The 72,089-nt window shown below is 38.6% G+C and overlaps 1 long non-coding RNA gene across 1 annotated transcript; it reads right to left on the bottom strand.

The window, feature by feature from the left end:
- Window positions 1–30,525: 30,525 nt before the first annotated feature.
- Window positions 30,526–60,231, bottom strand: LOC141954740 (uncharacterized). Its single transcript, XR_012632234.1, has 3 exons — window positions 60,151–60,231; window positions 51,351–51,460; window positions 30,526–30,710 (listed from the first exon to the last, which is right to left on the bottom strand). It is a non-coding gene; the product is annotated as an uncharacterized LOC141954740 (long non-coding RNA).
- Window positions 60,232–72,089: the final 11,858 nt, after the last annotated feature.

Genomic DNA, 72,089 nt, shown 5'->3' with positions numbered 1-72,089 from the left:
TGTTCTTTGTAGTTAATTTGTGCCTATTGATACCTTATAGCAGCATTTGCACTTACAGCTGAATGGGCCTAGGAACATTCCTAGGCACTGAAAACAACTGTCATGTGTTTTAATAAACTCTCTTAGCCTCCAAAGCAGAGTGGATCCATACACATTGCATATTGTGAATAGTCCCTATACTACTATAACTTTCAGACAGTGCTCTGGAGCTTTTGGTAGACTGCTAATAGGCACGGGCTAATATTGCACCAGGGACCATTCAAACAGTTTCACAGTACAGCCTGTCACATTTCCATGACCAAGAACATTCCCCAGCTCTATCTAATTTACTAGTATAATCACTGCCTATACAGCTTGTGCAGTAAAGTTGGCCTCCTGCAGTACAAAGCACATTGAGCATATGTGTATGCCTGTGCCAAGACATCATTGGAGACAGATCCATGAAAGCCAGAGCTTGAGAGGTGCAACATGGCCATTGAACATGCTTAGATTCAGGTGAGGGTCTGATTTCATGTTTGACATGTAATGTAAGCATTGCTCTCATAGACTGGAAATAGGGAGCGAAAACTTTACCCTCAATACCAAGCAAAGTAAACACTCTGTCATTAGTCATAAATCTGGGACACATTCTCAACATTATGTAGGAATTGGGAGATTTCTGTCAGCATTATGGAACACTTAAAAGGTATCAGGCTGTCATAGTACTGCATATATTTTAAAAAACTGAAGTTTAAACTAGCAGGGAGAACTCTAGCAGGTTAGTGGTGAAAAAATAAGCTTTCAAAGTTGCTCATGCTATTAAATAAATGAAGTATATGGGTATTATTTTGTCAGTGAATCTTAGCCTGTTCAAAATATTGTAACTTCTGTGACTTGTGAAACCCAAACGGCTCCATTCTGAGTTATGAAAATAAAATATTCATCCAGGTCTGTGGGAGTTAAAATGACATCAAAAGCAATAAAGACACGTTACTACTGTAAGGGGAAACATATTTGTAATTGAGACCTCCTTCAGAAAGAGTTAAATGGCCTCCACGGATCCCACAAGCTTCTCATTCAATGGATTTAAATAGGATACAAGAAGAATCAATAACAGGTGCTGTTGAGCTCAGTGACCTGTTAACAGCAGATATTTAACATGATATTCTCTGTGACCAATACAGAGTAGCTCGTGAAAATACAGTTCACTCTTCAATTTATTTTGTCCAGCTTCTTTTTCCATCCATACAGTCTCCAGGCTAAATCTTTGCTGACAACAGTAAGTCCCTAAAAAAGCATTCCTGCAAACTCTCCTTGCCCTGGTGCCACCCACACAACAACCTGATGTGTTCTGGTAAAAACACTGATTCTTTGATTACAGTCATTGCTCAGTTTATACTACAATGATATCAACAAGATGCAGGAACTGAAAGCAGGTCTACAACAGAGAGATCATCAGAGAATTGGTCTCTCAAAAACATGAAAGGCTTTATACAGATGCTGGAATTTTATGAAGAAGCAAAAATGTGGTTTTGCAGGAATTTTTGGCTTCACAGAAAAGACAACACAGTATTATACTTTCTGAAATGCTCCACGGGAAGTCTGTTTGCAACCTTGTTAAGAAAACATCATGATAAGGATGTAAAAATATCTAACTGTCATCCTCAAGGAGGAAGAATAGTTACAACAAACACAACTGCTACAAGAAGGAAAGAAACTGTTTTAACAGCACTGCCATAATTTCAGTTATGGGAGTATGAACGTATCCTTATTAAATAAAAATAAACATAGGGTCAGAAAGATACGTAGTCATAAAAAGAATTATAACAGATCCCAAGTTTCTCCATTCACATCTCTGTTTTGTCATTGCTGTTTCTTTGCTTTTGTCTCGGATTACATGACTGAGTTTAGGCATCTAACTCTGTTCTGAAATAGCAGTACAAGAGCTGGCAATCCTCAGCCAGGACCCATGAACCCCTCCTTCAAATGCTAAATCACCAGTGCAATCAATAGGAGCTGAATGTCTGTAAAAGTCTGCCAACAGTCTGTGAAACAGGACTGTTTCTTAGGGCCCATGAGGGTACCTGGTCACTTCTGGTCACTACTGAGATACAAAGCATTCATTATATTTATTTAAACTGGAAATTAAATGTATTTTTGTGAGTTTTAGGTTCAGGGTGTCTGCATTACCAGTCACAGATCCACTATTTCTCCCTTATCTCTGCTTAGCAGTCATACAATGACATAGAGAACTCCAGCAAAGAACGATGTCGCTGCAATTAGCAGGCTTCTCTTTTCAGAATTTTATATCCCCAGTTCAGACACCAGCTCCTACATGGACAAGCAAAGTGGATGTCCCAGAGGATGACATTTTAACTATTACTATGACTGTTATCATCCAGCATTGACAGCCCCAGAAGTCAGGATAACAGATTATCCTGCCTCAGTGCATTCAGCAGAGCAAAGGACAGTCACCCTGGGAGACACTGAACCAAGATGGAGCAGTCCTGGATCCCATCCAGCTCTGCCCCAAACTTTCCATCTGAGCGTGGGCAAATCATTTAACTCTGTGATGCCTGTAAATACTCACAACCTTCTCTTCATTGCCTTACATCATGACTCTATTGGTTCTCTGGGCTGAGACTCTTACCAGCAGCTTGTAGTGGGCTCAGCTCAGAGGGACTCTACCCTAAACCTGATCACCATCAAACTCAGAAGGCAGGTGAAACAATCCCAGTGAAGGACTCCAGGGACCCAGAAGACAACCTCTGCATTTCTCCTCCTGTTTCTTGCTCAGCAAAGGGTTATGCTTTCATATGTGCACATTTCTCAGAGACATCTGAGAAGTTCTAGATGTCAAGGAGAACCCAGAACAGTTGTGATTAGCAAGTGGCACTAAAATGCTGTGCCAATGACAGAGAACTGGTGGAAGCTGCTTCCACCAGTCACTGACTGGAAGGTACACAATTTTCAGGGGCTGCCTGATCTCATTCTTTATGCCTCCCCCAGGAGGGGACTACTAATACCTGGTCTCCCCACTCAGAGAGGACCTGTTAGAGGCTGCAAGTATATGCTAGCTAATCAGAGCTCAATCTGCGTTGGTCTTTTCTTCCAGCCGATCTTCCTATCTCTACAGCTATCAGTCCTTGTTTACATACCAATTTATGTAGCAAAATGCAACATCATAATAACAGTGTGCACAGCTTTGTCTGAGTTGTGAAATAGCAGTTCACAAGGTGAATGGGCAGTCAATCTTCACAATGGCTGGCAGCCAGGGTAAAAGATGCAAAGAAATGTTTTATGATTTCATTCTAGCTGGGAGCCTGCCGCTGCTTCTGCTGCCCTTGTACTTCCTGGACTGTGCTGTGTTATAACTCGGATTGTATGCAAAGGAATAGAGACCACACAAAGCCTAATAAACATAGCCATGGACAGCACAGAATGGCCAGACAGGGCTTCCTTTTGACTTTGATTTATAATGAGCAGAAAAGCAATGACCTGATGAATTATCCATCTCTTTGTGCTGTGCTCTTTCTGCCACAGTGATTGTTTTTGCTAGAAGATACATAGTTATTTTTACATTGTCTTTTTTATATAGTCAGTCTTGCAATGTCTGCTGTGATGGGTTAGGCAGACAGCTGTGCCTTCCAGTGAAACTGGCAACTATGACTTGCAAATATTTTTATCTATGCAGTCAAGCTGCACTCTTCAAGGCTGAGAAATGAAAATTTCTTCTGTTCCTTTATATGGTTCCTACTGGGATTTGAGGGAATTCAAGTCATCAGAGATGTCCAGGGCAGAACTGAAGAGGACTGTAAGATTTTACGATACACCTAGATATCTCAGAATATTCATAGATTGGAGAGTTGCTTGTTCTAACTGTAGTACAAGACTCCTAATAGATAAACATTCTTCCTGTCCTTGCAGGAATCTGAAAAAAAAAAAAAAAAAAAAGCATCAGTATCCAAGCTGGCTCTTGCTTTAGTTATGAATGTACAACCATTTATTCTAGACACTGTAGGCACTAGACAGACAAACCCAAGGTTAATGCTTGATAATATTCTAAGCACACTTGTGTGCCACTGAGCAGTGCTTGCATACATGGGAAATGCAAATCCCATCATCCAATTAAGCCATGCACTGTGTTAGGTCTCACCTCATTGATGTCAACAATAATTATGCTCATTCATGCCCAGGCTGAATTGGGTCTGTAAAATTGTATGGTAAAACCCAGATGCCCTTACACAAACAAGACTCCCACAGACAATAGCACACCATTTACTCTAAAAGATATCAGTGTTTGGCCTGTAGAAAAAAAACCCCACAACTATGTGATCCCTCACTCTTGAAATATGGGTTGGTTTTCCACAGTTCCATGGTTTCATTCATTCATCTTTTCACCAGGTGTTGTGATGAAACTTCCCCTATTCCCTTATTGTTTATCCACAGCTCCCTACTCACCCTCGCTGACAGGGAGAGTTCCCTGGTAGTGAGCTTGTTTTTCTTTTGCTCGGTTTCCTTACATCACTTCTAGCCAACTTTAACCTCTTACTGAAGGCAGCTTTGTAAAAAGAGTAGACACAGAAATGAGTTTTAAAAGACAGCAATATGAAAATAGGATCCCAAATATAAATAAGTGGACTTGAAAGTTTTTTATTTTGAACAATTAATATTGATAAACATTGATCAAAAAAATCTTATTTCTCAAAGAAAATTTTTCCCAAAGTTTTCAAACCTCATCAGGAAGAAACAGCTGATTGGCATAGTCTGTAACTCTGTCTAACTGCTAGTGAGCCAGCTCGTGTCAGGACTTCTCTGTGCCATTCGCTGTGCAATCAGAAAATGTACAAATCTTGTTTCTAAAAGCTGATGTGATGATGTAGAGGATTAGTGCAACTTTCAGTCTTCAGCTGAAAGATGTTCTGAAAGAATCCAGGCTGTCCCAGAAACCTGTGTCTATCAATTATAATTGCATTGCATACTTTTTGACACTTCCGCAAGAGTTTATACAAAATCCTTTCCATTTTTTGAGCATTACAAGTATTTATCATTTCATTCAGATAGCAGCTGATGTCACACTGAAGTCTGAAGATTAAGCTGACCTCAATGAAACCGATGTTCATTTCTCAACTATACATAAATCGTGGGTGAAAAAAAAACCACCAAAAAATCTGTTTGGATGTTTGCATGGAGATGATATTGCTACCAAGTACTTTCACTTTCTTGCAACAATTTTTCTAGCTCATTGTTTTTCTTGGTGGGACTCAGTATGACACATAAGGAGGATCTTGATTTCTTTACTTTATGTTCATGCTTGACTCCTCTTCATATTCAAAAAAGCTTAAAAGAACTGTATGAAGATGGCCAAGAAAAGAAGCTGTGCAAAGTGCTTGGTCCATTTTCCTTGAAAAAATACATCTATGCCAAAAAAGAGAAAAGGAAAAAGTAGCCACTCCCCTCATGTTAAGTGGATGACACCACAAAAATGAAATGAGCAGAGATATAGGTACAAAGAATAGTTTCCTTGATTTTAAGGAAAAGCAGAAACCAGTGTGTACAAAATTAAATATTATTAAAGGAATTAATGAGTAACTTTGGTACACTTTTAAAAAAAACTTTGCCATATCTAGATGAAGAGGGATAGTTTTACTAATACAAAGTGTTGATAAGCTTTCGAAAAATGATAATGTAGACATTTTTTTTTTTGATCATCAGAAAATACAGACCGAGTTTCATTTCTGCACTGCAAAAATGTTCCAGAAAATAAAGAAACAAAGTAAAATTTGCTGAAGAAGGAACTCAAAAACCTGGCATTACCTGTGCTACCTGTGCCTGCAATGTCTATCAATATTGAAAATCCACTCAGGTTTTTTTCTTAAATTTTGGGGCAAGAATTAATTGGTTTTCTTATACGTATCTTGGGTAAATTAATACATTTTGCCTTACTGAAGACAATAGACAAACTCTGAAAACTACAAAAGCAATGCCTCCTAGGATCACAAGGATGATGTGACCACTGATGACTGATTCTGGAAGAAAGAACTTGAGTTACTCACAGATAAATATTCTTGCAATCACTTAGCTATTTCACAAATTTATTTAGAACTCTGATTATTGAGATATGCATAAAACTAAGGGAAGCCTTTAATTTTATTTCTTTGCAAGCATCAAAATTGGATATCAGTATAAGTAATTGCCTAATGCCCTAGTGCAAAAGTCTAAATAGCTACTCCAGTGTTAAAAAAAAAAAAAAAAGGAATGATTAAATACAATTTTACTTTTGAATTACAATTTATGTTACATATTGATTGAAAACCAATTCTTTCTGAGAATGTTTTAATCACCTGGGATTGAGATTTTGCAAATAGATACAAAATTGAGGAAGATATAAGAAATGAGCATTATATTGATAAATATTAGCCTATAGTGATAATAACATAGTGTACTTAAACATATAGTTATTTTATCATTGGATTCCAGTAAGAATTACTGTTCAATTCAACCAGTCTAAAGATATGGAAAAAATAATTATGAAAAACTGTTAGATAATATAAATATGCTGTTCTATTTGTATTACCATCCTCTCTCTTCCTGCTCACAAATCTTTTCTCTTAACACAATTTGGACTCACCTGGTGAGTGAAAGCTTGCTTATTTCAGGACTGTATCTGAACTTTAGGCTTTGAGGATATTCAGGTCCAACATTGTTTTTGATGTCACTGTTTGCTGTTAAGAATAAGGAATTTCTGGTAATAGAACTAATGCAAAGCATATTTGGTTCATTAGGTGAAAGCATGAATAATAGATCTGTTATCAATTAACCGGTTTAATGAACTACTCCATCTGTCAAGGAACTGAAGTTTTCTATATGTTTATCTGTACATCTCTATATCTATATACATGTCTAGGGTCAGGGTCCAGTGTATTTTTAAGTTAACCTTTTCTCTTCCCTTCAGCCAACCTCTCAGAAATTCTACATTTTTGAATTAACAATAGAGCAATAATTCTTTAGAATGCCAAAGGCCATGGAGATGTTTGGCATAAATGCTATGAAAGAAGTTAATTTTTAGTGGGAGCCTGAGGCCTTGAAAAAATGGCAGTAATTTCTGGAGACATAGAAGTCATTGGTGAAAATTTAAAATACTGTTTTAATTCTAGGACATTTACATTTAACAAATGGGTAAATGAGATACTGAAAGACTGAGGCCATGAAGTCTACTGACATGAAAGAAATCCAGTAAAAGATTAACTGTTTCATGGAGTGAAAACTGAATATTTTTAATCATAAAATTAAAATTGGGAAAACTACATATGGGCTCAATTCATCATGGCAAACCAACAATTTTTAGGAGGCATTGTCTCAAATATCTCCTTTAGGTGGCAGAATACTTTCACAAAATATATCAGAGCTAAAGCAACACATTGAATGGATCTGGGGCAGCAGGTAGGAATATGTAGAATTGACTTTGTTGGTATAGTGTGCACAAGCAATGTCGTAGTGACTAAGGACATAATAAATGAGTAAATAAAGCACAGTTTTCTGCTATTGTAATAGTGATCACATCTTTTAAATTTCATTCATGGATTTGATATCTACTTGTAGGAGTCTGGGCCGTGCTGGAGGGAAGTTAGTGCAAGCAGAAGAATGCAAGGACGAAGACAAGGCCAGCAAAATAAGGCTGGCAAAAACACACAAGATAGCAGATAAGTGAGAAACACCTGTGGTCAGCAAAAGCACACACGTCTGAGCAAAACAGGGTATGAGACAGGGGAGTTTTTGGCAAGTTTTGGGCTTTACGTACTAATTGCAATTAACCAACGCAAATGCTTGTAGAGGCGCGTGAACAGCGCGTGCAGATGACCTGTAGCCTATTAGAAGATAGACGAGTGCGTGTACAGAACTTAGTAGAATATAAATGTAACCAGGATTGGGAAATAAAGGTGGACGATCTGATCATCATATTGGTGTTGTGTCAATCCTGTTCCCGCACGGAGAAATAAGGACCCTGGCTAAAGGTGACCCCGACATCTACTCAAATATATTTTAGTTGTTTTTATTAATAAACTGAGTCTGAGAGGAAACCTTATTTCTTTCTACACTTACCTAATGTGTTGTTAACACTGAAGATGGAATCATACTCTTGGAAGTGCACAGTAATGGGCACAAGGGGCAATGCACAGAAATTGCATTTTTCATTAGGTATAAGGAAAAAAATATCTTCATAAACAGAGTGTTCAGATACTGGAAGAGTGCTGGCCAGAGAAGCTGGGGAACTTCCATCTCTGGAGGCTCTGGGACTGTACATACTGCCTGAAGATATGGTTTTCTTTTCGATCTTGTGTGGACTTCCCAAAAACAGTCAGTGGATTTCCAGGGAAATTAAGATTTCATATTGAAAACAACTGAAATAGACTGAAAGAAACTGGCCTTTCTGTTTTGTACCATAGCTTGTTCAATTGTAGCTGCTTTTCTCTAGATAACACAGCTATAAAAGGCTGATTTCTTCTGAAATATTATATTTAATTTACTGTGAAATATTTAGGAAACCAGTCTCTAAAGAGGATGCAGAAATTATCTTTTCTACCATCCATAATGCATGAATTCTACGGAGGCATACCCAGAGGGAAGTTATTTACAGCTTTATTACTCTATAAAGAAAATGTTAAAGCATTTCTGTCTTTAACAGCTTCCAGTGGTTGCACGTAGCTTCATGCAGTCTGATTCAAAAATGCCTCCCTTGCTCTGCTCGCCCTCTGCCGCTGGTGGGAGCTGTGGATAGAGAAGGCTGTGACCCTCCCTGTGGATAGAGACACAGAGACACTGTGACCCTCCACAGGTTCTCCAGCTCTTGTTCAGACAAACTCCCCTCACAGCTGCTTTACCAGATACTAAAAAGCATACACATCACAGAAGAAATGGTTATGGTAAAATTTCTGACTTTTATCATGCTTTGGTTAAGTTTAAAATCTGTTTAAAATTTTCATGGCTGCAAACTTTGCTTTAAATTTAAGTATGAATATTTTCAGAAGGAGGTGAAGTGCTTTGCAGCTTTGTGCGTCATAGGATCCTAAGGGCATTCATGTGCTGGATGTTTAAAGATGCTTATGGGAACTTTTTCACCCTGTTTGAACAGACTTCTGCAGCTTAGGCAAAACATGGCAATATTTGAAAATAAAATGTGAACTGACGAATTTTGCCACTTACTTTTCTCAAGTAGGATCAAGATCTTACCTGTGGAAATCCCTCCTCTTCAGTTGACCACATCCATCAGTCTGACACTTCTGTTTATTTCTTAGCATATTACTGATGCCTTCCTCCCTCCATGCTCTTCCTCTCTATCATAAGAAGAGGGGTGGAAAGGCTCATAGGCATTGAACATGAACTGCATCACTTAGAGCAACTCTGTCAATCAATGTGATCACTGTAACTGGAAAAGAAATATAAAGCCTTTCTGCTATGTGCTTGAAAGATGGTACTAGTAAAGAAACCACTGATTTTTTGAACATGAAGTTTCCTGCCATGTTTGAAGGTGAATTTCTTTTGGTAGACAACCTGATTAAAAAGGAACTGTCCTCTATTTTGTTCTGAAGAAACCACATTTTGCCAGTACAGTTCTTCATAAGTCAAGAGCTGATCTAGCATATTAAAGATTAAGATGGATGATGGCACATATTGATTAAAAACCCTTCTATGCAACAGTACAGTCTTCCTCATTCTGCTCAAGAGAGTAAAAATGATGAGTCAATCAGCTGCCAGGTGGAAACATCATCAACCTATGGAGGTCAGATCCGCCTCAATATATTTGAAATATGCTGCAGAAAACAACTTCGAGGAACCTTACTGAAAGCCTTAAGTCTTTCATAAAGCTCCGGCTAAAGCGTGTCCTTTCTCTGCCCTTTTGTTTGACTGATAGACCTAGCTCAGTGTGATCCAAATGTTTAGTAGGTCTAGTCTAACAAAAAGACTTGAAGGCTTTCTTGGTTTCATAGTATTCTATGCTCTAAAATGTGTGACATGTAATGAAACAGATATTGGAGATCTAGATACTAGACAAAATGTCAAACATTGTCATGTTGAGTCTGCTGCTACAAAATACATTTGAATTTTTTTTTTTTTTCTCCTTGGTGATTTTCAGCTAACCTTGTTTAGCTCATAGCTACAGATTTAATAGTCCTCAATTACCTGATCTTGCATTTGTTACTATCAAACTTGATCCATTATCTATTACATTCTTACTCTAGATCATCTCATTTTAAGAAATTCTCAGCTTCACTGTGTTGACAACATCATCTCAGCTTGACCTCCTCATCAAATTTCATTACCTACTCTCTTTTGTTTACTAAATTATAAATGAAGATGTTATGGAGGTACTCCACAGTGTTGTTGATTCTGTGTTCAGATTCCCTTTAGTCTAATGCTTCAACATGACTCATGATTACCTTCCTTTAAGCTCTTAAGGGATCTAACATTTGGATCCCTCTCTTTTCCATCTTAGCTAATTCTTCTTGTCATACTACATGAAATGTTTTTTTACAGAAGTTGCAGTTACCCCAAATGATACATACAATTTTATGAATACTTGAGATTTCCTCTGTAAGTTCTCCAGAAATTCTGAAATGGGTCTGTTCTGTTACAAGTTCAGAATACCAATGTGGGTCTTTCCTCACCTAGTTTAAGAGGCTGGGATCTCCCTATAGTCAATAGATTGGTAGTGAATATGAATCAAAGGACCAAATCCTGCTTCAGTACTAGACAAATAGATCTCTGCTTCAATCAAGGGAGCCTGTGTTGATTTAAATGCCTACTGTTAAGAGACACAAATTTAATCTGATGATTTCTATCACAGCTTCCCAAAGAATAAACCTTAAGATTTATTTAGCATTTCATATTTTAAAAGTAATCTAGATTTAAATGTTATTGGCCTTCATTGCCAAAAGAAAACCAACCGACATCCCACCAGCCCACAACTTATGCATTGTATAGACCACTTATTAAACTGTTTTCCCCCTTCTTTGTTCAGTCCCTGGTGGTTTAGTCTGTAGGAGTGTTAGATTGCAACATCTTTAAACATGGGATGGATTGAGAGAAGAAACAGTGATCTGCTTGGTTCTATTATCAGCATTTGGAGTTAGGTATTTTGGGTGTTGTAGACAGGTTAGTTGCATAAATCAGAGTGGTAATACTGCAGGGGAATACTGCAGGCACTTATAGTTCTTTTTCAAGAGATCAACAGACAGATACAATCTTCACAACATCTGTGCCTGCCAGTAGATTTCCTAAACTAGAGTTAATAGTGCTTACAGAGTCCAATCTGAGAGAGAGAGACTGTGATGAAAGCCCCAAGGAAATAGCAGAAAAGAGAGGGTTAGGGCTTAGGATGCTGTTGAATGCCTGTACCAAAATTTTATGTATTTAAAAGATTTGTACTTTTCTTGGGAGTGTTGTGAGGGCTTTATCGTTTAGGGAGAACCATTTCAGACCTCTCTGTGTTCAAACAAGAGAGGTGCTCTCTCCCAATTAACATCTTAGCAGAATAGGATGAGCCATTTCGGGCAGATGATAATGGAAAAGAGAGCCAGAGGAAGGCCCAGCATGTGTTTGTGTAGCCGGAAATGGTTTTGCTAATGCTCATGAAACCAACAAGACAACTATGGGTCCAGAGCCCAGACTGTGCCAGGGAATGCAACTTGTGGAAAGTACATTTTATGGTCAGAGAAACCCATAACCTGATGGTCTTCCTCCAGCAGCATCTTTCTTCTCTGTAATTGCTCCAGAGACTTAACAAGTGTCTGCTACCTGTGGGCTGTAGTTCCACTCCCCTGTGAACCTTGTTTAAAGCCCCATCAGCTGGGTAGCAATGTCAGTCATGAAAATGTGATTTCTTTTCTTGTTCAGATGGATTCCACCTCTTCTCTGCAGTGAAGTGCTTGCTTCACTGTTCTTAAAGAAGTGAAACTCCCACTCTCCCCCAGATGAATGTCTGAGGACCAGGCTAGGCCCCCCAACTATGAGAAGTACTAGAAGAAGTTCTGCAATCTTGACTATGACAAGGTACTCAGATCTTCAGTTGCTAAGAGGGGCCATGTTCTTTGCCTTTGGTGTCTCTGCTCTAAGAAGCAGAACGGTCCTAGAAGTGGCACTTATATTTGAGGAGGGTTTCCAGCAGTGGTAGCTCATATTTTGTACTGGTGCTCTTGGCCTTGGTGAAAACAGGACATTTGAAAAGGAACAGACAAGGAGGAGGCAGGGATATGACATGCACCAGCTGGATCTGCTCCCTGGGAAAGTCACAGAGGCAGGAGAGCTACCACTTGTGTTGTCTCCCTCTGGGCATCTTGAAATAAAGAGCAGGAGCCAGTTCCCAGGTACCTGTAGGTAAGGGAGAAATTGTCATTGTTTGAAAAATAAAACTAATAGAAAATGTAGAAAAATGAGGGGATGCACACTGAAAAGAAAATGTTCTTTGCATAACACTTATATGTCATCTCTGTTCTGCTCTCTGTGTTGAAATCTGACAGGCAGATATTTTGCTGAAGTGAGAAGGACATGTGTTGGCTTTGGGCTGAAGTTTAAGACTATCCTTTGTATTGTAACTGCCATGTCATGAGGATTTTGTACCCGATTGCAAGGATTTCCAGGCCTGGAGTCTGCAAATCTCCTAAGACACAATTAATTAATTGCCATGTGATGAAAAAGTCTTTGTGGTAGGCAAAAGCCTCTCCTGAGCAAGTCTGAGTGTCTCAGTTCTGATGTATGACTACTTTGGAGGCTGAAAATTATTTAATGTTAAATCTTTATTAATAAAGCTGTTCTACCTGAATAATACAGGTCTCTAATTTGCATCATAAGACTCAAACCTGCAGCACATTAACCAACATTCAGTTGTTGCTCACAATTACACTGAACGATGTGATTTCCATGTGAAGTACTGCTGTTTATGATGCTGATTTGCAATAAATAATCTCCCAAGTGTTTCCCAGTCCCAAGGTTAAAAGCTGCTCTTTTATAAAACATGAATTCCACTACACTTGCCTCATCTCTTTAAGGAACTGTACACCAGTGCAAAAAATGAACACACAAGACATTTGAACAATTTATACACAGAGTAAAGCCTGTTGGGCTAATCCTGTCAATTATTTCAGTGGAGGACAGAAGCTTTGTTTTTTGTTTTCAAATATTTATTAAAATTCTTACATTTCTTCTGCCATCTGAAAAGTGAAGGAAATATTCTTGGTTGTCTTTTGTTTCTGGTATATGTAATTGTAACTGTCTGTCCCAATAGCATCATTTTCATGTTTGAGAACATGCAGTCTGTATTTGGGATGAGAAAAGTACTGCATGGGATAAGCAACTCAAAGCAATTGTTAATATTTTGGTCTTTGTTTAACAAGACATTTGAAAATGGCATCTTGAATTAGGATCAAACTCAGTTACTAGTATCTTTGGTTTTATGTTCAAATGTACATAACATTACAGCTAGGCTGGAAGCACCCTAGGTGAAATGCTGTGTCACTGCAATTACACAGGTGATGAATCTCATTGTAATGCAGTGATTATCTAACCAAATGTAAAGTTTAGTACTTCCACTTTAAGTGTTATGAAAACCTTCATTTGATTTATTTAGTAAGAACACATAATGCCTCATAAATGACACAAAATTGATAGGTTAGTCAAATCCAGAGGTGATAGAAAGAAGCTTTAGAAAAATCCAAATAAGCTGCTTTAGCAATCAAGAAAATGCTGAATGTGACCAACTGTTGATAAATGCAAAGTAGTGCATAATACAGGAATAAAATTGAACTAGTTATATACTAAATTGACATGAAAATTCTGTGGAGATCCTTGTTTTACTTTCAATCTCAGGTCAAGGAAAAACAAACAAAATGAAAACAGAGAATAAGAATATCATAACTTCTCTACACAATGAGTGACCTCATCTTGAATGGAGTATGTTGTTCCTCATTTCATCTTATAAAGGATATTGTAGCACAGCTAGAGGACATGAGAAGTGTCAACAAGGGTACAATAGCCTGGAATAAATATCTAAGAAGTGAATACAACAGGATTGTTTGATATGGAAGAGAAATAAGTAAAATAAGTCATAATAAAAAAGTACATAAATTGAATAATCTGGAGAAGGTTAGACAAGAAATTTTGTTCTCACTGTTTCATAACAAATGAATGTGAGGATGTTAAATGAAGTTGAAATGTGATGAACTGAAAATTGCAAAGAGGGAATAAGTGCACTTTCCTACTGTAATTATCTGATAGAACCCTTTGCTTCAGGAAGAAATTGTAGGCTGGAAGTGAAGAGGATTTAGAAAAGGACTGGTAACAATTCTGGCTATAAAAAAATCATCATTCATTACAATTACAGCAAAGATTGACAGGGATTTAAATCTCTTTCTTCCAGCCTTGAGCTAATCTTTGAATGTTATTCTGACCTCTAGGTTACTATGCCATATGTTCAGCTACTGCAAGTTTCCTATAACCTTCCCCAAACTTGTGTAGTTGGAAACAAGATATCAGAGCAGTGCAATCTAACTGGAATTCAGTATGGCATTTCTGGTACTTTTAAAACCAGTAATGTCTAGTGAATCTGAAAACTGAATCTAGGACATCAGTAGGCTTTTTCATTACAATTCTCAACAAAGCAAATTTTTACAACACTTATAAACATTTAGATAATATAATATCCCAGTGTCCCTATCTAGTTTCTGAAGCCTTCAATCTGTTTTAACAAAGTCAACAATCACATTTTAGGAACATGATAGATTTTGGATTGTCTAGCTCAGCGTTGCCCATTTTGTTATTGCCATGAGACAAACACCAAAGACTTTCTAACAGAGCTGGACGTTGCACCCAGACTTTTCAGTTTTAATCCAGAGGAGAACTCTGGGAGTAGCACCCTAGCAGAAGATAAAAAGGTCACCTGTGGGTCCTGGGCACTTCTGGGAAACAAAACTGAGGTGGACTTGCATTCAGATGATGCAGGATCCTAGATGATCCAGCAATGTCAGCTTCATCAGGTCCCTCCTGGCTCACTTCTGTACACACTTGAGTATCTGCAAATGCTAACTCTTGTATATCCTCATTGTCTGAAACAGGGAGTTGTACTTTAAATATTAAAAAGCTTATGCATCTCTAACTGGGGCCATATTACTTCCCATTAGGAGCTCTGTGTCAAGGCCACTATTTTTATTTAAACTCTAGCCTACATCATCTACATCCAATCTGCAGATATTCAGCCTTTCAAAACCAAAGCTTTGCTTTGTAGCTCAGGATATGTAGTGAATTCTGTTGTAAGTCATAAAAATATATGACTTCTTCCTTGAGCACATTTAATTTTAACACAGCAAAAGCCAATATAAGTAGAACCACATATACAATGAGAATGTTTTTCTAGGTGGGTTTGATGGACTGTGGTGTTTCAACAAATTCAAGTGTGTTTGGCAAATCATTTTTCAGTCCCTTCCTACCAATAAACAAAACCCACATCAGAAGTTTTCTTATAGTATGAAACTAATTAGAATCTAGATCTCTGTTATTTTAATGTCTCATAAAATTAACAGATAAGATGCTCTGGTAACCGTTGTCCTCAATGAACACAATCTCCTCTGAGATCATCTTTGCTTGTGAAGTAGTATAGTACTTCATAGGAAACCCGTAACTATGGTGAATTATAGAAAATGTAATTTTCCCATTGTGTTACTTTATAGAAGATAAAGGAATCACGAAAAGGAAATCAGCATCATGGTGCTGCAACACAATTTCTGCCCCTTTCCTAGCTGTCAAAACTATCTGAAGCTGTGAAAGTGACCTTAAAAAAAATGGAACACATACATATGGAGAAAGTAATAATATTCCTGGCTGGAAGTACTGAAATTCAGGCTTTTAATCCATAGAGTTACTCTCATGAAAAATTGCGCCATAAAAGCATTATGTTACTTCTGATTGCCCATTCCCTTGTGGAGGGAGGGAACCAAAATATACAAGAATTTATACCATATACCACAACTTTGTAACCTGGAGCGGGTAAGCTTGACAGTTGCGAATGAGTAGGGAAAAACCATGATGAAAAATGTTAATATTCAGTGACCTGGTGCTTTTGTGTGTTTCGTAGAAAGTTGAATTCCTACATACTAGATAATGGACATCAGGGACATATGTTCTCTTTTTAGCCATGTTCAAGGCTAAAGTTGATCTTTTCCACAGACTATTAATAGACATCAAGATTTTGTGTCTTTTATCATTTTTGCACAAGTTTTATTATTCTACTTTGTACTATAGGTCACTCTTTCTGCTTGGAACATCATGCAGTCATTCAGGTACACCTGAGATGCTCAATGTCTTCACTTTCAGCTGTCCTCTCTAAAACGCCTTGCAAGTGAGTATTAGCTGATAATACTCACGTGAAAAAAGTTGTAAATTAAATTATGATGTCTGAGAAATACTGCAACCAAATACATTTCCATGAAGTGGTTGCTATTTTAAACTAGTTTGGCGTCCTATTGTTGTTGAGATGACCACCCAAACAAGCACCCTTCTGGATGATGTTTTTTCTCTAGATATTTTGGAGTGAGCTGCGTGCCACCGTACAGACAGCGTCAAACATAAATGTGTATATGTCTGTACTTCTCTTGAGGCAGATTTACTATATTATACGTATGATCCTGATTGCCTATGGTGCATAGGTGAGACCTTTGTTTGGCTTTTGGTGTTGCAAAGGGTGCCAGTGAATGGTTCATTGTACATCAAGACTTTTCCAGCACACGGGTCTATCTCAACACCTCTTATTTTAGGTAACACTTCAGCTCAGGGGTGTCTACAGTGCATTTTCAGTCTTAGGACCTGAATAACACCTCAGGGATATTTTACCTCCTAGTGTCTGCTGAACCGCCTATAAAATGAAAACATAAAATGCCGTGTCTGAATTGGTGGTCAATCAGCAGTACATTCCTGTGTTCTGCCTTGCAGATCCAAGTCAGCAGATGGATTGAAGTCCCTCCAAGCCTGTGTGCTGCAAGGGCCTGGACTGAATATCTGCATTCATCATCTTCAGGCAACTCTTCATTTGCTTATGAAATAATTAAAGAACAATTCTTTTTGTCATTCTGTACAGTTACCAGCCTTTCAATTTGTTTGTTTGTTTTTTAAATGAATGGAAATTGTGTTTGCCTTTTGTGTTGAAAAATACCAATCCATATTTACCCACCAGCACAGGGAATTAGCAGCATTACTTCAATTGGACTAGAGTTGAATTAGACAATCATTGATCCAGATGGTTGATTTACAATGGAAATTAATAGGAACATTTCCCTGAATCAAATTATTTCCTGATAAGACTGCTCAGTCAATAAGTGACTCTTGCAATATCATTCTGTAATGACATAAACAAAGCATTTGCTTTTCCTTAATCCCCTACATGTCAGCCCATAACAGACACACTTGAAGTATCTTACATAGTGATAGGTGTAATTTGTTTCACTTTAGGACTTAAAATGCTGCTTCTTTGAAGTGAAGGTCTACTCTGACAAGTCAACTTGCAAAAGTGACAATATAGGTTTTAATGAGGTGACTCAGTGAGTTCCAGATTGTGTTCATTGCACCACTAAATTACTTTTCCCTGTGCAAGCAGGATGCACTGCAGCTCACACAGTGGTGCCTTATGCAGTGTTGCTGCTGGAGATGGCCAGCTAGTTGTGGGAGTTTTCTTATAAGGGAGGGTTTCTTGTTATGGTTCAAGAGCATAAATATGAACTTTGCTTCTGACTCCTCCTGAACTATCCCTCCAGGACCTAGTATAAATTTTCCCAGCCAGTCTCTCCTTCGCTGTTGGTTAGAAAATATGACATGCCTTAAACAAATGCATCCATAGATTCAGGTGGCCTCTGATTCTCATACAGTGCTAGGTTCATTAAGGAAGGGAGAACCTCATTGTTACAGTATTTTGTCATCAAATCAAAGTAGTCCTAAATTAGATCTCAAAGTAATCCTAAATTACATTAATGATAGCAGTATGTGCACCTGAAGACATTCAGAAAATAAAGGGCCAGTATGATTTTTTTTTTTTTTTAATCTTGGGTTTAACATAATTGCCCTATTAATATAAGTGTAGTAGGGCCTAGGCAATTTGTCTTCCTTTTTTTTAAATTACAGAAATCACAGAAGTTCACTTACTTTTTCAACTAGCTTCAGGTCCACAATGATATAGATTATCCAGATGGAAGTAAATAATTGTTTCTATGACAACTGAGCCAGACAAAACTCTTAAGTCGTTCTCTTAGAGCTGTAGCGGTACCAAATTAAAGACTATTGAAAACCACTTGTTTTAATAAACTAAGACGATATGATTTTGAATATACATTAAAAACAGATTTGTGAGCTGCACTTCTAGCCTGCTTTGTTACTTTTTGCTATGTTTAAGATTTGTTTCCTTAAATACTGTGTAACCACAGCATAGAGACTGTGTCTGCTCTCTGCCTTAAGTAAATCTCCTTCATCTATGTTGTGTATTTTCTGTTGCTTCATTTTGACATTTCCGTTCACATACTAGCAACTGTTTCTTATATTGAATTTTCCTTGCCCATAGTCCAAAGCCCTTATTATGTATCTGTGGACCAATTCATTGCTTAGTGAAACACAAGTCTTCATGATTTCACTCTAATACATCACTGTTTATTGATCTTGTATTTTAAAGTGCTGACAGTTTGGATTCTACAGCTGGTACTCTTTGCAGGAGTGTTGCTTAAACCACAGTACTGAAGCTTTTGGAATGCTAGTCTTGTGCATCCTTCATCAAAATATAAATTATGAATACCTGAAGAATACAGCCTTGCTAACACTCACATAATACTTTGTCTTCTATAAGATAACTTTTTGCTGAATTAGGAGACAGCCGCCCTGTTCTTTAATGTTAAAGAGCAAATGTGGAGTGCTGCGAAGAGTAACTAACGGTTATCCAGAAGAACATGGAAAGGGCATTGTCACAACCTGGATTGGGAGCCCAGAGAGTCGCAATGGTTCTGTGATTCCCTCAGGTTAAATTAAGGTGAAACAAAACACCAAATGACCAGCTAAAATGTTTTACTTGCAGTAGAAAACAATTTAAACTTGGATAATAAGCAATGTGGTCTCTTATAAATCTATAAGAAAGAAAACAAAGGAAAGAAAAGAAAGAGAAAGGAGAGAAAGAGAGTCAAAGAAATCCAGATCACCACCCCTGGATCCAGTGTTGTCTCAGGTCCGGTAATCTTGGGTGGTGGGTGCACACACAGCAAAGTTTTCTGTCGCCTTTTTAAATTCTTCTTAATCACTTTATCAGCTGATTAGCATACTAGACAAAGAGAGGCAGGTATTCCATGAACTCATTTCCATGAGAGATGGGGAAAAGGTGGAGCATGGGTTCTGTGCATGTGTTGGGGGGAAATGGGGTACATTAACCCTTTTGCCCAATTGAGTCAGTGGTTGCAATCTCCTCCTACCACCTTTACCCTTTCCTCAGGTTTTGTTTCTTGGGCAATTATCCAGTCATTAGCTCAATCTGGTGTCGGTTGTTTATCTCTCTTATCAATCTTTTAGCTCTTCTTCGAGGCTATAGTCATAAATTAAAGAGCAGGCCTTAACCCGAACATATGTTTTCACTCGGTCCATGTCTCCTCCCTGCGAGGCTTATCTAGGGAATTTGGTTATACAACTGGAAGGGAGCAGAGCCATGCACCCTTTGATACACCCTGTGCTTCCCTAGGCAGATAATTCATTCCTTAGACTAATCACAAAGGCCACAATTTGTCCTTGAGGTTTTTTTCTGTGTCGATGAATGTTTGAGGCATTAATTCCTTCAGTTCCCTACAGGCATATACAAGATATTGAAATGGATTTAACTTTAAAGAAAAATCTTAATTTAAGTAAGATAATCAAACATATTCTTGTTTATAAAAACAAGAGAAATCTTCTAATTTAATTAATTCCAGATTCCTTTTGAGGGGAAAAAAGTGATCCCATTGTTTTTCCAAGATTTCTTTATTATATAAGAGAATACTTAGTCAAAGGAAGGTCCTATGCCCCAATGAAAACAGATTGATGTCATTTGGCTGAAAGATAAAACTCTACTGCTTTAAGCTGTTGAAAAGAGAAGTTCTATTACCAAAACCACCTGGAGAATATAATAAAAATTATAATACCTTTAAAAGAAATATTCTGTGTTATGCATTCAGAGAAGATATGTTTTATATGAATTTTGCAATGCTATGAACTGACAAATGTAACCTGTTGCAAAACCAAGAGGATGATGAGATGAAACTTAGGAATAATGGTCAATGGTTTAGAATGGTCAATCCTTAATAGAATTTGAGCATAAGAAGCTGGTATCTGGAAAGATTTATGTATCTTTAGCAGACATTTTTTGTAGTGAAAGGAAAAGCCATTGTTGCCTCCAAAATACAGAAAGAATTCTCATAACGAATTGGGAGTATATAGTTTCTTCATTAATTTTCTGAGGAAAATCTTGTATCCACATATGACTAACTCACCTGTTTTTCTGAACTCAGATTATTTTATTCATATCCACTTTATGGGAAGGTGCTAAAAACTGAGCCAGAGAAAGAGAAGCTTTTACCGACTTGCTTTTCTTATTGTCTTTCTTGGCCACATCAGTGTATATATTGTGCTGCAGTGGGGAAAAGTTCTTCCTGAATAGACTGCAGAACAGGCAGAGGTGAAAACAGAGGTTTTGTACTTATAAATTTCAGGCAAGCATGACTTAGGGAACCAATGTATTTCCCCAATTCATGATTTATTGAAGATGCACAGGCTTCTCATACTAAGACAAAGGTTTTTTTAGTTGGTAGGTTAAGATTATAGCTTACAAGGGAAAACAAGCTCTCATTCTTTAATACTTAGATTGCAGGAGGAAGAATGTGAAGAAAAACTCACTGTTTTTTGCAGTAACCTTTTTTAGTTTTATTCTGATATTTCTTTTTTAGCTTCGAAGGCTAACGCAAGGGAGACCAGTTACCCTTTTCCCAAACACAAAGGGTTACTTTTGGAACCTTGACACTAGGAAAAATTGCTTTAATTCAAACATTTTATTTGGGTAAGACAGTTTGGAGAGCTGAAACCAACTGCTGCCTGTACAGGTACCCTGTAAAGAAGAGGAAACAAGTACCAACAATATGTAAAGCAGTTGTTCACTTGTCCAAAGACATTGCAAAAATTACGCTTGAAACTCACAGCTGACCATGAGAAGATGACATTTAATATCTCAATATAAAATATATTTGAGCATTTCATTCCAAGTCCCTTTGGTCAATAGGGAGAGCTTGTCAAATTAAGCAGGGAAGTTCAGAACACAAATTCCTTATCATAAAGCATCTACTACTTACTTACATTTCATGTGATGAAACACACCTGAAACACCATTAATTCCATTTATTTAGTCTGTGTACACTACAAGAGAAACCTGGACAACTATGACAGAAAAGATATCAGCACTAGAGACACATTGAGTAAAATGAAATTAATCCCTTTTGTAATGAAATAAGGTAGATTATTGCTGTGGTTTGTACCTAAACTGCAAATGTAACAATAATCATAGGGAAAAAAATATATAAAGAAAAATATTAATGATGAATATTAGACAGGGTAAATAGCTATTGACTCAATTTATCTAACCTATTTTCTAATACAGGAGACCTCTTTAAATTCTGCTTGTTTTTTTTTAATTATGCCAGTGGTGATTTCGTAATGTCCCTTAAGGTATTAGCTCAGGATTTAGTAATCTCCTTGCTCTGATTTCTGATAGATGTTAGAGTGGGTGAAAATGACAGAATCTGGCTCCAATCTTATGCACACCTGTGGCTATCATATACACTGAATTTCATCATCTGCACTTTACTGCTTTATCTCTGTATTTTCTGGCTTTGGTAAGGTTGTTGTGGCTTGGGTTTTGTTTGTTTTTCTTTTTTTTTTTTTTGTTTTGTTCTGCCCTCAATAGTTACAGAACAACAAAGACTGAAAGACACTATTTAGATGAGAATCAGTTCATTGAAAGCTTACCCCAGAGTAATTGTTTATTTTGTTGTTTTTATTTTTTTTTTCCTTCTGTGAAATGTATTAGTCAACAGCCTATGTCATAAAAATGCTACACTTCAAATTCAGCTTCCACATTTGCAAGGGAATAAAACGCAAGTGGGGAATCTACAGAGAAATACCTGAATGCATTTTCTTCCTTTCAATGTAATTTTGGTTACATTTCCTCAGTCCCACAACAAACTTTATATCTCAACTAACATATTTGAGGTTTGTCAATTACTACCAAAAAGGAGAGGAAGAGTGAGTGGTGTCAGCTTTCAAAATAATGAAATCACAGGTGTTTTACATGATTAATGTTAATAGAGTAACTACCGGATTTGCAGGTGCCAGCAGAATATCAGGCTATGCTGGCTGAGGAAGCTACTGTTTCTTAAATCTTTCAGCTTTCATTAACTGTTATGGTGGGTTCACTTAGGCTAGCTGCCCACCCAGCTGCTCCCTCACTTCCCTTCTCAACAGCATGGGGAAGAAAATAGAATTGAAAAGCTCATGCATCAAGATGAAAATCCCTTACCAATTACTGTGACAGGCAAAACAGACTTGACTTGGGGAAAATTTAATTTATTGCCAACTAAAATACATTTGGGTGGTGAGAGGCAAAGACAACTATTAAACCAACACCTTCCCACCCACACGCACGCTTTCCCAGGCCCAATTTCACCCCTTCACTCCCAACTCCTCTCCCCCGAGGGGTGCAGGGGTTGGGGCTGGGGGTTGCGGTGGGTCCCTCGCAGCCCTCTGGGCCGCTCCTCCCTCCTGCCCCATCTCCCTGCTCCAGCCGGGCCCTTCCCCGGGCTGCAGTCCTTCAGGGACAACCTGCTCCCGCCTGGGCTCTCCACGGCCGCAGCTCCTGCAGGAAATATCCCCCCGCTGCGGCGTGGGGCCCTCCCCGGCTGCAGGGTGGGTCTCTGCTCCCGCGGGGTCTCTCCAGGGCTGCAGGGGATCCCTGCTCCGGGCCTGCAGCACCTCCTGCCCTCCTCCTTCTCCGGCCTCGGGGTCCCTCTGCTGCTGCTCCCTCCTTGGCTTCCTCCTCCTCTGCCTGGGCCGCCTTTGGCCCTTGCTGAAACCTGGTTTCCCCCGGGCGCCCCCAGCTTGGCTGAGGGGCTCAGCTGTGTCCTGCGCTGGGGCCGTTGGAGCCTGCTGGGACCAGCTGGGACCGGCTGTGTCTGGCACGGGGCAGCCCCAACCTCTCCCCACAGAGGCCGCCCTGCAGCCCCCTGCCAGCCCCTGGGCACGGACACCTGATACAACTGTTCTGAGAACAAAGACACAAGTTCCTCATTTCCTCCAGTCTCCAGTTCGTTGGTTCTGTGTGTTGTGTACCATCCCCCGGCTGTACTGCTGCGAGAGAAACAGGGCTCTGGGACATGGCAATGCCTGCGGGACAGCAGAGGCTCTCAAAAAACCCCAAATCTGGGTCCTTCGTTAGCTGGGAGGAAGGAGGTGCTGGACAGAGTGAATCCAGTTGTCTATCTGAGGCTGCATGCAAATTAAGCTTTCATAATATATTTAATGTCAGCTTAATAATTTCCTGGACTCAAAAAAAAAAAAAATTCTTAATGAGGAGGGGATGATGATAAAGGGAATCGGTTGATTGGAGTGGTTTTTGGTGGTTGTGGGTTTTTTTTGTATGCTATTATTTTCAATGAGAAAGGAAATGAGAGCTTCCAATAAAGCCATCAGGAACATTTTGAACCTCCATCTTCATTTCTTCATTCCCACATGGATTTTAAACCTCAAATGTGGATCAAAATAGTCTCTTTCACATAAAATAAGCTTCTATCAACTGCATGTGACTACACGCATAGGTTTATGACAGCATCTATTTCTGTGACTATGTAATGCTAAATATTCTGTGGGTTTTTAACTAACTTTGTCCAGTTAGCTCTGGAAACCCTCTCTGCCCATTCGTCTTCTCTACCTGTGTGTTTTGTTGCATCTTTTCTGAAACCATGTATCTTTGATGGCCAGTCCTACACTCCAGAGCAGGCTGAAATCAAACTGCAGCCTCAGTAGTGCTGCATAAAGAGGAAACATTTTACATTTTTATTTCCTGAGTAAACCTGAGCTGCTTGGGCACAAAAGTCCTGAGACTGTATGAGACACCCTGAGGTTTCTTATAGGGCTGCCCTTGGACACCTGCCATCTGAACAGATCTCAAAGGAAACTGCAAAACTATCTTTTTAGCCCAATAGTCAGCCTGCCTAACCACCATGGCCCATTACTACACATCATATTTCCTATAGGCTGTTGCGTTGAGATTTCTTACCTCTAATTCCTTTCTGACCTTCTCTTTCTTGGAGACTGTTTTTTTTTCTTGATTTCTCTTTATTTCATTAATCCTTCAGAAATTTCTTTTTGTCCTTTATGTTTGAAGCATCTTTTAGTTTGGTAAAACCTTTAAAATACAATTTTATGTCCTTTTCCTTTTCTATCAAATCAAATAAACTTAGTCTTATCCAAACTAATACTGCCTAATGTGACTATTAATATCTGCTGTGACACTTTATGAGGACAACATTAATTGCTAGGGCTCACTGTAAGGATCAAGCTCTACACACATTTGCACCCTATTTGTGAAGATATTCATGATCCGCCTTGAAATGTTCATCTTCTGTTACACTGCATCAGATCACTTCAAAATATCTATGACAGTGATGAAATGTGCTATATTAGCAAAGAGGCAATAAGTACTTTCAGTTAATATTCAGTTTTTCATCTTATAGATTGATTTGGAATAGGTTGGAATCTTTATTTCCAAGCAGTTTACTGCGTACAGCTTGCTGTAAAACTATTGAATTCAAGCAAGATGTAATATAAAAAAATGAAATGACATAAATAAAACATCAGCAGTGGAGAAATCCAGAAAGAAATTTCCATTCAATATCTACACAGCTGTCTTCTATTCAGAGAGAAAGGGGGAGGAGAGGAGGAACAGTTAAAGTCAGGTGCATTTTGAAATAAGTGTTTCTCCTCTGTTTACTGCAAATGCCACTAATATTAACTGAAATATGTAAAAATGCCTGTAGTCTCTATTTGATTATATTTCATCTACCTGTGATTCTGACTAAGAGAGCTCTAAGTTAGCTATTTGTTTCATTAGTGGAAATCACAGCATGAATTTATAAATGCAAATATTTATTGTTTCTGCATAAATACCTCATATTTCAAGCAGCAGATGCATTCAAGATCACAATCTACTCAGAGCTATTCAGTCAACAGGAAAGAAATACCATGTTTACCCTGATACTTTTCTTTGTCACATTATTTGTTGATTTTTATTCAGGATGGTACTTGAACTACTCCTACACCCACGTTAAGGAGTATTCTCCCCAGAAGCCTTCTTAGACCTTGGTATGCACAAAGCTACCAGCTGTGCTTGAATATGGGATGTCACTGTTGCTTTGGAGAACCTCCACAATCATCAGGGATCTTTATGCTTTATCGTTCCCATATTCTCACCAAAGAAACATGGTATGTGGCTGTAGAGACTACCTGCTGAAATAGTACTGCTACCACAAGCTGTAATGCAAGTTTGCACGTATTCCCCCAGCAGGTCAATGTTTATGCTAAGGGATTAGGAGGTAAATGCATGTGATATACATGTATATGGGTATTAACTGATGTGTCCTTATTTGGAGGAAACTTGCATATTTGATTTTCCAAGAATTCTGCCATGCATGGTAAGAGTCTGTAGTAATTTCCAGTGTCTGAGCTACTCTAACAGCTACCAGTCATGTAGCTAGGTCAGGGTGGTGTCATTTTGTCTTTTGCTGGTGATGTTCACCTCAGAAATTAAAGCCATTTTAAATGACATGCTTGCTTGTTTCTTTAAAAAAAATCCAACATAACAAACAAAATCCCCCTGAACAAACAGAAACAACCTTACCTATTTGACAACAACCAATTCATTTACTTTGTCAAGTCTAAGTTAAAACACTTTTTAACCAAAGGCTTCTTTATCACTGTCTGAGCACAACTCCACAAATCATATGATTTCCCAGATGTGTCTGGAGAAAATGAGACAGGTGTCTGGAACCATTTCTTCCTAATAAACAGAGAAAACAATATTAAACATTCAATTTAGTGCACACATTATTCCATGCAATCAACAAGATTATTTAAATATTGGCTCTGAAAACCAAAAGGCTGGATAGAAAAATAGATGTACATTGAGAACCCAATGTTTTGGCCCTTATTTGTGTGAACAGACTTTAAAATACTTTGTAACTCTTAGGAAATAAGATTGGGTTTCTCACATTCAGTGTTCCCCAAAGGATCCCTAGCTAAGTAATAATAAAACAAGTTCTTTTCATCCAGTTATAACCAATGCATTTAACATTATCTGTCCCTAAGGGTCCTATTAATGAGTGGCTTCCTGATGATGGGATTCATTCTTATGGAAGTATGTGTTCAATCACACCCTTTGCAACATTGCAGTAAAATTAGATTAGTGATGCTGAAGTCAATGCTGATGTTCTATAACCAACTTGTGTAAATAGAGTACCAGTGTGCATTAGTACTTTAGTACATCTTACATATATCTATAGCATGTGCCCATACATGTATGCCTGGATTACGTATGCCTATGCAATACTACATTAGAATAGAACGACAAAGTACCAAAAAATGCAAAGAACAAAACGGCTAAAGATGTCAGTCCTGAAGGACCATGTTTTAGAGGCAAATTGTCATAGCTTCAGTAGAGTTGGAACAGCCACTAGTGGAAGGTATAACTTCAGCCTAGTGACTGTAATTCAGTTTATGATGATTTCCATCCCAAATCCCAAAGAGTTTTTAACAAGAGATCTTCATTTTGTAGATGAGCAAATAAAGTCAAACAAATATTGTTAAATGTTACTAAAAAGAAAGGGTTGTCAGCCTAATTTTTCTGATGGCATTCAGATTTTATATTGAGGACTTATGATTTTCAGTCTGAAAATCCATCTGACGGTAAGGATTGGCATCAAAGGGCTTGAGGAAAAATGGCTAAGGAAAACAGGACCATTTTCTGTCAAATTAAATCAGCTAACAGGGTCCTACTCCTTTAATGGATCAGTTGCTATGAGTCCAGAAGCTGAAAAAAAAGGCACTGTTCTTTACAATTCATGCTGACTTTGCATCTAGTTTCAAATATTTTAGTATCTGTCTATTCTTACCATACAAATTGTGAAAAAAAAAAAAGATGTCATGTAACATGAGAAGTCATTTGTTAACCCTGCTGGAATCCACTGATACATATTTGCTATGTGTGCTGATGGGAGAGTACAAAAGCAGAGCAGATAGTCTCTATTTCTATATCCACAACAGTCTTTCAACATCTTTTTTTCAGGTCTTAGAACTTCTTTTCCTAATATATTAAAATTGCAATTCTGAATAAGCCAAAGAAACATTTTTCAGCCATTATTCTTTAACCATAAACTTTGAGAGGTTTGAATTTTATGTTCAAGTACAATGCTGATCTTGCCCTCTAGAGTTATTAATAACAGAAGAATGTTCTTTTACTTAAATTTCCTGTGCAGACTTCTGCCTTCTGCTGAAGGTACTGTTTACATAATGAGCTCAAACTCAATCAGGATCTTGTGAATAGTCTAAGGAACATTTTATTTGGTGTATTGACATTTCACATTTTCTTTATTACCCTTTGTGATATCTCTTTATCACAACAGTGAAATCTCTTTTGAATGTTAAAGGGTTCTTTTTTCTTTCATTATTTTTTATGCTGAAGAAGCAACGTCTTCTGTTTTTAGGCAGGCTACTTACATTTTGAGATGGCATGACATGAAGCCATTAATTATGTCTATATTTGCAGCACTTTGGAATGGTCTCGAAGAACTTTGTGTAGCTCTGCATTCATGTGTCACAACGATATTAATCTTTCAAACAGATCTAGAGGACTGCCAACAGATGTTCATCTAACCCATCTTTTTAAATCTCTTAGTGAAGCATATTCCACAAAATCCATCCCTATGTTTCATCTGTCTTAGAGTTGGAAACTTTTTTTAATATGTATTGAGTCTCTTGCTGAAAAAGTGATCCTAATATTTTTTGTCCTCCACTACTCAATACCTAGAATAATTTATCATTGCCCTCCTTATACTGGAAGATGGCTGACACTTCTGCTTCTTCAAGCCCCAGATGATTGCCTTTAAACCTTTTAATTAAAATGAAATATGTCATGTGGATGAAAGACAGAAAGAAAACAAGGGCAGCTCTGGCTTGCTAAAACTTGGAGAAGACTTTCTAAATAGGATGTGTTGATATGAAAACTGTAGATATATAGTACTGTAGATATGAGTAGATATGAAAAGTTAAAAGGGTAAATAAGAGAAAATGGTGCTCTGACTGACAGCCTAGAAACTAAGGAAAAATTGAGACATTCACTTTGTTCACAGTCACTTTTATCCAAGCTAAGCCTTGTGGCAAAGATTTCCACATCTTTACCTGTTTAAGAAGCCACATATTCTTATGTTCTGATTATATTCTTAGATATTCAGAAGTACAGAATAGAAATCTAGAGGGTTAGAACTGCTGAAAATGTCTGATAATTAAGAAAGAAGGAGAACATTGTGGCTGTCATAGAGGGAATCTTGTACAGGATATCAAACTAAAATCCAGGTGGGTCAGACTCCTTGAGAGAAACTGGTGAAGTTCTACAGAAAACTGGTCTGATTAAAAAACCCAAACTTTCATTTCCTAGGGGACTTCTGGAAAAAGAATTCAGTTCATCCAATCCTTGGAATGCACTGGAAAGTTGTTTTTTTTCGGTAGGGAAACTTAAAATAACAAATAGTTAGAGGCTTTACCAGACCTATTTCTAATAAAAAAGGAATAATGATTGAAGAACGGAAAGATTAAAAGAGTCAGTGAAATGACAGGTTTCACAACCCTTAGACTATAAAGAAAGAACAATAAAAAGAGATAAAACAACAGAGTGCAAGACAGTGGACTTCAATACATGCAGAGAATTGACAGATTAGGGTTTATGGGAGGCCAATCTACACAAAAAGTGTTAAAGAGAACTGGCAGCTCCTTAAAAGAGGTATATTAACGAGGATAATCAGGACTGGGCAATATCTCTTCCCTTTCTGCAGTGAGGTTTCCCAGTACTACAGTTGAGACCTCATAAACATTGAGTCAATGAGAATGTTTACCACTTTTCTTTTTTCACATGCAACACAGCTGTTGATGCCCCACAGAAATACACTTGACCTTTCTGCACCAGTGTAACTTTATTGGCTCATGCCACATTTGCAGGGTAAAGTATTGTGCACAGTTCAACCTTCATTTCACTGGCAGGTCATCCCAGTATTTCATCAGTATGTGCTTGATTCCAACACTTATTAATAAAAATGCCACACACAGAAGCAAATAAAGTACCCTTTCAGTTTGCTGTAACCTCCCACTAAAATACTCTACAGGTGTTTTTCACCAATCACTTGTTCAAATATGATTTTATCTAGAACATTTTTCCCTGGCTGGTTTATAGGAATATAAAGGGAGACAGTGTCAAACCCTTAAAAATTCAAGTTTAAAAGTTATCTGCAATGCAAATTATCTAGACTATCTGCACCTCCTTCGCCTTCCTCCCACAACAACGCATTAGAATGGTTTGATTTGACTTGTTTTGAAAACTCTGTGCTGGCTGGTTCTTACCACTTTATTATTATTAATGCTTATGTAATAGCGATGAGTTAAGAGTCTCATTCCAACAGCCCAAGTGAGGCTAAGCCACCTGAACTTCTCTGTGAGATCCTTCTCTCTTTTTAAAGATGGATCAGATGTTTGCCTCTCTTCAGTTCTCACTGCCACCCATCCCTCATGTGGTACCAAAGATACCAACAAATGATGTGGTAACTAGCCAGCTACTCCCGTAAATACTGCAGAGTGATTTCAGCTGAGCTGCTGAGTTGTTTATACCAGTCTTCCTTAAATATTCCTTAAATGCTTTTTCTCTGATTCTTCACTCTCTTTGTTGAATCCCATTCTGACTTTGGGTCATAAGTCACCTTTGTAATGAGGCCTTACAGAGAAAGCAAACACTGCTGTAGCCTTCTGTGTGTCACTAGCCTTTTGTCAGGATTTTCTTCCCTGTCTGGTAGTGAACTTCTCTTTTCCTTGTTGGTTTTTTTTTTCTCTTGCTTCAAAAGTATTTGTACAGATTTTTCTTTCCCTCACTAGAAATAACTTACTTTGTATATTTTTCTGGTTTTTTGTTCATTCTTAGTCATCCAGTCTTATTTTTACATTTTGTACAGTTTTTTAATACTGTTATTTTCAAACCTTTTAAGGACTCTTCATTCAGCCATAACCATCTCTCACTCCACTTTGCTTCCTACCTGTTCTTAGCATTAGGGGAGTTTACTTCTCAGTATGTGATACAATCTAACAGATCACCTGCCTTCTTTGAATTGGACTATTTTCCCCAAAGATCCAACCTCCTTGCCTACAAAGTGAACAAATTCCTTTCTAGCCTTACTCTACTGGTCCTTTTCACCCATTCCTTAGAGTAGTGAATGTTATTCTTCACAGTAATTTTCTCCCAGATTACCATTTACTTTTGGATCCTCAGTCAGTTCCTCCTAATTAGCTGGAAAGAAAGCTGAAATAGTCATTCTTCTAGTTGACTTCTCTAGCTCCTGGGGGAAAAAAAAAAAAAAAAAGGAAAACAAAAAGGTTTTGGTACATTTCAAAACTTGATGAGTGATTTTACTGTTATAAAATTTTCATAAAGAAAGCTGAAGTTCTCCATCACCATCAGATATGGTCTTTTTGACACCTCTGTTGTTCAAAAACTCTCTAATTAAGCTGACTAGAATATACCATCTCACACATTGTGCCAAAAGGGCTTTTATTCTCCCATGGGTCTTGCTTTTCATACATGCTGTACAGATCTGACTCTCTATATTCTTACTTACAAGAATACATGATCTGTTTTCTCAGTCATGGTCGGGTTCCTGGCTTTTTTGTGCAACAGTTCTCTCTGCTAGCCAAAAAGTGGTAGTTGACTCACTGTATTTACCAGAGCCCAGGGAACTGCTGATATAATAAGGCTTTGTGTGACTTTGTGAGGAAACAGGCTAAACCTCCTAGTGGCTAGGGTACCAAACTGGGAAAGGAGAAGTCTGGGGTCTTACCTGGGCTGAGAAAAACTTGTGCATATTTTACATTAAAGAGCTATTGGAAGAAAAAAACCCAATGCTAGTTATCTTTGCAGCAATAATCAGAGCCCAGGGTTTATAGTCCAGGTTAGCATCCCCTGTCAGGGCATCTCAGCAGTTCTGGGCTTGGTTTAACTACTCTCTTATCTTCTCCTGAGAAACCTGGGTCATTCCTGGAACTGCAAAGGGACCGGATGTTCCCAAGTGCTGCCACAAATCTCGCCACTTATCTTAGGCAGAATTTTAGCCCCTAACCATAAGATACTTGCATTTTTTATTGGAGCTAGTCCAGCATCCACATTACATCAAGCTTTGTCAAAGCTCTTAGTTGTTTCAGACATTGTTCAGAGCTTGTATGAGTGCTTGTGATAGAGAGAAAGGGGAAAAAAAAGGAGATGTTTTCCTTTTTTGGTGTTGTTGTTACTGATCTCTCAGGCTTTTCCACTTGGAGCAGATGCCACATATTCATCCGGGATGAAACAATTCTCTTAATTTCACACCCAACATCTGCTCTTTCTTGACTGAAGACCTGCTCAGTGACTAGACAACAATTTTCTTGCTGTATAAGACAGAAGATAAGATAAGGCTGTCCTTTACTTACACTACAGGGAAGCTTTTTCCCCCTGCTTCTTCCAACTATTATAGCTGCAACAGATTGGACTCTTCTGTGTTAAAAAGCAAAACATTCTCCTTTTTCCAAGCCAAAGGGTATGGAAGTGACACCCATATTATTCATATTTTCAACAGTTACATTATTCTAGATATTGCCCTAGAAGATTAAAAAAACAGAATGCTGGTTTAAAGATGAAATCAGGAAGCAATTTTCAGAGTCCTGTAAGGTTATGCCTTGAATTTTAATTCCTACAAAAAGAAAATGAATCAGATGATCTGAGACATTTTAGCCTAAAGATCTATGACTGGAAGGGAACACAATTTAGAAGAATGAAGGTAAAACATTTCTGAATAGTTATGATTCAGCCACAGTAAGGAAATGCAGTTAATTTGAGAGTATTTATGATTCTTCAAATGACATTAATAAATCTGGCTGGAGGTTTTTATTTTTTGGCAGTAACAGTAACAGTTGTAAGTAATTCACGTTTATAGTACAGCAATGTGTTTTAGAGAAATGGGAAAGAGACTGTAAATTGCTGTGAGTGAATGTTGGTGCATGTGGATTAGGAAGCATGAATTGGCCAGTTTCAGCTATATAACAAGTTTCCAAGCCATCCCTTTAAACAATTGTTCCTACACTCCTTGCTTTAGATGGCATGTACAGCTGCACAACATCAGAAAAGCCTTGGAGCTGTCAGTGTTGTACAATGCTGTTCATTCACCTCCCAGACTCCTGCGCCCCCAGCTTTCAACACGGTCATGCAAAGGAAGGGATCTTAAGGACAAAAAAAAGTTAGGTAGAGAATTAATGACGAACACCTAAAGTCAAGCGTGTGAGAACTGTTGTTTCAGCATAGAAAAAAAAAAAAAAATTATTGCAATGCAGAAGCTGGTGAGAAGAAACACAGCAGGTTGCCTGCAATCATGGTTACAATACCAGCTCCATGTAAGCAGGGAGGGATCAGATTCCTATGAAGCAAATAGCAAGTTGTTCAAACACGAGTTATAGGCAATGGAAGAGAGGAATGGTTGTGAATAAGCCAGCTGGTTCCTTTAAGAGCCTGTTGAGTGGAGCAGCACTGCCATTTGACCTGCTTCACAGAGCTGGAGCAGAGGTTTCAGTAACTGCAGGGTCCTTGCTGAGTGCTGTCCCACTCACCATTACTCACCTCTGGTTGGATCAGGAAGCAGCATTACTACTGCTTGTTGTTGGGCTGTGGTTTCTTGACATGTGTATATACAGACTGAGACTGAGTCAGAGGTAGTGGAGAATTACCTCCTCCAACATCCACAGTGAGTTGCTGAGCTCTGAACTGACTCCTAGTATTCAGTCCCTGCTGACAGCACTATCTGCAAGGCCAGGCAACACCTGGGCTTGTTCTCACTTTCTCCATCAACATCTCCCTGCTTCTTTGAGCACCATGGGATTGCAGTCTTCCACTGCTGGGCAGCCACACAGCAATAGCTAGCAGTGCCAAGACACTGCCTGTGTTGGCTAACAGGCAGATGGGGATGCTCTCCATTTGACCTACCTCTATCCAAGCTAAGTGCTTCCAAAAGCATGTGGCTGTTTTCAGCCCCTAACTGGAGTTCCATTTCAACACATCTTGAACAGGTCTGATCCTCAAGGGCTACTTTTCTTGAAAAGTGAAGGGCAACTTGACTTTTCTTGCAACTACTTTTTCCGGGAGTGGTGTGATCAGTGAACAAGGCCTTCAAAATCAGTAGGTATTTTTGGAAATCTTTAGTGAGGACTTGTGAATTCTTAAGCACATTTTACCTTCCCAGTGATGGAAGCATTGTCTTGTCCATCTCTCTGTCATCATGTTAGTGCTGTTTAGCTCAATTATATTCAGTATAAACACAAATGACAGCCTTCAGCTATGTTAAAACAAACTGTCATACAGAAAGTTCTCTTTGCTCTTTGCCAAATTTTGAAACTACTTACAACAGCGTATTTTCTGATTCACTCGAGATGCTGTGGTGTTATACCCTTGGTGAGACTTAATTTTCATAAACATCTCCAAGAATAGTAAATTATTCATTATCAAGACCTTTTCATTAATGACTGACATATTATCAGTTCCTCTCTCTGCTCTGATGAGAGAAAAATAGGAGTCTGTTACACCAGGAATGAGAAAAGAATAGCTGTTTGTCACCTAAATTCCATTTAATTCTATAAATACTAAGCATCATTCATAACCTATGATTAGAAACTTCAGCTCAAGATTCAAGACTATGTGTTCAGTTCTAGTGATTTACAGTTTCCCTCCCATTTTTAGCCATGATAACAACTGTTAGTTTTACCTAAATGATCTGTATTAAAACAAAACAAACTAGAACAAAACATGACCTTTTTCTCTCTATAAACTATTGTAAATCAAGAATAATCTGCTAAAAGCACTAGACGTGCCTTCATCTGAATTAGTCCACATGTATACCACCTTCCTGAAAATGGATAATCAGGGTGGAAGTGTGTAATGTTCTCCAGCACAGGACATGGTGTTCATGAGTAAGAGATCAATTTGTCAGGTGAGCTGAAGAAGCTGAGAACAGAAACCCAAAAAACCTCATTGCCTCAAAATTATATATTCTTGCTTTTCCTCTTTTAAACAAAAAATCCCCCAATCAATCATGAACAAACTTAGAGGGTGTCTTAATTTTAAAGCTTTTTTTATACACTTAAAGGCAAGCTGAATTTTAAAAATGCATGCTGTTTCAAAACAAAAAATCAAACTGTTTCCATCAAAATATATAGAAACAAACGGTTTTTTAAAAGAAATATGTTTTATTTTAGTCAGAATTCTCTGCCCATTTTAAATAGCATTCCTATTTATTTTCTGTGATTCTAAAACTGCATTTTTCAGCAAATATGCTATTATTGACAAAAATCAAACAACCTTCTCCATTTCTGTTCCCCTGCTTCAGATGGAAGGAGGCTTTGTTGACATCATCTTAACAACATAGATGTAAATTCCATATTTCTGTCAAAATTAATGATCTTGTCCTACATTTTGGTGCCCCCCCTGGATTATGGGCATTTTCTAATGAGCTGATCTGATTCATACCAGGATGATGATCAACAGCTTGGGGCATAACATCATCAGAAATCCCTTGGGAGTTTGCAAATTGTCAGACAGATGAAGAAGGCTGCTTGTAGGTTGTGTTTATGACTCCTGCATTATTTTTAGGAACTGTCACTGAAAACCCCTCAAAGTCATTATGTCTCTTCCATGTTTGTCTTCACACAGAAATGTAAGTAATTACTGCTTTACAAACGTGTATCTGCTATGCAATCTCATATTAAAAAGTCTCCTGTGCATTTTCAATACTCATCTCTCTGAACCCTAGTTATTCTTTCCTTCAGCAAAAGTTGTTTTTCCCCTTAAGGGAATATCCACTGTGTGGGGAAAAAAAAATAGAAGAAGAAAATAAAATAAAATTAGTTTTCTGAATATTATGGGCCCATTACATTAAAAAAAAAAAGATTGCATAAACCAGACAGGTGTTTGGAAGTACTGATAAACTTTGGAGTCCCTAAGAATGGCAAGAAAGATTAACTGTCCAAGTGTTACTCTACACATTACATTTCTCTGAATATTCTTTCCATGTTATTATCAATTAAAAAAACCACCAAAACCCAAAACTGAAACCCCCAAAATAACAAAGTAGGAATCTTGGATCCAGATTGGTCCAGAAGTTTTAGAGCATTCACTTCATTTGATGATTTAAATGTGAATGAGACCCTTGAGCACTTTTGCTGAGCAAGGCTTTTTCATTAGAGGTCAAAAGAGTTTGAGCTTCTAAGGACTGGACATTCAAATACACCAAAAAATGGAAAATAGGAACCCAGCTTGATTTTCAGAAGTGGGAACTTGTGAGGTACTTCTGATCTCATAGGATGGAATAAGGTAAAGACCTCTGGCAGTCTGATCCTCACTGTAAACATCTTTTTCTAAAATGAGATGTATCTTTCTGCCATACTTACATGATTAAAAAGTAATTAAAAAATTAAAAATCATTCTCCTAAATAAAAGCAGTTTGAAAGTCTTTTGACACATGCAGTCTTCATCCCGTGGTTAGCAGGCCTCCTAATGGCAATTTCAGTGGATTCTGGAGAACACAGGAAAAATATTTCAAAGCACATAGTTTAATTAGTGCCCTCACTAGGATCTCCAAGAACACCTACTGATTGGGTCTTGTCTTTGAATCAGATCTCAAATAGGTGCTTATATCAGCCAACAGAAGAAAATAATTTCAGCATAAGAAATGGAAGTTTAATATTCTACTTTCAGTGACAAGAAAATACCACAGTAAACATACTGAGCTGATGTTCTTTATGTGCATAGAAAAAGAGGAGATTTGATGCATCCAGTCAGTACTAATTTGAGAAATGACATTATCTATTGATAAGCCTTAATGTGTCATCCTGGTACCATTCATTGACTTGCCTTTGCCACTCTGCAGACGTAAGTCAATGAATATGCACTGGTGATGGACATCACCACAGTTGGACGGTATCTAAACTACATGTTGATGCTCTGGATTTTCTGAGGTCATATTTTGTTATTTTCTTTCTTTTTCTTTGGTGGTGGTTTTTTTTAATTGTTTGTTTGGATTTTTTTTGTTTATTTCTTTTCCTGAAACATTAGTGATGTTTTTTCTAGTTTATTATTGTTTGTTTGCCAGGGATAGCTCTTTGAAAACAAACAGCTACAGTAAGGACTTATATCCTCCTGGAAAGTATTTCAAAGTATTTGGCAGTTCTCAAAGAAGACTGGCAATAATTCAGTTCTGAAAGATTTATAATACTCAAATCCAGTTTAGTCAAGGAGACTTCAAAATATATGTTCATTAGTACTGTGGCAAGAGCACAGCTTACTAAATGAAGGAAATGCAGGGGTTAAAAAAATCTGTTAAATGTTGGTGAAACATTCAAATTTTAATAGGAGCATCAAATTTTGAATATTTCTGGCAGGCCAGCTTCATACTTCCGAAGTTTAAACAATGACTGCACTAAAATTTTCATTATTTTATAGACTGACAGATCTCTGCAGATAATTTCTGCTGATTAAGTCTATTTTCTCTGACACTTGTACCAGAAATCCTTTATGTACTCAAGAGGCTTCCAAAATGTTATTTCTGGCTTGAAATTGAGATTAAAAATGTCACTCAACAGCAGCAACAACAGAAGTTATTGCATAGTCTGGATGGTACAGATGATTGCTAACAGAATAAAGTACGCAAACTTTCACAGTAAGATCACTGCATTATATGTGGTGGAAATGAAAAACAACGCTTCTATTGTTCCATAGCTATTATTTTGGAATGCCTTGTCTGTTTATGAAGTGGAAAATTGCCAAGTAGAAATACCAGTAACATCAAGTAGATGTCTTTTAAAGTTTTATTCCACACATTTTTCCAGAACTTATCAGATTCAAAAGTACCCTCTTACACAGAAGAGAAGCATAATTGTCTTCATTACAGAAAATACTACTCTTTACTAAACAACAAGGGAGTAGGTATGATCATTGTTCACTCAACTGGCAACTTCATGACTGAACAGCATAAATGTCACCTTCTTGGCCCTTCCATCAGGAAGAACAAGATGGTCCATGATCTTTTTGTCTGCCCTTGTTTTTCCCAGTGATAACTGTCGTTAGAAAGAGCGGCACATTTCTAAGGTTGATTGGACAAGATTTATTGCCACTACAATGTAATAGATCCAACATATAAACAGCAAGCCTGAAGTGAAAACTCTGCAGGACTGTCTTGGCTCACCAAGCTCAGTGTATAGAAAAAGAGGAGAAATAAAAGAGGCAGATTCAAGCCCATATTGCTCAAAAGGTTTATTTCAATATTTCAGTACTCGCTCTAGGCCTTACTCAAAAAATATTTTAGAAGACATCAGACAATTAATATTTTTGCCCATTTTATTGACTTTTAACTAGTTTGTACAGCTCCTGAAAAAAAATTCTTCAAAAGTGACCCAAAGTGTGTTTTAGACATGATTATGTTCTCTGATGCTTGAACACACAATATACTTGTGTTTTCAGATGCTGAGGTGCAGCTTTGTTATTCCTCCCTTGCTAACACTTTGTGCCTGAAGTGCAGAAAGCTCCTCACTGGACACCAGTATTAACATCCCATGTGCAAGGAAGATGAGCCTCTGGGGCCAGAGAAGTGCTTTCCCACAGCGACAATGGACCATTTTGCTCCACAGTGGGATTCAACTCACCAAATGTTTTGGGCCTTTGAATCCCTCCCTGCCTAAGCATCTGGCGTAAAATTGTAAAATATCTGAGACATGGACAGAGCTGGCAGCTATGATGCCAAATGCATAGGAGACCAATGCCTTTCTGGGGAAGTGGTAGAAAACCACATGGAATAACACAGAGCTTCTACAATGCAAACAGCATCTAATATTTTACTACCTAAGTTACTCTGGTTGTCTATTAAACTCTTGTCTGTTGTCTGTTAAACTGTTAAACTGTCTGAACTACTCATCCAGAACTCCTTCCTTTCACTCATGGCTCATCCATTTACACTTATACATTTAGGTCTATTAACTTTAGCACAGCTAAAGGTCCAGGGGACTCTAGCACCCCAGATTTTATCAATGGGACTTGTTAATGCTCAAGATCTTTGAATGCTGTGCTAGTCTGCCACTTGTTTGGGGACATTTAAGTCTTTCTTCTCAGTAAACACTATGGAGAGGATCACTGAGTTCTGTCCAGAATAGTTTAGCTTAATTTCTTAAGTCTTCCATACATCTTAGATGTTATTTTTGTCCCACCAGAGGTAAGCAGCACTATGTCCTCCTGTGTGGAAGTGCTATGGGGATATTTTTCTATCTCACTGGTTGAAGAGGGATTATATTCCTCACTCTCATTATCTCAGTCATTGTGGTTTCTTTGCACTTTGACTTTGCTTTTAATGTGTAAACTTTCCATATCTCTAATCTTTTAATTCTTCATTATCTTCTGGTTCTAGCTGTTTGTGATTAACATCAAAAGAAGAAAAGATGATAGAAAATGGCTAAGCGAGTATAACACACTTTTAAATCTCATAGCAAAATGCTGGTTCCCATTTCTCTGGTAATGAATAAAATAATAAAATAATGAAAGATTATTTTTTTTATTTCTGCATATTTAACCTTTAAAATTCCAAATGCTTTGTAAAGGAAACAGAATAACTCCTAAACTACCAGAAACAGATAGTTTCACATATTTAACATACTCTTGCATCATATGAGGTTTTTGTCTGATCGGATACACTCCCTGAAACCTACCTACACCCTAAAATCAACATCACTCAGGTTGTAAACAGCATGGATTAACCACATCAATTGAAGATGGACTGGAAAATATCTTTATTGGTGTCAGCCACATTCTTAAATACTGTGAATGAAACCACTCCTGCCTTACAGTAGCAAGAAAAGAAGACCAGATTTACAAAGGTCTCAGAAAGAAACTTTGTGTTGTGTGCAGAAGGCCCAAGAGAGTTGTGTTTCCATAGTAACCACAAATGTTTTTTCTGGCTTTTAAGCCATTCCTCCCTTGCCTCATGAGTCTGTTTGTCATATCCACCCACGTATGCCCAGGTACTAGGATACACTAACCCAAGATCTAGAGCTAACAGATATGTCAATCAGATGAACTGACATTATTCTCATCTTGTTCATGACAAATTTGCAAGCTCCCAATGGCCTTGCAGCCTGGCAGTCACAGAGCCTGAGCCTTGAAGGATGCTTACAATAGAAGCAATGGACATCAGCAAAAGTAAGAGCCTGCAAAGGCAGCCACAGAAGTTGGATGATCCACTGAAGTGACTGAGAGCTTTTCCCTTCATGGGCAAGAGATGTGAAAATCAACCCCTCTCAGATGAAAAAAAAATAAATAACATAAAATCACCAACACCATGGAAAACTTGGAAAATAAGGTTTCACATTGTGCATTCAAGAAAGACAGGGTTTTGTCCTTTGGAATATTGTTAATTTATGTACTTGCTTTAAAAAGCACATAGCCTATAAAGGTGTTAATTCAATATAACACATTCTGGCTCATAAGATTTATTTAAGTGAAAATGTCGTGCTGGTTCCATTTAAAATAAGAGTTAATTATAACTGCTATTTTTTTTAATCTAACAAATTTTATCTCAACTACAGGCCACTGTAAAGTATGCTGTTAGATTTCTGTATTTCTGAGTGTCAAGGCCCATTAGGGCCTATGAGTATGCACACACTTACCTTCTTATTATCCCACAGAGAAAAGATGTGTGCGGTAAAGCTAAAGAGAGAATCCAACCACCACCTACGAATGCTCTGGCCCAACAGGAAGGGCAAGACTATGATCATGGAAAAAATCCCACTGGGACACTCCTGATCATACCAGACCCACCAGAAACCAAAAAAAAAGTAACATTTTTTCCCCCTGAATAGTTTATACTGTCTAGATAGAAGAGATAGGGAGATGATGAAGACTGACAACCAATAGCTCAGACTTTGGACATTCAACAAGGAATCCTACCATTCAGGAATAGGCCCCTTTCATTCCTCACATAGTTAATGAAGACAAGATGGCAATTCAGCCATCATAAAATGTAGATCTGAGTGTGCCTATCTTAAACTGAAAATATATAAGAAGTTTTTTTGTTTCCTTGTTGTGGGTGGCATGGACTTTTTGATAAGTCATAGGAGAGAAAGGACTTTGCATTTGGCAAATTAGTCATGCATTCTATTTTGCTTTAATTTTGTCTCCTGTATCAAGGATGCAAAAGTAAACTGAAAGTATTTCCTCGCTGCAAATTTAATGTCATGGTCAGTGGAAAAGAGAAATGAACCCAAATATTCTTCTTGTACAAGAGAATTTATATTTAGCATTGCAAACCAGCTGGAAAAGGAGAAGCATACACACTTCCCTTATTTTTTGCTTGCTATTATTAGATCCATCAAAGAAAGGATAATTATTTTTTAATGACAAGAAGAAAATGTTATAACTGTGATTTCAGGAGAAAATTTTGTGAAAGAAGAGTGGAAGAAAAAATACAATAAACCAAAGACAAAAAAAATCCCAAAACACCCACAAACCCACCACAGTTTCTCATCAGGAGACCAAGAAACCTCCTACCTTTTGTCCTGTACATGTCTGATCCAGGTCCCACTTTTCTACAATGGAAAAAGTAGACAAGGCCTTTTTCTGTACAAAATGAAAATAAAAGTCTTTGCAGGATCTGTGCATGATTGATTGAATTCATCACCACTCTAAAGTTGTATGCTACCTGTCTGAATTCTGATCCAGAACACTCATCCTGAATTAACTTGTGCAGGTGAATATCTTCAGACCATAGGTCTGGGTGAGACATCAAGGACCTTGAGACCCATCCACACAGCTACAAGTTGCCATGCAATAGCCAGTAACTTTCAAGAGGTCCACATGAACTTTTCCCAACCTCTGCCTACCCTAAAGCACAGATTATTTCTCCACTCCCACAACAAACCTGAGACCCTTAGCCTACTACACTCTGTGCCCCAGGGAAAGAACAGGATAATCAGCAATATTGCAGGTCTTTGCCGCTGCATGATAGCTGTAAATGGCAGAGAATCTCAGTAAGTGGATCATGCCCCAAGCACAGAGGAAGGCAAAAAACCCTAAGGTCCTCGTCTTTCTGGTTAGAGGAAAGTTTTATCCAACCTCCAGCTGAGAGGTCTATTTAACCAGGAACATGTGAATAAGACACCACTAACGGGGCATTGAAAAGCTTCTGACTGTCACTGATGAACCAAAATACTCTACCCAGGGGACCTTTTCCAGCTGTAGCTAATCTCTCTGATATTTCAGAAGAGAAGCAATTTTCTCTGTCTCCCAAAGGCAAAGTTAGACATCAAGCAAGAAAATATTTCTTTCCACTGCCTACAGGCAACAGTAGACCCAGGAAGAATGCACGGAACTAATTAAATACTGTTATGAACAGAGCATAACAAACTCACCATGATCTGTCTCCTTTCATCCCTTTTTTGGGAAGTCAAACAAATTATCTTATACTGATATCACATAGTTTAATTTCAAGCTCCTATCTCATCCTTTTCTTATCCTACAATCTCCCCTTGAACAAACCAAACTCCAAGTTTCCATGATTTAATCTCTTCCACTGAAATAATTCAGGTTCCTCATCTCCATGACTATCTCCATGACCCTTACAGAACTTCCCTTGCTGTTAGAGCCCTTCTAATTTTCAGTTTAGAAAGATTTATTCCGAGATTATAGTTCTTTGACCTTGTACTACTTCCTATTTATAAACCCCAAATGTAAGCATCTCCCTCTCAGACCTCATTTTTCCAGGTTGCCCAAACTGTTCTCTTTTAATCCATTTAAAAATAAATTCCTCATTTCCCTAACTATTCATCCCTGTTCATTTTGTTAACCTTTTTTTATTATAGGTGAGAAAAACACAGCTTTAAAAATGACAGATAAGCTTTAGGCAACCTTAACTACTGGAATTAATTTAGCCCTGGATGAGAGGTGAGACACATGAGGACAGAATAAATGAAAGAGTTGATGGGTCCATGTAGATTTAAACTTTAGGATATTATGGTATGTGCTATCTGTGAACTCCTAGAAAAGAATGATTTCAGCAAGACTTGTCTGAAGATTTTTCTGTTAAGAAACACGTTATAGGGAGACAGAAATATTGATGAATTCTAACAGTAAATTCTAGTGACATCCCACAGGGCTATGTAGTTGTGCCAGGTGTCAGCCAGCCTTCAGACACCCTCTCACTTGGTCCCTGTGGATTATGATGTAAGAGCTGAAGCTGCTGACATTTATCACCTTCAGTTACTTTTGCCATTAAGCCGCTTCTACTTTTGTTAGTCCCTAAAAAGAAGAGGGAATTAGCTACAATTGTTGTAGCTGACCATGTGCATCTTTACATTTGCAGCTTTTGAACATATTCTGCAGTATAAGTAAGTGTCCAGCAGTGTTCGCTGTTTTCAGACAGCCTAGATGAAAAAAAGTGTTTAAAGCTGATGCTTTGCCTCCTTGTTGGAACAGATTGCAGAGATAGCTGCTATCAGCTAAACGGGTAAATTATTACAATTTAATATTAATTAGATGGGAGGAAAGTTTGGCGTTACAAATGCAAATTACCCATTTCAACAGGAACATATGGAGAGAGAGTGTCAGGTCTCCTATTAATTCAGAAAACATAAGTTTATTTGCCAGAGAAATCCATCACTGAGGCCAAAAATGCATCATGCTATAGTGTACCTGTTAATTCTGTGCTGGGCAAGGTAACATGTTCAGGAACACACGCTCACTAGTTACTGGCTTCAAGAGGGGCAGAACAGGAGTTCTCCACAAGCACTTTTTTGCTATGTGTTTTGAAATTGTCTTCATTCTGTTTACATTGCCCCCACAAATTTTGATAGTTTCTAGTGACACCAAAAAGCATTTAAAGAAGGTTTCTCAAACATTTGTGTTTCACCAGATTAACTTTCTGCTCCCTATCCCATTCAGAGGCCAGTGCTGGCAAAAATACTTTTAGAAAAGAGGTGAACAGGTTTGCTGTTTTGGTCAAACCAACAAAAGAAAACCATAAGAAAGCGCTAGTACTTCCTACTTTCAGATTCTCATGCTTGCCTTCAGACCACTAATGACCACATTTACAAAGACAGTGAGGATGGTGCATGGTGGTGGGGAAGGCATTTTAAGGAAAAAATGCCCAGCCCTCTACTTTTGCCCTTGCATTGTTGAGGACAATGCAGCTGACTAAAGTACTTCTAAAAGTTTCCAATTCACACTCTGATCTCCCTGTCTTTATAATGACATTGGTGCGAACGGCAGCAATATGATCTACCTTTGCTGCACAGGAAGCTAGTCTCACCCATCTTTGCTTGAGAAAGTTAAAGTTTGTCCTAAAGAAACCTATTGAAATAGCAAGAGCTTTGCACAGTTGTTTCACGCAGTTTTTACCAAATTGTTCCTTCTCCCACAGGCTATTGTTCTGCTCCACCTGTGCGGAATAGAAAGTGCTGCTCTACCCATTAGTGAAGAAAAGGCCATGGAGTAGGTAACACCTCCCCCTGGATGTCTGAAGGCTGACAGCAAAGAAAGCCAGTATTCCATTGTTTCTGAAAATGCCACAAACTCAGAGGGTTACCATTCACTTTGGAAGAAACAGAATGAATAACTGAAATGTAAGAAACAGAATGAATAACTGAAATATAAGAAACAGGGGAGATTTCCCCAACACAAACTGTGGGGGAATACTCTGTGCATCAAAAATTAGATGAAATAAGGGTGACTGTCCACTTGCAGTGAAGTACCAATAATAGGTAGCATTCCCAAATCATCCATCACAAATTCATTGCAAATTGCTGAGTGGAACTATTACACAGGCAAGAGTTAAATGCCGCAGAAAAGTGTATCTGTGATCTGCTATAATTTCTATCTAAGGAAAGCTTTTTCAGTGCAAAAATCTGAATGGTGCAGGTGGTAGTCGGGGGCTGCTTCCTGTTGTCAAGAATTAAATTTCAATTACGAAAGCTCACAGTGAATTTTCTTATATGAAATCAGATGAAGAAAGAAACATGGCATTTGATGATAGACTAAAAGCTACTACTCCAAATAGCTCAATGGGTTTGCCTGAGTAAAAACAATGTGTAAAAAAAATACTCTCCATACTTGGCCCTACATTTACACCCTCACTTTTATCATATGCTTCCTGTGCATTTCATTGGGAGGGTTTTTTTGGTCTACTTAGTCATCAATCCTACTTTAACTGTTTAACATTATGGTGGATGTCTACCCAGCAGCTACTCTAAAACACAACAAATCAACCAGCAGTTTGTAATTTGTGTGCATTAAAACAAGTCAGAGCTGTAGGGAATGTTCAATATGGGATGCAATGGAGGAGTAACCAGTGATAAATGTGTGATACAAAGCAGTCTAGCTTTAGTGGGAGAGAAGGAGAGAAACAAAAAAGACTCCTACCACAGTGGACCAGAGCCATAATCCATGGTGCTAGATAATCTTTTGACCAGTCCATCTCATCTGAATGTAGATAATTTTCTTAGAGGGAGAAAGTCTTTTATGATTAGATAGGTACGCTGACATAAACAGTCCTATTCCTCAGTTGTGTGGCTAATCAAGTTAATTACTGCTTTCCATTTGTGCCCAGTTGAGAGTGACAGCAATGATTTCAGACCAAGAGCTGATGCTGAGCCTCTCCTATTCAGGCTACCTGACCAGTGTAGTCTTTAGAGGAACGACAGTCTTTACAAACAACACGAAAGACGTTGTAGGTGTCAGTCCGTTTCACGGTTTATATCTCTGTGATTGACAGTACACAGTCAAATGCAACAGCTGTACTCAGAGGTAACGTTCAGATTACTCTGAATAAATTATTTAATAAGTGTGTCTCCACAGGTCTGATGGAAAGACTACTGAAAGCAAAAAAAGTCTTTCCACTCAGGCCAGTAGCTGTTTGGATCAAGTACTTCTGTCATAAACAGATCTTCAGAAATACCTATAAAGGTGCTTATATAAATAACTTGAAAAATTTGAGCACTGTTTCTTACATAGAGGGAAGCCATTGAGAGATCTGTTACTGTTAATCTGTCTTTAAGCAAGTTCAGAGGATACATTTTGTCATTGGGATTCAAGTGGAATTTAGATGATCAAGTAAAGTTTTGGTTGCAGCATCTGCAGTGGATGCAGCTTTGGATGCCCACCTGTGCCCACATATGCCTTGTTTGTGAGCCTCGCATGGGCACAGGGAAGGAGTGATGTTGTGATCTTGGGTTTTTTTGGTGGTGCCTCTGTGTGTTGGCAGAATCACAGGCAATCATAGATGCGGTGATCAGAGAGATCCCTATGCCTATCAACAGGCAGCACAGGCATCTGGCTGTACCTGTTGGCTGCCAGGTACATCCCTGCAGAGTGGGGACGGACATGGATTCAGATTCTTTCAGGAGTGTAACATAAAGTACCTTCAGATTTTAAAAGAAAAATATAGGAAAAAGACTCTGCGACAGAGAAAAGCACATAACGCTGTCTCCTAATGTGTTGCTTTCCCATTCATCCTGGGAAAGAAACCCCAAAGTCCAACCCCATCAGTTATTTGCAGAGAAAGGTCTGCTTTCTGAAGTCTGGAGATAAAAGAAATGAGATGCAAGACTTCTTGTGACTGCCTAAGCCTGAGAAGTATTTGTCTGCTGTTTGCGTTACATTTTGCAGTGAATATTGCCCTTCTCCCACCCTCCTATTCCCTACCAGTTTGTTCCTATTGCCTGAATCACAATCAGCAAATCTTCATAGGATTAAGTTTCACCCTCAGAAAAGAATATGAGGCTAAATTCCTTTATGTTTCTAAAGGACTTTGAAGTCCCCAAAATGAAAGTTCCAGTGAAGCACAACATTGTCTTCTCCTTGGGGCAAGGTAAAAATCAGGGTCATCTGTAGTTGAGGAAGAATCCTGCAGCTCTGAAATGGAGAAGAAATATCAGCACTGAGGAAAGGATACATATTCAGGTCTGCACAGTCATCCTTCAGCTCCTACAGCTCCCAGGTTTTTATTAAGCAGAACAAGTCCACATGACGAAGTTCATTCTGGGTCAGCATCTTTCTGCGTGCTGCATTTATACCCCATGATGTCTGGGTTTTACGTCTGACATTGCAATTGTTGCTTATTGAGAAGGGCTCCCTAGGGCTGCGTGGAAACCAGCTGTGCAGCCTGTGTAAAGTCTATTGCAGTTGCACCAGCTCTTTGCTTTTACAACAAGATCTTAGATCTCTTTCAAAGATGTGATCTGCATCCTCTGCAGCTATTTATCTTCATGTTTTATCACTTTCACTTTCGACAGAGAAATGGCCTAACAGAATGACATTAGAAATATATTCCATTATATCTATATATATATTAAATAGAACTTGGAATCCCTCACATGACATTAAGTGTTTCTGCAGCTTCTAGAAGTGTTCAGGCTGTCTGGTGGAAGCATGTTGGCCCATTTCTACTGGATTCATGTGAGGAGTATAAGCCCTATGCAAACAAGGCCAGCTAATTGCTAGTGCTTGACCTGCCTGTCCTCCATCTCTGTGCTGCTGTTGTAGCAGTGCCAGTTAGTTAAAACTTATTATCGTGATCTCATATTCAGAAAAGAAAAAAAAAGAAACTTGCTTATGGGAGTTCTTATGAGGAGTTCTGGAAAACCTCCACTCAATTAGGTTTCTGTCATTTAGATTCAAGTTCTCCTTGCTGTATAATTGGTGTAATTTTGCTTTAAGACTCTATTGTTAACTTTATGATTCACTTTTAGAGTCTGGGCTGTAATAGAAAATTTAATGATATACACATTATAAAATGCTTTAAACAATGAGAAAAAGGAACATATTATCTTTCTTAAAGCATCTCTTCTTAAACTACAAGATCCCTATTTCTCATTTACACTAAAGCCCTTTTATACTCTTCCAGCTGTGGCAACAAGACATGAATTTTGTATAAATTACATTTATATAAGTTTTAGTAAAAATAAATACAAGTGTTCAAGTTTTCTTTCTTCCCTGGGCTTTGAGGTAGAGACATTCATGCTGTGATTGGTTCAGTTTTCTTTTTCTAGAGGGCAATAAAGATAGCTGGACCCTATTACTTATCTACCTTTTAATCTTAAAAAGCTCATCAGCACACACAGAGTCATTAAAATACAATGTGTATTAAAGTACAATGTGATATGTCCATCACATTGCTAACTGATAAAATATCAAAGATTTATTTTGCACAAGAGCAGTGAGTACCATATGTTTTCATCTCACTGACTATAGAACTGTGCTGAAAAATAACAGTATTTTCTTTCTGTTTGGACAGGTAAACACAAAGTTATGTTTTTCTAACTTGGACTTCTAGTCACACTCCCAATTCCATCCAGAAGTGAACACATATGTAAAAATGAATTAGCACTGTTACAAATCTCAGGCAGGGTTCCTCCTTCTTAGATAGGAGAGGAAAAGTGAATATATGTATTGATATAAATATTATCCCTCTGTTTCAATAGCTTTCTATATCTGTTGCAACTTCAGAAGTGTTTGTCAGAATGCAGGGGCGGGTCTGTATGAAATAGTGAACTGGATTATTTACCGTATCTGTTTCTTACTTTCATGAAGGAAGATGGACTATTCAGAGAGGGTGCTTGTCACAGAATCACAGAATCATCTAGATTGGAAAAGCCCTTGAAGATCATCCAGTCCAACCATGAACCTCACACTGACCGTTCTCAACTCCACCAGATCCCTCAGTGCTGGGTCAACCCGACTCTTGAACACCTCCAGGGATGGGGACTCCACCACCTCCCTGGGCAGCCCATTCCAACGCCTAACAACCCATTCTGTAAAGAAATGCTTCCTAATATCCTAATATCCTATTCCTAAACTTGTCACCTTACTGAAAACCAACAAAGGTGCATTGACTCTGAGAAGCCCTTCTACAGGTTCACCTCATTCATTTTAGACCTAAGATGAAATTCCTGAACTGCTGGTGGTGGCTGTCACCATAGAGCCATCTCAGTGGGCTCTAGAGAGAAAATACTCTGCCAATTCAGACTTGATACCCAACACGCAGATTTAAAAGTAAGTTGAATTCCCCCCAAAATTATCAGTTCAACTTTCTAGAAAATGGACAATTTATACATGGTCCATTGTCAAGATATTGCACTGATACTTCTGGAGGAGTCCAAGAGATGAAGAGAAAAATCCTCTATTGAAGATTCATGTGCTATGCTCAGTGTAGGTGAGGAAGGAAGGGTAAAGCTGCAGGCTACTGCTGTGTCCAAGACTGCAAGAGAAAACATAGGGGAGAGACTCAAGTTTGTCTGGATACTGACAAACCTAGGTTTCCCACTAAACATGGAGTAGAATATGGAGAGTTTATTAAAAATTAAGGATAGTTTAACATTTTTACGATTAATAGGAGTACTTTTAAGAATAGAATGCCTGCAGTTATAAAATTTCCTAAGTATCTCTGCGTGTCTTAATTTTTCCCTATGCTTCGCCTTAAGCAATTCAACTGAAGACCTCATTGGCACTTTGGAGAAGCGCATACAAGAGACCATGGAGAAGGGTTAGAGCTCAGGGTTAGGTAGGGTGGCTGTGAAGGTTGAACTCTAGGGAAAGCTGCCAGAAAGTCGATCTAAGCTTACACATGTGTTCTATAGGCTTGGAGATAGTAACAGTGACAGCTTTCCTTCTTGACCAACTTGGAAGCACATGGGATCCAGGACTGGCTCCATTCACAATAATGCACTAGGCACAGGGTGGTGCTTAGCCAGACTGTGACATATACTTTGAGACATTTCTTGGGGAGGATTAAAGACGCTGGTAATAGGAAAAAAATAGTTACAGACTCTAGCCAGTTGATTAAATATTTCTGTCTATAGACACATTTACTGAAAGGAGCCTCTCCTGGTGCCTCAGTACTAGTGCTGGAATTTGCAGGGAAATTCCATTGAGATGCCTTTGTCTTTACAGATGGCCTGTCTCAGATCACTGCATTTAAGAACTTACTTCTTCCCCTTGGCCTGGTACAGTGTAAATGTGATAACTTTCAGCTTCCGCTGAGGAAGCCATTTTGGGTGCTTTGGAAGTGTGGCTGGTTCGTTGGCTATTGCTGATAAACAGCATTACAGGGATTAGTTGTAGACCAAATAATTTGTTGTTCTGTATACATTTTAACAATTCTGTAATGAAGCATTGTTTTACTCATGAAACACAATAGTCTTGGAATAAAGTACTAGAATAAATGCCTACCATTTTGGGTAACTGATCCTTACTTTTGTAACTCTTTCCCTATTCAATAAGTGCTTACTGTATAACATCTATCTTCAGATGATTCAAAAAAAAGAAAAAGGAAAACTATTGCCTCTGTCTGTGTAAGCAGATTAGAGTTTTCATTAAGATTTTTAATGAAAAAAGCATTAAGCCTTTATCTATTCATTGTTTCCATTCTTAAGTACTGTCCAAGTAACTTATGTTCAGCAAAATTGTGCTCACAGCCCATTAGGACTAATTGTTTTCAATAGTTTAACAAAGAAAAATCCTTAATGTTACTATAAAATGTAATAAGGTATTCCGGAAAGCAAATACAGTTTCTTAGAAAATTTTGTTCACAATCAGGTTTTATATCCTTTTGGTGTAGTTAATATTTTAAAAGTGTTTCATAAAGCAAGACTGCATATATTAGCAATGAGTACATCACCACAATTTTTTTCTAGTATCTTAATTCCCAGTGAAGTATTTGGGCATCTTTACAAAACATGGTAAAAGACAAATAATTTGATGGGGAGTATAATGACTTCTGGCTGGTATGTAAAATTATCAAATAATAGTGAACTAACTTTAGCAAACGTATTAAAATATTAGTACAAAGATCCTGGAATGACCCAAATAACAAAACATACATATTTTTATTTCCAGTAAGTGCTTCCCCTTTTAGCTATTTTCCTCAGTAACACATTTACTGCCATTCTATTCTTAGACCAATGGAAGATCATCTGCATGGCTGTAATTCTAGAAAAGCATTTAAATATGCAAATTAAACCCAGAATTGTGTGGAAAGGAGGTTCATGTCTCTTTCATATTCAAACAATAACATATAAACATTAATCATCTCTCTGTGCTTTTATTACCAAACCTAATTACATGATACTGAATTAAATAGTCCTGAAAAGAAATTTAGATAGCTTTCAGTGAACATACTCTGTAACAATAATATGTTAGCTTTATTATTTAAAATGATAGTATGCTAGCTGTTGTCGCACAGTGTTATGCACAATTTACCAAAAGTTTCCTTGTTCATACAATAGAAAAATTTTATGGGAGCAATGTCATAAGAGCTGGCATATTGAACTGTCTTTTTAAAAGCTGCTATTGAAAATGCATGAGCTTTAATAAGGCATGTGTTGTTTTGGGTTTTTTTTACACTAACAGGTCAGGAAGTGGGTGGACAGCTCTACTGTGACATTTTCAATTTATAAGAAAAATTATGTAAACAGTTTATGATGTCTGGTCATTTAGTTTAGGAGCTGGCAAAAAGTGCATCTTGGCAAAATTTCTAAAAAACAGACAAAAACCAGATTCATGTTGTGTATACCACCCTCTGAGGGCCCAATCCTAAGGTCAATGAAGATAATGGGAGACTTTTTGCTAAGTTTCATAGAGAATGAATAAGCAGATCTACAGAATGTCTCGAAGTATCAGTTTTCATCTTACTTCCAAATAAACCCCCTTAATGTAAAACTAATCTCCTCAAGGACCCTGCTTAGCTCTGTAGTGCTGACGTTAGACCATTAACAAAAATATTAAGTGTAAATGAATCTCCTATGAAATGTTGTTACTTTCATGTCACAGTAAACAAAATTATATGATACTCCTAAAACCAGAATTAAGCACAGTATGAACCTGTAATTGAAATATACAGTTCAAGAAATAGATAAAATTAGCTAGGGAGAAAACTTACCCCGAACTCGACTCATCAGGTGTCTTAGAATCAGCTTCTTTGCCCACATCCAATAAATCTGAGTTATTTAACAACCCTTCCTGGACCAAGACTTGGATACCCTGCGTTTTCTATGAACAGAAAAAAAAAGATAAATACCGTGTGTGTGCTGAAACTTATAATCCCATATGAAATGTATGTCTCATGGTTCAATTCAAGGTCCATTTGAAGTTTTCTTGGTAGCTGGAATATTTATAAGGGCTTTTCTCTGCCCTATACTAAGTCTCTGGGCCCTAATATTGATTCAGGACTTCTCTCAGATAAAGCATTTTACAAGGATCTGCTCTCAGCCTGGTGGCCTATTTTCATAAAAGTCACAAGAATTTAATTTTCTTTGTTTTTTTCTGTGTCTCTGTTAACTTTATTTAAGTTGACTAAATAGTTCAAATGTTATTTGGGGATAACAGACAGGCATTCACATATACAGAGACCATAAAACTCATAGTCTAAATTCTTAGGGAAAAAAAGACTAAAAGCGATCCCCAAAGAACTTAAAATTTAATGGAGAAGAGTAATTTTATCACAAGTAAAATCTTTCTAGTGTTAAAGAGTCTTTTTTTTTTATAGGATATTTTTGCATCAAACTTTGTCATCAGCTTCCACCACGCTAATGGCTTGCATTGCATAACATCATTCTTTGCTGCTTGACTTAGCTTTAACATTAAGAAACTACAATCAAAACTTCTTCAGTCCTCCTCTGTGTACGCACCTGTGTGGGTCAGTCTGATTTTTTAATAACTTTTCAACTCACGAATTTCACAGTTTCCACCAAATTTCAATAGGTGACAGGTATCTCAAAGGCAGGACCCAGTTCTGGTTCACATAACCCAGCTACTATCTGGACATGTCCATTTCAGTGTGTGGCATCAGCTCTGGAAGAATAATTTTTTGATTGCTTCATGCATAATCTGTGTTTTTCATGAGTCAGCTGGAATAGATCCCACTGAAGGACAAAGGATTTCCCCTATTTTAAAAACTTTTCACTACTCCTCCCAGTCTTTGAGTCTGTGTATCCCCTGGTAACCCCATGTGTCTTGTGAATCCCAGCCTAACCACCATGCAGAGGAAAGCAGGCAAGCAGCAAAATATCCATCGCAGGGATTTTAGTCCATCATGCTTAACTTCTCTGAAGACATGAGTTAGCACAAGACATAAAATAGAAGTATGATAGTGGAGGAAATTCCCAAATAGCTATTTTTTAACTGAACAGGTAGTTCAGCCTCTCCTTTCTTTGTTTCAAGCCTGGGAGTGGTGGGTCTTGGTTCCTGAGTATGTGGTCTATTTCTTCTCTTCTATCTCATTGCTGTGTCCTATATCCTTAGCTCACATGGGCTCTTCTAAACCTGACAAATTGCCAGATCATACCAGATTAAACTTTTCATTGATTTCACACTCCAGTAAGGAAGCATTTAGTGACCTTTATCAATCAGTCTTCCCTGGCTGAAAAACAGTTTTATTTATAGGATTTGTTGTTATGTAGCCATCACAACTAACCAGAGCAAAGGCACTTAATGAAATGCCTACTTGACTGCCACATATTTTCTGTATTATTTAGGTAGGAAGGGGAAAGAAAAATGCCCACACATACCAAGGAGGAACCAATTTCTACCACTGCAGAGAAACCAGATTTAATCCTACATTGTGTTCCTAACAAAGTCCCAGGGCACAGATACAGCTCTATAACAAGACTTGGTGTGGTGGAAACCAGCTGTAGACCCTAAAGGCTATTTCAGTGGAAACCAGGGTGACACATTATTGTGTCCACATAGTTTTGGCCAACCTGTGTACTTTCAATGGCTGTGAAAAGTAACATTTTGTCTTCCACACCTCTAGCTTGAGAAAGTGACCTTGGCAATAGAGTTAGGCCAAAAATGGCCTTAATAGGTTTGTCACCATACCTAGACATAGGTGGCAAGGAAGACAGCAGCTGCTGTGACAACAGCAAATGTTCACATAGTCATGTCCTCAGGCTCCTCAAGAAATAGTAAAAAAAGTCATACCGGTTTGACTCTGACCCGGAGTCCTCAAACCAGATTGCTGGCGAGGAGGAAGTGTGATGTCTGTGGTAAGGGAGTACTCTAGGAGAATGAGGTAACAGTTCATCTGAATTTGGTCTTTCTAAGTTAATAAGAAGATAAATGGCAACATGAGAAAGATACGTACATTGGCACAAACTTCTAATAACCAGTCACAGCATCTGACCACATTCAAAAATCTAGTCAGTTGAGAGGTATCGCACTTATCCTGCAGTAAACAACTAAAATGGGTTAGATGTGCCCTAAGAATGTTAATTTCTTCCATTGACTATAAAATGGTCCCCGTGCTACTAGCTCAGACGGACCTGCATTACAAACACTTGCAATCAGGCAAAATGAATCTGACATTAAGTGTCTCACTGCAAGCATCTCTAGCAATCACAGAAGATACTTGCTGTATTTACAAAAAAGCCCTAAAGCTCCTTGGGTAGTGTCTAAGGTGCACATCAAAAGAAGGAACAAAGTTACAACTGGAGAGAGGACTTGTACTAATAGTCCACATTAATGCTCTATGATTGCCATTTGTCAGGACAATTATCTCTTTGCTGAGGCAATCTATCAGCTGAAATGCTACATTGTCACGTAAAACTGAGAGGACATAACAAAGTAAAGCAAACATCACTAACATTAGGCTGCGCTAGAGGAAGAATATTCTCATTTTCATGTCTGGAAACAAAAAAACCCTCCTAAACCAGAGTATGTATGGTTTGTTTTCTAAAGAATCTTTCAAACAAGTTTATGATAGCTAGAGGTAGATTCCATATGGCAGGTTTTCTTCTTCAATAAGGTGAGCTTCTTTTTGAAGGGTCTGAAGGTCAAGCCTTACCCTTGCTTTATGTAATGCTATTGTTTTGCTTTCTTTGATTCTTCTATGCAGTGCTCTACATAAAATGTTTTCTGACATGGAGGATGTCTCTGGCACTTCATATTTGTAACAAATCAAACTCATGTGGTTGCTTGGCTGTCATCTCACGTAAGGGGTTCTGTTCACATGTGCTGGCAATCTGAGACACTGGGAGTGCAGGGGGCTCTGGAATAAGCACTTTTCTGCAAGTTTCCTGATTTATGCAGAGAGAAAGGGGGAATTAATTCACCTCTAAATAATGTTGTTAAATAAGCTAAGATAGATATATCTAGAATTCGCCTTTAAGAACCGTGAAAAAAGAGAAGTGTGTAAATACTTTGGAAAGCACTATAAAAAGTAAAATAATGACTATAGATATGGAAATCACAGAATCAGAATCATCTAGGTTGGAAAAGACCTTGAAGATCATCCAGTCCAACCATAAACCTAACACTGACAGTTTCCCAACTACACCATATCCCTCAGCACTATGTCAACCTGTCAAACACCTCCAGGGATGGAGGACTCCCCCACTGCCCTGGGCAGCTATTATGAAATAATACCTTTTGGGGTAGGTAATGCAAGCAGTTCAATCCATTATTTACTTGAAGAGATGACTAAGAGGTGACCTGAGCATTGTGCATAAGTACCTCAGAGCGAAGAGATATCTGATGTTACACAACACTGGCATTCAGAAGCAGCAAGAGGAAATCCCAAGGCTGGAAGCTGAAGTGAGATGAAATGAGGCAAGAAATCAGGCATACAGTTTTTTGTTTGTGTTTGACTGGTTGGTTTTTGTAATTAACTTCTGGAAATGTTTATTCAGGAAGGGGATGAGCTCTCTATCATTCTGCTTTTCTTTAAATCAGGATTGGATATATACCTATAAGAAACACCAAATTGTGACACAACTTGATGGACATTTTATTTAGAGAAGTTCTTCAGCCTGTGTTATACAGAAAGTCAGACTAAAATATATCAGTAAGAATGGGTACAAAAAAAATCCCACAATACCCAAAACCTAATCACTTTTAATCTGTCTGTGAATGAGATTTTAAAACTTGATTAACTGCAACATGTATCCCACTCTGGACTGGCCTTGAAGGGACACCTACTAGTGACTGATGAGTTTATTTCCAGTGCTGTGTTCCTAGGAATATATCATCTCATGAGGTTTCAGAAGTTAAATATCCATGAACCTGGAAACATTGTTTTCTCTTGGTTCAGTCAAAGGCAGTTGATAGCAAACATCTGTGGACAAGTTAAGGCATTGTTGAATAGCAAATGGGAATTTCCATCCATCATTATCCCTGATCATATCCTGCCTCCACAGTCCAGTTAAATCTTTTGAAGAAGCTGTTTTTACATTTACTTCCTCTCTTCTGAAGCTGGGAAACCCAAACCCTTATCAGGTTTGCTGCAACAGTTTGATAATGCTGGAGGACTTTACATCACCTATTTTGATGCAGAGTTACCTTAGCTCTGTGAACAACCCACTGTTAATTCACTTCTCCATTGATTCTCCCACTAGCAGCAAGAGGCTACCTCACAGTGCAGCAGTCCACTTTCCCCAGGTTCCATTGTGGCATCATCTCAAATGGGCAGAAAGCAAGAGGTGAAACAATTGCAACACAGTAAAAATGAGATAAAGTAGCAATTCATGCCCAACATCCAAAAGCTAGCATGTCCTGTTTTGTAAAATGGTGATTGTACAATTCTATAAAAATGTACATTTGCCTTTTGTGCAACAGAAGCTGGCAGATATTCTGAAAAGAAAAGGTACATAGTAACAGATGCAAGGCAGTCACCTCCAAAATTATCCTATTGCATGTGGTCACCCTCTAACAGCAGTGTTAAGGATGCTGCCTATTGTTTTTGCAGTATTGAAAATATGCACCTGGATTCCGAGAGTGCATTTGAAGCCTTTCATCAATCTAATGGATACCTGTGGCTACAAAATAAACTTGCCAAAAGACAAAAAAAGCAAGAAATCTTTGTCTGTTTTTAAACTCATTGCAGGTAAAATGGCCAGACTTCGAACACTGCTCAATCTTAAGCTTTTTTTTTTTTTTTTTCATAAGGGATCTGACCGCAGAGTCCTTGAGCAGAGCTGTGGTGCAGCACTGGGGCACTCTGGACCCATGTTACAATGCCCACTTTTGCCATGATATTTTGGAGCAACTGAGACATCTCATTCATCAGGCCTCCCTTTCTGTTAGTGGGGAGAACATTGTCTTTCTAAGAGAGGTATTATGAAATCAAATTAAATGAGTGTATGGCGTATGTGTATATCCATATAAGCTGAGTAGGCATGTGCAGAAACTCTTAATTTAAGCATGTGTGAGAGTGAGCTCTTTAAACTGCTTAAAATAAGCAGTTGAGCCTCTTTCTCTCTGCTGTGGATACTACCACAGTAACTTCTGCTTTGTGACTGTCATGACTAAGATCACTATAATATATAAACTATATGAAATACCGAGGAGTGTTTGGTAGCTCAGAGGGAGACAATGCACTAGTATTAGCGAAAGGTATCCAGGGGAACAAACTACACCAGTCCCAAATAATTGCTTTCTGAGACAAATTGAAGATTCAAGAACATTCAGTTTCAAGATTCTAGTTCTTCTAACACTTATTTTTATTTAGGTGACTCTGACAATTAAAATCAGCTGGTAATAACCTGCTAAGCTTTCCTCAATTTGAATACTGAAGGTTAAACCAAATAGAATGGATATCACTGTATCCCACACCAGGCTGAGTCAAATGTAAATAGTTTTACACTGACATTTCCATGGGGTTTGAAGCTGACAGCAGAAGAAAGAATCTTAGGGTAAAATAGGAAATCAAGTGATTGAGAGGGGGTCATCTACTTTTTGAAGTAGAATTGCCATTAACTGATGATGGTTTGGCTTTCTTGAACTGTTTCTGGGACAGTTTGCTTGGTCTTGATCAGCAAATCATTAAAAAAAAAATCAGAAAAAATGTTAAGCACTGAAAAATTCTTCCTTGAAATTGAAGAATTCTTTCAGTGTTTTCCCGTTTCAAATCTGGTTTAAAAATTACTCCCTTAAAAATACCCTCAGACCTTTTCCCCCACAAGCCTCCTCTCCCCACTGTTTCTCTCATCATGGTGCTAAATTCTTTCCTCTGATCTGAGCACCTGACTCTACCTGACATTTAAGTGAGATGCACACCCACATCTGAAGGCGGGCTTTGCCTCTCTGAATCCAGATTTGCCTTTGTTTATTTCCAGAGAACAGAGTGCAGGGAAGACAAAATAATTCAAAGCAATGATTAATGGACTACTCTCATCTATTTTGTGCTAACAAAGCTAACAAGTTTTTCTTTGACACAGGTAAAACTTACATAAAATTAAGTTTACTTACATAAAATAGTCCACACGTACCTGCTTTTTTGGGAGGAGTTTTTATTGTTATTTTTTGGAAACCATCGTAATTTTGTTCTTTTAAGCAATTCCATTTACTTCTGTGTGCAGTGTGTTATGCAAAACGTCTTTGAAGGTAGCAGTTTAAATAGAGAGATTATCATTGGTCTTCTGGAGATTATATTTTATCAAGTGTAAAGCTAGTCTTTTAAATTAACCAAATATTTATAAGATGCCTTACTGATAGTTTTATAAATGCACCTGAGAGGCTACTCTTAGTGTTGTTTTCCACTTAAAACTCCTGTTTTGTTGATGGAATCTAATTTTGGACTCACATCCAGGTAACAATATACTAATCCATTCTTACCGCAACAATCTCCCACAAAGCTCACTGGATATAGTGATTTAATAATAGCATAGTTTGAACACTTACTTTATGCATTTATTTTTGAAGTGTGTGGACACATTCTCATCTAATTTCCTTGAAGGAGTTCCAACATTTTTTCTTATCACATAAATATTTATAATAGATGCACTGAAATAGTCTCCAGAAAATACAAAGCCAGACGTTAATAGAAAAATTTTACACAGATGAAGGAAAAAATTGCTGTTTTATTTTAAGTGCAGAAGAATAACTTCTAATGTTTTATTCATAAGCGGAATATCTGAGAACTTCTTGTTTAACCTTCCTCCTGTTCCCAGATAATGACAAACTATAGAATTGGGGGCCAATACTGCAAACTGCTAGGCACAGCCTGCAGGAAGTTGAGAGCTCTGAACTCTGGCTGACTTAGTGGGAATAAGTTTGAGAAATTGAGAGTTCATTTCTGCCCTCAGATGGATACTCCAAAAGCCCTTTGAAATAACTGCAGTCAATCAGACTCCAGACATTAATACTGCATGAAGTCTCTTCCTTCAAATGATATTTTGCGTAACATAAAATAAATCAAGAGACCAAAGACTGATGTTTAAGCAAAATGTGTACTTTGATGAAGACTGTCATGAGCTGCTAATTACATAATGCTCTTAATATTTCTGAACCTCAGTGCTATGAAGGGGAAGGATAGAAAGAAGTACAGCATGGTTAGGGGATCAGACTCTTCTTTGAAAGGTTATGATACAGAAACCCTTCTCTCTCCACAAAGAAAAAGCTACACAAATATACCACAGCACTTTGCTTCTCTCAGCTCCATCTGTGCCTCAGAGGCAGAGGAGACAGTGCCTGTTTGTAAACACAGGAATGCACATTTTGCCTTGTTGCTAAGCTATATAAAAGCAAGGAAAGTCCTGATTCATCCCTCACCCGCAGTCTGGGAATAACCAGCTTCCCACATCTACTTCTTTGTTATAAAGCAAGACCAGAGTCCAGAGGCCATCTCGTGCAGTCTGACATTGAACAAGGCTATTACCAGGAGAAAAAGGAAGTTGCAGGGAAGTCACATTACCTTCTGGTAATGGTGAAGGCAGCTGTGGACATCCCTGTCAGAACCTGTTACTTTCTGCCTGGCTTGTTCACCAGTCACCTTTGTTTTTCTGGATTGATTTTTAACAGTTCTACTCCCGCTGCCGCTGTTGGTGAAATGCTCATGAGAGCAGCCATAGCTGAGTGCCACTCTTTCTGAAAGATTCAACCAGAAACACTGCATGAATGAATACATGGATGGAATAAATACAGGTTTTTTATAGCCGTTAGATTTTTTTCTCTTTCCAACTCTGCAAGAGATAAAGCTCTCAGTGATTCACAAGATATCCACCCCTTTGCTGCTGGTTTGTTTACTTGGACATGTTGCTGACACAATGGTCCAGACTGTCTTGTTGCTAGCAATGTTATATTTGTACATTTTTAAAGTATGTTGCTCCTTGTGTTCATTTCAAGATATGCTGGTAGAGGGATCTGGGAAATGCATATCTGCTATATAGAAATTATTTTTGTTATGTTTTATATATATAAGTTACATATATATCTGACATGTCTAGTTATAATCTTTTATATGTAATCTTAGCCTTATTTATATAAAGTATAAATAAATATCAATACATACAATATGAATAAAATTTGTATACAAATTGTATATACATGTATACAAAGTATATGTGTGTATTTTTTAGATATACACACAAATCTATCTATACAGTTATATCTAGATCATTTGCTTCTCACAGTCTGGATAGGAATCCTAAAGTGGAAATGCCACCTAAGGAGCCTACAGAGAACAAAAGGCAGCAAATTATAGAACTCCAGCACCCATCCAAATTCTGTCTCCTCCTGATCCAAAACACCAAAAACTGAGGATTTAATGCTAGTTAGGATCTGAATATCAAGGCAGAAGCTAGCTGACAACATATCACAGGTCTATAATCAAAGTCAGCTTTGCAAACAGGCTGAATTTCTATTGCAATCTAGACATCTTGGCTTCAAAACACATCCCTTTCCAATGATGTGGTTATGTATAATGGGCAAAAAATGACAAAATAAAAACATTCAATTAACCTCTCTACCTTAAGCTTGGCTGTCTCTACATCCTCTTCCTGGAGTTGCACTGTCCTCCTTCCCTGCTTGAATGAGTCAGTAAAATTCCTTAAGAGGGGGTGGGGGGTCTTGCCTTTGCTGATACAGTGAGTCAGCAGAATGTGCTGACCTCTTATTCAATGAAAATTAGGGAAAAAACACCCACCAAACTTCAGCAGGAGGAGCAACATTTGAAAATAGAGGTTTTATCCTCTGCAATTCAGTTAACTGCAGTGCTGGCACTCTGATTTGTCACCAGTCAGCAAACATTAATCCTCATATTTATAAACACTTCTGCATCCAAAATCCCTTTTCCATCAGATCTGTCCCTGATGCACATTGCTGGAGGGAGGAGGTGCTGTCATACTGCCTTGTAGCTTTAAAGGTCAATGGGCTTGCAGCTCTTTTGCAGGCTAAGTAAACGGATGTCTTTTGGGGAAGTTGTGTCTGAATAACTGCCTTCAATTCAGTAGGGACAAGGGCTAAATGGAGGGAATCTGGAATTGCATGGAGAGCACTACATGGGAAAATAGCTGAACACAGAAAGATCATCGCTCTTGATGTTTGGCAAAATATGACAAGCATCACAAAAAGAGTATTACTGGACATGGAAGGGCTTGTATGTGGACTGCAGCTTTAGCACTTTAAAGGAGTACAAAAAGTCTCTGATTAAAGCATGGAGATAACTTCTGTTTAAAGATGGTTTTGATGTACAGTAATAAATCAAAAGCAGCCTCTGACATGTTGTGAAGACAGTTACCTTTCTGCTTCTTTAGCTTTTAATACTTATGGTTCCAGTTATCAGGTGTACTTTTAGAGATATCTAAAGGTGCTCCTATCCCATCTTATACAAGTCCTTCACGTAGTCTATGCAGAAAGGGATGAATGGTAGACATTGGCATGAGTCTGGGGTTTGACTATTTAAAAGTTAATTTTTGGATCTGGGATGATTTTGACATGTAAAAGACAAATCCCTGCGCTAAGGAGCTAAGGTGTAGGGCCAGCACCAGCTTTGGGGTAATCCTGAGAAGGGGATGGGACAATCTTTTTCCCCAGAATGAAAACTAGAAGCCTCCACATTTTTCCCAATAGCCTACTATTGGAAAAAAGTACCAATTTGGTATGGGGATGCAGCTCAACCACAGATGGTAATGAAGTGGGCTGCTCTCAGCCTGTTGATTACCTTGGTGAGCTGCCATGAAGTGCCTGATATTTGGTTAAAAATGTCCTCCATATAAAAAAAAAAAAAAAAGGCCATGATCCCTTTGCATCGTTCCTGGTTTTCTCTGTATACTCATGAAGAAAACTTCTAAGATGTAGTCCTGAGATTATAGACTAAACTTAAATTGCAGTTTTCCCAGTGGAACTTCCACAGTTTATTTCCACTGGACACATGTCTGTGATATCCAAGCACAGTCACTCAGGTGCTAAATCACTGACAACTCAGTTCCCACTGTAGCTCCTGAAGATGTCTTTTCATTTGTTAGCTCTTGGCTTTCAATACTGCTGCATTCAATTTCTTTTTTGTGTAAGCATCACTTATCCCCATATGTTACCTACCTTCCCTCTCTTCACAGCACCCTTGCTATGATAGATATTGTCCAAACATGTATGAATACCTAGATTTTGCCCTTTAGAGCTTCATCAAGCAAAATGCCAAATAGTAATAAAATCAGATTCTGGAGAATAAGCAGTCTTTTCACCCATTTCAAAGTTGCTGCCTCCCACGCTTAGAGATTTGATACAGAGCTCTTCAGCAGTAAGCAGAGATGAATAGCCTAGCAAACATATTCTTTTGTATGGAAACATCATCAGTATAGAAGTTTATTCTCCCAAAGGACCCCAAAATCCCCAATCAATCACAAAAGCAAAGTTCTGCCAACACTGCCGTGTTGCCACCTTTGAAGTCAGCATCAGCAGCCACATGTTGTGAAGGAAAGCTTTCTGTTCAAATGCCAACGTCAGTAAAGGCTTAGAGGCACAGGCTGTAATTTCCAAGGTGGCTCTGAGTTGGGATAGTAAGGCTTAAGCTCACATCTTAAGAAAAGTTAGGTTCAGAGCTGACATGCAGAGAAGCAGAGGAACTAATCCCTTACTCTAAGACACAACGCACACTCCAGAGATGTACATTTACCTTCTCTCCTGTTGGGCAGAGGACTCTACATCTGTGTGCCTCTGGCAATGAGGTACTGGAAGGAGTATGACAATTAGTTGGCAGTGGAATTATACATGTGTGTGTTTAACCCTCTTATTACCCCAGTCTCCTTATCTCTCTTCCTCTTGAGCAGGGATTTCAGGCAGGTATCTGCATTCCCAACAAATTGGCACCGTGTCCCTGGCCTGCCTTGTGCCTTTGCAAGTCTCATTACCCTTTGGAAACAGCTTGCTCTCAATTCGCTTTGCTCCAATGCAATCAGTGCAGCCAGATGGAAACGGCTTTGAAATTTACCTTTTCCAGTCTCGGCTTCATATTTCTCCTTTGATGTTTCTTGTCAGGTTTTCCAGTTGTCCTCGCCTCTCTCAGCTTGCCGCAGCTCCCTCTCTCCAGGCTGTGCTTTCCCCGGGCTTCTGACTCTCTGAGCATCCTAACTTGCAAAGGCATTTCTGTCACGGGGTGGTTCTCACTGGAGCACTAATTCGCACTGCTGCCAACAACAAGTGTCACGCTCAGCAGCTGTGTCAGAGCTGGACGGCCACTGACAAAAAACCCACAGAAATGTTGACAAGCTTTTGAGACTGCAGGAAGTTACAGTTGTTTGAATAGTCAGGTAAGGTGGAGGCACACACGATGAACAGTGTCCACAGAACAACAGCTGGGAGAGCACGGGCTCCAAGTCTGCAAACTCTTGTATGGTTCAAGTAGATGTGAAAGTCACGTTGGGCCTCCAGGTGTAGTCAAACTTGACAGCTGATCCTGATTCAGACTTTTTGCTTTCTCTCTGTCTTTGGTATGCATTTGTTAAGGGAACAGTCCTCAAAGGAGCTGTTCTTTTTGTTACTTCTTTATTAAATTGGATCCATGCTCACAAGATTCCACACTGACACTTGACGGAAATCATTACTGTAAAGTTTATAGCACATCAGTGCAAGAAGTAAATGGATGATACTCCAACCTGGTTTTAACACATCAGGCAAGGCCCTGATGTCCTCTCATTCATACATAGTTGCTGGGTACAGAATGTTTTATAAAGTGTCTGTAAGACTGTTTCCCAAATATATATATATATAAAATATTTATATAATATACTTGTTAGGAGGAGTGTTTCCACAGCCTGGCACATGATTCTTGCTTTGCCCCATCTTTTACTTCACAGTCAGCTACCGCAGTTCATGTTTAAAAGGAAGCTCTCCAGGACTGGGGAAGGCAAACAAGATGTCTCCAGAATACTATCCTAATCAAGTCCACCAAATATTATGGGACAACTAAATGAATGTTAATAAATTTTTAACCTTGCTGCTGCAAATCAGTGCTACATACTTCGAAAACTGCTCCAGAATCAGTTGCATAGTCTAACAAATATGTTAATGTACAAGCAGCCCAAGTAAAACAAACCATTCTTCAAAAAAAGAACCTGAATCTTAATCAACAAAAGTGGCTTAACTAGCTTGCACAACAGCTGAAAATGAAAAGCTTCCAAAATTTTCTGGTCCTCCACCTACACACACCTAATATCACCAAGCAGAATGTGAGAACCTGTTAAAACAGGCTCCCGTGATGTTGAACTCACCAGAGTAAAGTGTTGAAAGCACAAACATGAGCAAATTCCTATTTATCAAAGTATAGCTTCCCTCTCTTGCATGGTCTTGGTGGCAGATTTTTTCCCTCCCTTAGATATGCCATTCTGTGCTACAACCTCCGCAGCAAAGAGTAAATTTGGAACACAAATCTGGATTGTCAAAATGAAAGCATGAAGAAGGGAAATTATTATTTTATCCCTACCTCCCTGCTCAGACTCTTCTCCCTGTGCTTAGTACAATCTATGGCATTTGAACCTGGGACTGAACATGTGGGCTGGGAATGGGAATAACCTGAATTGCTTTACACAGTTCCAGTTCTTTATTATTGTTTAGATCCAACTGGATTTCCACTGAGGCTGCAGCAGTAGTGCCAGCAGAGTTGCCAAATCCTTCCAACCTCTTTTATTTGTTTCTATGCATCCCTGTGAAGGCCCTGGTGAACAATGTGTGCTATTATTTGATAAAAGACCTTTCTGGAAAGCATAAAACTCTCCATCATCTTCACTAGGGTTTGGGCATGAATGATATCACCATAGGTGGTATATAGTGCAAAGACCCAGCTGAAGTTTATGAAATTTCATGACATGAAGCACTAATTGATCTGTCTGCAAAGTAGGACTGGATATGCTTCTGATATTTCTTGACTCTCTTCACTGCCAAGGATTCCCTGAGTGAAATCTTAAGGTTGTTAAACATAACCTTCTCCTGGTGAAGATGATAGAGAGTTTTATGTTCTCCAGGGATTCTTTTCCATCAAATAAATTATTTGGGTTGCAGCTTTTTCCCTTTGTAGCATAAAAAAAGATAAAGGTTTTAGTTTTCCCAGGTTTGATTCACCTCTTACTAAACTTGGTAGAAATCATATGAAACCACAGCAACAGTTTAAAAAGTTGCTGTGGGAGACTAACTGGTTCCTAAAGTTTAAATGGAAAGAGCTAGAAAGGACAAGAATGAAAAACTGTGACCTTTTCTAGTTATGATTGCTGTTACATATGTTACTCATATTGAAATTCAACATGAAACCCAGTGATCTGAAACAAACTGTAGCCCAAAGTGATATGGCACATACAGGAAGAAATCTCCACTCTATAATCCATTATCAGGTAGCCAGCATGGGAATACTTCATACTGCCACTTAAGGGGATAGGAATGCTTGACTGTGTTAAAATAATTGCTGAGTTTGCTCCTGCTGGCTCCTTTCAGGTCTCCTAAAGCAATCTCTGCTCAAACACACTTGAGGCAAAGAGATTATATAGTAAGCTTTCTCTTTTTGAAGTCTAATACTCTAAATAACACAGTCCACTCTAATTAGCTCTGTAAACATGCATCCAGCAGGCAAGTAAGCAATAGAAATAACCAGTGAGCAATGTAGCAATCCACTGCTTCAGGCCAAACATTTTGAAGCATTTGCCCGAATGATGGTATTACAGTAATACTGCACAGTATAAACTGCAATCTCCCCTTTCCTCGATACTCGATACCAAATGACAAATCTTCCAGGTGACTCACTGGCAGCAAGACGCACACTCATGCACCAAGTCTGCATTTGGATAGAGACACTCAGAGTGTGGACTTTCTAGCATGACATTATCAAGCTGTGAAAATATTTCCAAGCAAATATTTGGACTTTTTTGCTGATGATCAGCCCAATGTTTCTCAGGCAGAAACATGCTTCCTCTGTCCTTTTTTTTTCCTAGGAATCTCAATCCTGTGCATCTGGCACAAAAATACTTTTATACCAATCCTATTATTTTTAGCATGCCAGTGAGGTAGGCAGTCATCAACTGGGGCTTCAAACAGACACAATTCTCTTGCCCAAGTTTTTGAGTATTTGGTTTTGAGAGGAAAAACTGCAGATAACTCTTCATTTATGAGCACTTAAATTTCCACAATGCAAAATATTCTAGAATTATTTTAGGCCTGGTGAGCAATGAGAAATCAAGTTTTGCAGTTACGAGCTATTTCCAAGAAGAATACCCTCCTGTTTGAGGAGATACCTGAGGGTCTGATATAGCACTTCTTCCCTTCTAAAGTCAACTCAATTTTTAAGAACAAATTAACAAAACTATTTTACAATTTCAAAGGTTTTAATAGTCTCCTTGTTTCACAACATGTATCACTCTCCAAGGCAGAACCGCTGCCCAAAGCATCTTGTGGGAGGAGAATCGTCCCAGCCAAAGTCCAGAAAAGTACTGCAGTTTGTCCCTGGTTCAGTGACACTGGAAATCCTCCCTATAGCCAAGATTATAAGAGCCCATCCCAAATAAACTGAACTGAGAGAAGGAGGATAGGGAGGTGGATAAAAAAGAAGATATATGTAGGTAGAAGAAGCATTTTGTTTGTGTCAGTTTAAAGAAAAAATAAATATTCTAACTTCTTGGAGCCTTTCCCTTTTTATAGCAAAGAATAAGGAAAAAAACCTCAGCTTGCTCATTACTAAAACTGTCTTTGTTTCAGAAAAGACATCCTTTAACCTAGTTTGCTAATAACTACAAATATTGTCTTTTCTTAATTTTCAGACATGTTAATAATTTAGTGAAGTTCTTATTTCAGTTTCTAAGGTAACCACACTTCCAGTTCCCTTATAATATCCCAGCTTGTCAGCTCTCTTGAGACAGGATCCTAGTGCAGCCTCTCTTAATTGGGCCTTAGCTAAACCCCCCTGCAACTCTTAGCAAGTCTGACTCAAAGTGAGTATCTGCCACCATTGTGCAAGCTCTCCAGCTCTCATGAAGTTATGAACTATTCATCCAGAATAAAAAAATTTAATGGGAAACATGTCTTAAAAAAACAGCCACGCAATGCACCTACTTGGTGGTCATCCATCTTCCAACATGGTTATCCATTCAGACTTTGGGTACTTTTAGACCTCTGAAGCATTTGTCCTTCTTAGTCATAGTGAGTTTTTAGAAGACATCCCTGTCCCCAGTTAGGACTATTTCTTTTTATAAATAGTTGAAGCTTCCTTTGGTTTGACTTTAAACCTTAGCAGTCTGTGTGGTAGCTACCTTGGAGAATGGGTTTCAAATATCTTCCACCTGAAGTTGTTTCAAAGTTGAAAACAGTATTAGTTACCTCTGCATCTTTTTCGTCTTGAAGGAAACATCTCATGTCTTTTTTATCTGGGAACACAGATACTGACAAGAACTTGAAGTTAGTTAGGAAACATTTCTAACATTTATAAAGTTAATGCAATCTTCTTTAAATACTCCATATCTTGAAAGCATCTGTCACAAGCCTTTTTTGGCTTCCTTCATCCTTTTAACATCAACAGAGTCTGCCACACCCCCGAAGCCATCTGTGTATCTCGTGTAAAACTTCTACAAGGGCTTTTGTTTCTCTTGACCACCTACATCCCACAAATGGAAAACATCACTTTTATTTTTCTCCCTTAAGCCTCCACAGTATCACCCCCACTGTGGGGGAAGAAAGTCAACAAACCCATTCTGTCTCAGCCTGCAGAGAAGGGGTGCCTTCCCAGCAGCCACGTGCAGTGGAAATGGTGGAGGGTAGGTAGCTGTAGGGCATTGGTGTCTGAGGATTAAAAGAAGTGTGTGAATAGACTGCTACAGCAGGTTGGAGAAGTGGGGTCATGCCACTGTCCAGGTCTAAAGTTGCAACCAAATCACTCTTTGAGGATGCCACTCCACATTGATATTTTAACATTAAACTGAAGTAACCCTGAAAAGCAAAACTATCATCTGCTTAAGAAGGTAGTTTACTTTCCCTCTGCTAGAGGTATGATCAAAAGAGTGATTCATTTGTTTTTGCTGAATCTCAGTTTTATTCCACTGCATTTTTCTTGGATTCAGAAAATAATTCTGATCTGCATTGTCACTCAGAACTTGAACCAAAACTTTCTCTGAGATTTGTAAAAGTTTCAAATCTTATTTCCAACCCACTTTTATGGGTTATTTCTGAACTTAAAGACCCACTCAGCAGCAAATCTATGATTCGAAAATACATGAAAAAGGCTGTCCCTGGGAGGACCTCATACCAATTTGCAAGCTCATGAAATTTAGTGTCAGTGAGAACCAGACCTATGTGACCCCATGGTTCAAAACCCACTGGAGTCAGCCAGGCCTTTCCTGCTAACCTCAATAGCTCTTTTCTTTGTAATTTTTAGATAAGGTTGAGAGAAATAACTAAAAAACTGGAATTGTTAGCCAGCTTTTTGTCAGTTTGACCATTATGCATTCTGGATTTCAAATTGAGGGATTATAGCCAGAAAGAGAAAAGGAGAGCTGAAATCACTAAAAAAATGGTACGATTGTGATTGAGATATTTATTGTCTGGTTCTTTGAGGTGAGAGATTAAGACATGGTTTAGGAGTAACTAGATCCAAGTCAGAACCACCTCCAATTTTCCCTTTTGTTCCTCAGGCTGCGAAGGCTTGCGGCACCACTGATGCTCCAGAGCTGGCGCTCCCTGGAGCATGGCAGCTGCTCAGCAGAGAAGCAGCCACTAGAGAGCATGACGAGACCACTAACCTCTCTGTGCTTGATCTAGATTAGGACTGGAACCAGGTCTCCTGAGGTAGAAGGCTGGTGCTCTGAAGCATCTTTATGACTGAGCCCTATACACAAAGACAAAAAACCAACACAAATATAAATCTTCAAGGGCAAACTAAAAGGGCATTGACCTTCAAGCTCAGTGTATTGAATAAAAGACAGCATGAAACTCTCTCATCTCTACTGGGCCTTTCATATGAAAATTATATATAAATGTCTGCATTATACATGTATTTGGACTCAATGGAAAATCTTCAGTATGGAGTACATATAAATATTTATGTGTTGTTGGTAAGCCTCTGAACATCACTGCTTTATGGTTATTTCTTCTGTGTAAGGCAGCCTACAAGACTGTAAAAAAAGGCATATAAATGGAAGAAGTTTACATGTTTAGTATATTTGGAAGACAAAAGCAAAGCTAAGAATGAGTAAGCTATACAAACATGACAGGGGAGTTGGAACTAGATGATCTTTAAGATCCCTTCCAACCCAAACCATTCTATGATTCTATGACTCCATGATTTAAATAATTCTATAGAAGTTTACTATAGCAAAAGGAGAAATGTGAGACATTTGGAATGACATAAAGAGCTCTAGAGTTTTTACCTTTATCTCTCTGTGATCGTCTATAAATCAATATCTGAAATGAGTTGATTGTTTTTGTAATTTACTTCCTACTGGGCCAGTGATTGCTACTATGAAACAGAAGAACTTGCAAATTTGGTGCATTATTCAAGGATAGAACAGAGTAGGAAGAAAGAAATTTCCTTCACACTGTGGGAAGAGCTGTCTTTTCCAGCATTGAGGACATGGACTACATGTTGCTTATATGATAAGCTTTTCTATGGGTTAAATCTTGACTGTTTTTTTAAGGGAAAAGATAGCTTCAAGGATGGCTCTGTACTGAACTTGGTACCAGGGAACACCCACCAGTGGGCACCAGAATGGCCCCAGATCCATCTCTCATCAGAGCTGGTGTCTCCACAGTGTGTTTCATGGCAGTGTTCCAATAAACAGCATCAAGTGGAAAATGAAGATGTAGGAAAAATGCAGAAACAAACAAAAAACCCCAACTCCAAAACCCAACCTCCTGCCCCAGCCCTTCCCCCAAACTAGAAACGGATAACATTGAATCCAGGTTATAATCCATAGTTTATGGTGGTGAAGGAGGTGCATTTCCAACTAACAGCAAACTATTCTTGTGTTCAGCCTGTGTAGTTAACAACAGAATATGGTGTTACCCTCCTGTAAAAAACAGTGGGAAGCATTTCAATATTCTTGTATACCAACTAATTTTCCCTCTGAGCTCTCACCTATTCCAAATACTCATGTTTTGTTTCTGTACAATATTAAGTTTAAAGCCTGTTGTCTCTCTATGTATAACAAGCCTCCTACTCCATTTCTGTACCTGAGGACCAGGGCACAGTGGTATGCATTGTAAACTTTCTCTGTTATTTCCTCGGCATGGCTCAACTTCTTGTCTGAAGGAACTTTTAGGCTATTCCCCAAATCACAAAGGCTCTCCAGCATCCAGGCTAAAGAAGGAGTAATCACTTGTTTTGTGCGTATTGTGTTGAACGAGAAAGCTTGGAATTTGATCAACTTAAAGTATATTGAGTCAGGAGACAAGATTCTTATTGACAAGTACAATGAACTTTATTTCTGTTGCGCACAATCAATTATAATCAGGTATAAAACAGTTTAAACCATTAACCACAAAGCCAAGGGCAGGACCTCCACAGCCAATCAAACAGAAGACAAAACCAAAGTACTCTCATGGCCTCATGCCACATGATGGTCTAGAAATCACTTTTGGAAGTTTCATAGAGAATTAAATTTTTAGAGTGATTTCTTTTTTTATACAGTGAGTATAAAGTGTTTAGCCAGGCAAATGCTGGCTGCCAGGAAAAAGAAAGGAACACGCTCTCTGAAGAAAGGAAAAGACAGATCAGTGGCTATCAGAAGTAAATGTGCATTCCTGGGAAGAAAAAATATGCTGAATGGTTGGTGCCATCCCACTTGCACAAAGAATTACAGAATCAGAATAGTTTGGGTTGGAAGGGACCTTTAAAGGTCATCTAGACCAACCCCCCTGCAATGACCAGGGACATATTCCACTAGACCAGGTTGCTCAGAGCCCCATCCAACCTGGCCTTGAATGTTTCTAGGGATGAGGCATCTACCACGTCTGTGGGCAACCTGTTCCAGGTTTCACCACCCTCCTCGTAAAAAAATTCTTCCTTATATCTAGTCTAAAACTACCCTCTTTTAGTTTAAAACCATTACCCCTTGTCCTATCACAACAGTCCCTACTAAAACGTCTGTCCCCATCTTTCTTATAAGCCCCCCTTTAGTTATTGAAAGGCCACAACGAGGTGTCCCCAAAGCCTTCTCTTCTCCAGGCTGAACAATCCCAACCTATCCTCATAGGAGAGTTGCTCCAACCCCCTGATCATTTTTATGGCCTCTTCTGGACCTGTTCGAGCAGGTCCATGTCTTTCCTGTGTTGAGGACTGTGGCAGGTGCACCCATCAATGAAAATAGGGCTTCCCAGCCACTGAAGTGCAGCAGCTCCTGATTGCCTTTGTTCTCGGGGCTTCACAGTAGTTGGGGCCTTTTGTCAATGGAAGCCACTATGGACTACAAATCATAATCAGCCTGGGTATAAATGGAGTACCCTGAGGGAGCCATTTTGAGCTTGTCTGCTGGAGCAGCATGCTGGGATCAAGGCCTCTCCCCTTGGGTTGGGACGCCGCCCAAGGAAACTCCTTGATGTTACTTGGGTTGGGACGCTGTCCTCAGAAGTTCCTCATGGTTGAGAGCCCTCACCTGTTTGGTGAGTGATAGAGTGTTTTGGTTGTCATTAAACCCTGGAAAGTGGTGCTTTGTTCTGCCTTTTGGGTTGTCGTTAAACCCTAGGAGGTTGTTCTGCTCTCCTCTTATGGAAATTCAGACCTGTAATTGAATAGTTGTGGAGGGCTAGTTAATTGTGTTGACAAGAAATTTTTAATTTTTGGCGGTTGGTTGTTCATTTGAGAGCCTCCATAACAAGGATGCCAGAGCTGGATGCAGTACTCCTGGTGGGGTCTCATGAGAGCAGAGTAAAGGAAGAGAATCACCTCCCTCGACCTACTGGCCACACTTCTTATGATGCAGCCCAGGATATGGTTGGCTTTTCTGGCCTGCAAGCACACGTTACTGGCTCATATTCAGCTTTTCATCCACTAGTACCCTCAAGTCCTTCTCCACAGGGCTGCTCTCAATCCACTCATCCCCCAGCCTGTATTGATACCGGGGAGTGCCCTGACTCATGTGCAGAACCTTGCACTTGGCCTTGTTGAACCTCATGATGTTCACATAGACCCACTTCTTAAGCTTGTCCAGGTCCCTCTGGACGGCATCTCATCGCTCAGGCATGTCAACCACACCACTCAGTTTGGTGTTATCTGCAAACTTGCTGAGGGTGCACTTGATCCCACTGTCTGTGTCACTGATGAAGGCATTAGACAGTACTCGTCCCAGTACATACTCCTGAGGGACACCACTTATTACCAATCTCCATCTGGACATTGAGCCATTGACCACTACCCTCTAGATGCGACCATCCAACCAATTCCTCATCCACTGAAGAGTTCACCCATCAAACCCATCTCTCTCCAATTCAGAGTAAAGAATGTTGT

Source organism: Strix uralensis, chromosome 1 (assembly GCF_047716275.1).
Source record: "Strix uralensis isolate ZFMK-TIS-50842 chromosome 1, bStrUra1, whole genome shotgun sequence".
NCBI classification, from domain to species: domain Eukaryota; kingdom Metazoa; phylum Chordata; class Aves; order Strigiformes; family Strigidae; genus Strix; species Strix uralensis.
The sequence above is the reverse complement of the archived record's forward strand: the minus strand, read 5'-3'. Positions and strand labels throughout refer to the sequence as shown.